We start from the raw sequence: 72089 nt of genomic DNA, 5'->3' as shown, positions 1-72089 counted from the left end.
TTATTGTAGAATTATTTATGAATTTATTGGATTTAAGAAAATGCGAATTCTACAAATTTATGCCGTGTGGAATTATTTTATGGTTTTGAGGATTTTGAAATTGGTGTGGTTTTAATGGTAAATTGGGCACGATTTGAATTTCAAATATTTCAAGGAAAATATTTGGTTATGTTGGTGATTTCAATTTTTATAAAATATGCCCATGAAATATTATGAGATTTGATTATGATATATTTGGATATTTGAATTGATGGATTTGAAAGTTGGTGGATTTGAAAATCATGGGATTTATGGTATTAATTATAAGGGAATTGTGGAGAATTTCCCAGTTCAAGCGGATGGATTATGCCCGCTATGTTTATGAAAAATGTGAAATTTGTTTTATAATTTAAATTGTGGATTTTATGATTTTTAGATGCACCGTGCACGTACTGGTGTTCTGATTATGTGATATGGTATATGTGATATGGTTAGTGTGCACACGGTTGTGATTAGCGCGCAGGTGGGTGTGATTAGCGCGCGGTTGATATTATGAGGGTGTCCTGTGGATGCCATCGGAGAGGGCGGCCACCCCCCTTTGGCCGGGACACCAGGTTAGCAGCGGCGCAGTGGGACGCCACGCGACCGTATGCCGGTTTCTTTCTATAACCTCCTGTCTGGCGGTACCTTGGGACGCTGGGTACTGTTGGCGCCACTGGTATATAGTGGGTGCATCAAATGATTTTCAGAACTGTGTTTTAAAAATAAAATGTTTGGAAACTGAATTAGAATTAAAAATATAATTGTTACCGCTTCTGGTATTTAATTGATGTCTTGGTTTTCGGGAAATATGAATAAAGGGTTTTGTGAAAATGTTTTAAAAGGGGAACCTTTCCAACTGAGAGAATTGTAAGGGTTTTGAGAGATATTATTATTTCCAAATAATTATTATTTATATACCTATTACCGTGGTATGATAGTGTAGAGTAGTAGGGTCGCTCACTGAGATGATTAGCATCTCACACTCTTAAATTCCGTTCCTCTAGGTACCAGGTTGTCGGTGTTCACTCGGAGCGGACTTGATCTTCCTCGCTGTATTTGTTCGCGCAGTACCTTGTTCTTCTTTTACTGCAGTTGTAATATTTCGTTCACTTTTGCTGTATTCTGTATTTTGTAGTACTTCATAAAGCTCTGTATACTGTATGGGACACTTATGTATTTGTATTGCACTGGATTACTGTATTTTTATTTTGGAGTGCTGAAATTTGTGGAACCAGTTCGTCGTACTGTGGGAGGAATAAGGGAACAATTATAGAAGTGTGTTTTCAGTGCAGGAAATTTTGTGGTAAGTCCATCCCTTAGGGGAGGTTCTGCCGGATCTTCCACAGAAGGGTCCGGTAGGGTTTCCCTGGGATCAGGGCTTGTCTAGGGTTCCGGTGGGGAACTTTGGACGGGTCCTGACACCCAACTTGATAATAATAATGTTCAAGAAAATCTTAAGACATATGTGTTTAGATTTTTGCACTAGTGGTATTAACGATGCAACCATCGATAATCAACCTAGAATGAACTAAAAAAAATTTTCCGATGGCCATCGGGTGAAGTTTTTTTCGAGTATTCACATTCATGAATAAATAGTTAAAAATATCTTATCATTTATTACACCGAACTACATAAATGAATATAAAACTTACCATCTCAAATGGGAGAGAGAAGAGTGGAATGTGGCCTAGAAGTTTGGTGATTTCCGTCTCAGCTTTGAATTGCTGCCTAGAAGTTCATCAACTCTCAAAGTCGGGTGCTGATATGCTCTTTGGTGCCATTATAAAGTACAATATATAAATGTAAATTGACAATATTAATAAATTTTTATCTACCTTTAACGACATAGTCAACTATGTATACATATATAAATAACCACAACCCTAAATTACGAATACAAAATATATATAATTTTAAACAATACAAAATAACCATTTAAATTTAAATTGCCAATGCTGCTCATTTTCATCCACATTTAAAGTGTATATATATATATATATATATATGTATGTATATAACTATGTATAAACAACTTAAATAACATAAAGATTGATCAAACACATTTATTTATCCAAGCAATTCCACATTTTTTATCACTTATATGAACCTTACATGAATCTTATAAAACGTACGAAAAATTATCAAAACAATGCATATCAATGTATCATATTCTTAAATGTACCATATTTATTAAGAGAGATCCCAATTAACCAAAAAAAATAATTTATATCGATTTTAATTTCAAAGCTTTTGCTTCTCTAAAGGTTTGATAATAACAAAAAATATAATCAAAAAATATAAACTTTTATAAATGGCATATTTTATTCTTCTTTTGAACCCCAAAGCTAAAAAAAAAAAAGAAAAAGAAAAAACAAGGGGCTAACATCATCAATGATGTCAACAAAAACGGCGTGTCATCTGTCACGCATGACACAAAATGACATGTCATTTTTCATGAACAACGTGTCGTCTTCATTGAATGATGTGTCGTCTGGGCTAGACAACCGAACGACACGTTGTTTGTCCTAGATGACACGTCGTGCACTTCTCCTTCAAGCTCCAGCCGGGTCGACTCGAACCTGCCTGAACTGAGTCTCAGACTCAAATTTCGACCCGGCCGTTTCTCCCACCTTCGGCCACCATTTCAGGCCAAACCGGTCCCATTTTTTCATCTCTTCATTTCCTATTGATACCCATTGTCAATCTATCCGAAAACCTAGATTATAATAACTTTCATACAAAAATCTTAATCTAACATAAATTTCAAAAATTTCAAATTCTGAACCGGTATTAAACACCAGTAAAACGATTCACACTCCTAAATGTATCACATGGTACTCAAGAAATGTCATATGTACTTAAAATTTCAAGTATTTAATGTAAATATCAACTCCACAATATATATACATTTACACAGCAAGAATAAACAAAAAAATAAAAAATACCTTATGATGCTCTATGAGGAAGAAGACTAAGCCACAGGTGGGTTCCGCTTCTATTGGATCAAAAAGAAAAGATTATAATTTTGCTCAAAAGTGGATTTTCGTTTATTTTAGTTGAAAAGTTAAAAAGTGATTGGTGAAATTGAAGAAGGGTTTTTTGTGTAAATTAATCGAAGTAAAATGAAATAACAGGATATAGATGTTTTTTGAAAATTTTTAAAAGGTATAATCAATATTAAGGGGTAAAACAAAAAGTTTGATGAATTGAGCGATATGAATCATTAACGACCTTAAAAGAAGAGTAAAGGGCCAAATTCCCCATAAATTAAATACAAATTTGCAGGCACAAAGTATGGGCTAGGATAAGAATAAATCAGTTGGGCTAAAAGAGATAAATTAAATACAAATGTGTAGGCTCAAAGTGTGGGCTAGGATAAGAATAAATCAGCTTGACTAATAGTATAGTAAAATACCATTTAATGGCTTAATTTAAATTATTTTATTATTGCAGGCTAAGAACCCTCAAGTAGGTCACCTTTTAATAAAATAACCTAAATTAAATTTATACCGCAAGATTTTTCCCAACCAAACCATTCTTCAATCAAAAGTTCCAATAAGTACTTTGGAACTACTTTTTGCATATTTTTATATAAAAATAATTTATTTAAGTAAAAATATGAATCTAGATCTAATAGGCCTATCAGACTCCTTGTATAAAATTTGTGTACCAATCTTAATTCATAAATTATAAATCCAATTGAATTTTTTATTTTAACATCTTTATTTTAAAGTATTTTTATCATTATAATGCTAAATTTACTAAAATATTCACCAAATAATATGGTAGGTGATATATAAGTATTTAATAAATTTAATTCGCTAATCCATTTATGGGTTAACTTTTCTATATTTAAGTTATATGAATATACTAACCAATAATATTTTAACACGTGTTATTTGGTAAATAAATTTGCTAGACATTTTAATACCTGTAGTATGATTGAAATATTAAAGTTTAATAACTATCAAATTTCAAAATTTAAGTAAAGAAAGAGGAGATTGACAAAAACTCTTTAACAAAAAAATAAATAAATAAATAAAAATAAAAATAAAAGATAAGGATCAAAGTGATAAGGATTAAAGACTCCATTCAAGTCATGAAAATGATCATGTCCTTAAAAGTCTCATTTGTTGTAAAGTCAGGAGTAAAGGGCTGTAGTGATAAATGTTATCTGTAAATTTAGTTTCATGTACATTTATATAAATATTGTAACTCTTTCTTAAAATTAAGTTAGAAGCATTCGTTTTTATTAATTCAAGTCATTATTTGTTCTACTTCTCTTCATCATGAACTTTCAACATGGTATAAGAGTAAGAAATGATACCCTTACCAAAATTTAATGTTCCGTATAAAACTGAACCTCATCTCAATATTCAATCATTCTATCAATGTTCAAGTTTAATTTCTATTAAACTTGACTCCACAAATTATTTGCTTTGGAGGTTTCAAGTCATGCCATTTATCCAAAGTCTAGGTGTTGCTCATCATGTGTTCTACAAAGATACGCCACAAAAGGAGGTCTAGAATGCTAACAATCAAACATTGCTTAAACTGAACTATGATATTTGGATTAGCAATGATCGATTGCTCATTACCTTGCTCCTTGGAACAATGTCCATTGATGGTTTAAGCTACATGTTTGTCCTCGGTACGACTTTTCTTGTTTGGAAAAAAATAGAAGAGCATCTGTTGCTAGCCACCAAGGAGAAAGAGATCTACCTTATACATAGTCTCATGAATTTATAAAAGGGAAGTTCTAAACTTGATACTTTCTGAAACAATTTACATCATTATGTGATAACTTAGCTACTATTGGTAAGCTAATTAATGATTTTGATAAATGGTTTCATCTATCCAGAGGAGTAGGATAGAAATATCAAGATTTTCGTTTGGCAATGCTTTCAGAAGAGCCCCATCCAACTTATTTTATTTTGGCACTAAAAAGTCATGAACAGGTTTTAATAAGTCAAGAAGTTGAAAAACAGCCTGATCAAACACGAGCCTTTTTTTGGCGGAGAGGAAGAGGGTGAGGAACCCATGGTGGACAATTTTCTTCTCGAGGTAATGGATTTGAACTAGTTGGCCGCTTTATCTTTCAAAATCAAAATGCCAGCAACAAGTTCATAGGAGAACAGCACTAATTTCAAGCCCCGGTGCTCACATCATGAAGGTAATTCTTATAACAACCGGTCAAACAATAACCCTGTTGTCTGAAAAATATGTAAAAGACCATACCATATAGCTAACAAGTGCTGGAATTGATATGACTCCTTTGATGAGGAGGAAGTTGTAATAAAAGCTCATACAATTTACAAAGAGTCAGAAAATGCCACTTTCTATGCTGACAGTGGTGCTAATGCCCACATGATACATGATTCAGGTATTCTAGTTTCAAAGAAATCATATAATGGACATGATAAGATATATGTAGGCAATGGTAATGCACTCACTATTTCTCATACGAACAATTCAAAATTAAATACTAGATCAAAGAACTTGGATTTAAAAGATGTTATGGTTGTACATGCATTAACAAAAAATTTACTTTCTATTAACAAATTGACAAAGGATAATGCGTGTACTTTTGAATTTACATCTTCGGGTTTTATGATCAATGACAAAAATGGCAAACAATAACAAAGGGGCATAATAAGGATGGTCTCTATGCTTTGGACAATGGTTATCTTACTGCTTTTAGTGCAATAAAAGATGGGCACACTTCATCTAGTCTATGGCATCAATATCTAGGACACCTTCATTCTAAATCTTTAATCCAATTAAATAGAAATAAAGCTCTTTCAATTTTAGATTGGTCAAGTAAAGATACTATTTATGCTAGTTGTCAAATGGGTAAAAAATGTAAATTGTCCTTTTCAAATTCTATTACTGTTAATGAATTTCCATTGGACAAAATACATTGTTTTATATGGGGACCACCCCAGTTTGTTCTAATCAAGGATTTTCTTATTATGCTTTGTTCATTGATGATTTTTCATGATTTTTCAAATTCTACTACTGAAAGATTTTTATCTTTCTATCAAATTGGTTTTTTATGAATGTTTCTTAAGGTTTCAAAATATGGTAGAAAACCAATTTGATAGAAAGACAAAAATCTTTTAGTGTGATGGAGGAGGCAAATTTATCTCAAATGCTTTCACTTCTCATCTTGCTCTATGTAGAATAATTCAACAAATGTCATGCCCAAGAACTCCACAACAAAATAGTATTGTACAGAGGAAGCATTGCCACATTGTTGAAACGAGATTAACAATGATATTTCATGCTCAGTTACCAATTAAATATTAGGTTGATGTCTGTCTAATATCAGTTTATCTAATAAATAGATTATCTTATGCTACACTGGATATGAATACCTCATATTTTAAGGTGAATGGCAAGCATCCTGATTATAATTGCTTAAGAATTCTAAGGTGTCAATATTTTCCATATTTAAGGCATTCAATAAATAATAAGTTTCAAAAACATTCATATCTGTGTATCTTCATAGAATACAGTATGTTATACAAAGGTTATCGTTGCTTAGATCCTATCACAAAAAAGGTTTATATATTAAGACATGTGGTGTTTAATGAAAAAGTTTTGCCATTTAAATCTCATTCCTCTTCCTCTAATTTTGATTTGCTAGATTCATTACTACTAACAACATGTCCTAACACAGATGAATATACTAAACCCATGGTGTTTTAAAATTTAATGGAACGAGACGTACATGCGAACTCAAAAATGCAAAGTGTCCAACTATTGGTGGAGTGTTGTGATAATACATTAATACCAAATTAGTTTCCTAGTCCATCACAAACTCCAGAACCAATAACAACATCTTCTAATCCTCTTTCCACTAGTTTATCCGATTCTACCTTCTCCTACTCTCATGTCACAATTTGAACCTTCCCATTAAGATATATCTTAACTATCTTTCATTAACCTACCAACATCCCAATACCAGCCAACCACTCATACTTACCCCATGTTAATACGTAATCAGCTTCATAAACATCCAGAACAAGAACATGAGCTTCAAACAAATATATCACTTTTGAACACCTTATCTTCAACCATACTTGAACCAAAAATAGTTCGAATAGCAGTCAAATCACTAGAATGGATCGAAGCTATGAGAGAAGAATTACGTTTGTTACAAAAAAACAACACATGGATATTAGTTCCATGACCTATGAATAAGAATATCGTTAGTGTTAAGTGAGTCTTTTGAACAAAGTATAAGGAAGATTGAAGCTTAGATAGATATAAAAAAAATACTGGTAGCAAAAGGTTATTCACAAGTTGAAGGTCTTGACTATGCAGAAACTGTTGGCCCGGTAGTCAAACCTACAACTTTCAAGCTAATCATCTCCTTGGTTGTTATGTCAAAATGGGAAATTCAAAAATTGAATGACAAAAATGCATTCTTTCATGGAAACCTTTGTGAAATGATATACATGTAGCAACATTCGAGCTTTATTGATGCAATCAAACCAAATCATGTTTGTCGTCTTCATAAGTTCTTATATGGAACAAGCCCTAAAGGCCGGGTGTGATAAATTCTCAACCGGTTTATTTCATCTTGGTTTCTTTGCAGCAGAGCTTATTCCTCTCTTTTCATTTTTAAAGATACAACTCTCACAATTCTCATGCTTATATATGTAGATGATGTGCTCATAACAGGATCAAGCTCATCCCTCATTCAACAATTCATATCAAAACTCAGTTCCATCTTTGCATTTAAGGATTTGAGTCTTATCCATTACTTTTTTAGGCTTGAAGCAAAAATCTTCTCCGATATTGGTATGTTTTTGTCTCAAATGAAATATATGTACGATCTGCTATACGTGCAAACATGCTTCATGCTAGCCCTATATCAACGCCTGTTGTTGTCAAGGTTATCCCACATCCAAATGACAATGAGACAGTGAATACTATTGATTATCGTAGTTTGGTATATTTATTTCAATATGTCACTTTCACAAGTCCTAATATACAGCATGCTATTAATCGTGCATGTCAATTTTTTCAAAGCCCAACTAAGTTACATTTAAAGGCAGTGAAGAGGATCTTACGATATTTAAAAAGCACTATGGCCTTCAGTTCCTATCACAAAGTCATCAAAAACTTTTCGATTAGTCAGATGCAAATTGGGCAAGATGTCTGATCACAAGGAGAAGTACAAGTGGGTACTGTATTCTTTGGTGTCAATTGTATCTCTTGGTCATCAAGAAAATAGCAAACAGTTGCTAGATCAAGTATGGAACCTAAGTATTGTGCTATAGCAGCAGCAACTTCTAAACTTACTTGGCTTACATATTTGCTACAAGATATAAGGATGCAGTTAGCTTGCGAGGAGACTGCTTCAGGCTAGCTTATGTGATAGTTCCAGGGTTGTCAACGAGAAGTAGCTCTATTTCTTATTCTCTACATGTCCAATCATTTTGCGATAATTTAAGTACCCTGCATATGACAAATAATCCAGTTTTCCATGATAGAACGAAGCACATTGAAATAGCTTATCGTTTTGTAAGAGAAAAAGAGGCAAGCGATTCTTTTCAAACTAGGTATCTTTCTTCTCGTAGACAAGTTGCTAAGTTGTTGATATTTTTACCAAGTCATTGCCAAGAAAATCTGTTTAGAACTTTTGGACCAAACTTGGAGTGCACTCTATTCCACTCCTAAGATTGAGGGACCTGGTAAACACTCTTGACAAAAAAGACAGATAAGGATCAAAGTGATAAGGATCAAAGACTCCATTCAAGTAATGATAATGATCATGTCCTTAAAAATCTCATTTATTGTAAAGTTAGGAGTAAAGGGCTGTAATAATAAATGTTATGTGAAAATTTAGTTTCATGTACCTTTATAGAAATATTATAACTCTTTCTTAGAATTAAGGCAGAAGCATTTGTTTTTATTAATTCAAGTCATTATTTGTTCTACTTCTCTTCTTCATGAACCTCAACAGAGATATGAAAGAAAAACAAAAAATAAAAATAAAAAACTATAAAGGGAAATATGCAATTTTTAAACTAGAAAGGGTGTGTAAAATTCGTATATTAATTACTGGTGTGAAAGAATTTATCAAGTAAAATTGATTTAGTAGTATATCTCTCACAAGTCGCACCCACATTTTTAAAGTTATGGGTTTTGTTACTTTGAATACGCCCCCTTCCTTTATATGTTAAATAATTATCGTAATACTTTCCCCCGCAACCAAAATAATAATAATAATAATAATAATAAAAAGGTCAAAAAAAAGACAAAACGTGTTAATTAAAAAAAAAAAAAAAAAAGGCACCACAAAAATCAGAAAGTAATTTTAGGCGTCATTGACCAAATGGCTGTCTAATTCACCACCGCTAAGGCCCATCACCCTTCATCACTTACACACAATTCGTAGTACTTCACCTTCATGCTTCACCAACCACGTTTGCACTAATTGTCTATTACATTCGTCTTCGTCTCTGAATTTTATGCACCTCCTTCTCCTTAGCCTTCAGCCTTTCACCAAACAAACAATAATATAAGAGCCAACATAATAATAATAATAAAGAAATTCATATATTTGCACCCAAGGAATTATTGAATACTATCTGCATTTTTTTTCATGACTTAAGAAATTTCCTAGAAATAGGATTCAAGAATCGGACAGCTGCATAGTCATTTTGAGTTTGGAATTGTTAAATAAAAAAAGGATAACAATTCGAATTCCCATAAGGAACTCGAATGATTACCTCTTGGTTGGAAACTCGAATAGCTATTGAGTTCTCAGACAATCAAAAAACAATGATGTGCCTTCTTAATTTATTTATTTTTTTTCTTCACTTTAATTATTTCATCTTTGTTAAATTATTACTACTTCATTTTTATTCTTTTATGTTTTCAATTAATGAAAGTTTCAAAGGTTCTGCATGTGGACATATAGTGAGTCAGTTACAAAATTGGTAAGGATTAAGTAACTATCATATGCTATAATTATTTATTGTAAACAAATATTTGTATATATATATATATGTATTTTGTTACGGTACCATATACACCCACATTGTAATGGATATGTGTATACAATTAAATATAACAGGACACCCATAGGTGGGCATGTACTCGCACTATAGTAAAACTACATATAATATTATTTCTATTATTGTTATTATAAATTTTTAATAAAGGGTTTATCACTAGACTAATCCCACTTCAGCTTTTCACATTTCTAAAAAAAATTTTTTTTTCTTTTTTTTTTTTTCTTTCAGATATATCTAAATTTGATAGAGAATTTCAGCAAATACTTTCATATCCCTAGCAACATACGTCCAAGTGATCACTTTGCATACTCTAACCTGAAAAAAACTACCATTCATCAATCTAGTAATTTTGTTGTCACCAAACCTATCACAGGACTAATTGTCCCAATAACAATAAAAAAACCAGTTCACCCAACCATGTATCAAAAGTAAAAAATATACAGAGATATACAGAGAGATAATGTATATATATACATATATATTGGTGAATTAATAAGGATATATATATATATATATATATGAAAGGAGGTTTTGGTGAGAACAATTCATGCAATCTCAACGATCCAAAAACTCAAAATTCTGGCTAGAAGATGTAAATCTTGTAAAGTTAAGAACTATATATGTAATGCAATGATCTTTTAGAGATACATAAGTTAAAATTATTTTTTAGCTTATTTTATTTTTGATAAAAAAAAATTACATAAAAACTGAGTATTGAGATAGAGAAACAAACTAATGAAAATATCTTAATAACTTAATTTTATGCATATGAAGTTCTTTGTGATATTGTGTTAAAATTTTCTATATATGAAGTTTTTTTTGGGATACTGAGGTTAACTTAAAATTTTCATTATTATTATTTAAAAAAATAATGATTTTGTCATTTATTGCTTTGCAAGTATATGTTATATAAAATTCAAAATATCATGACTTTTACGATACCTTAGGTTGAGAGCAAGAACGAAAACAGCAATTCTAAAATCGTGTAAGCCATCAAGCGAAAACAAACAAAAGGAACAGGCAAGTAGACTCCAAGCATTGTAGGGTTTCATCACTTCACCAACCTATTTTAAGCTTGAAGAGCAAAGAATTAAGCTCCCAAACTGAAAAAGTGTTAAGCTAGAAATGACCTTAATTAAGATTATTAGGGATATATTGCTTTTTTATTATTATGGTATATTGCTTCTTAGATTGGATTTAAGAGAATGCAATAAAAAGCTTATAATTAAAAAAAGAAAAAAAAAAGGAAATAAAAAGTTAGATTGCAGAAGCAATTATATATATTATCTCTTTTGAAAGCTACCTAAAGATGGAAAAATTGCTTTGGCAATTGGCATCCCTATCATCACAAGGATAGGATATGATTAAAAGTCCAAGCAGGAAAATAATAAGTTTTGCTTTTACCTTTATCCTTTGTTAAAAGACTAAAGGGGTCTAAGAGGAAGAGAAAAAGAAAGAATGCAAACAAATAAAAAGTAATATATATCCGTCTAAAAAGAAAATTTAAAAAAAAAAAAAATTAAAGTGCAATGAAAGGTGGACAATCTGAAACAAGGAAATTTTCCTTCTGCTGCAAGCCTCTATTCATTGAAACAAGCATCATGTTTGTGGAATACAATGTTGCAATTACCAATCATGGGTTCATGTGAACTTTGTCCTTTCTACAAAATTACTTGAATTCTGAATTGAGAACGTGTGTGTGTGTCTATATCATTTCTAAATTATTAAGAGTTTACAAAACGGAAAGCAAATCATCTTCCATTTCTATAATTATTTTTCTTTTTTTTCTTTTTTTTCTTTTTTTTCTTTTTAATAAATGAATGGAAATGGAATATTATTTTATGATAATATATAGTTATACATATACCATATTAATTTGTTCTTATTTTATTAGAAAATAATAATTATAATAAAAAGGTAATCTAAATTATTTAGAGTTCAAACTAAAACTAGCATGCTTCAATTCCATGTCTTCTCAGTTCTCTAAACTAGCAAAATGAATATTAATTATATCATCAAAATTCAAAATCATTAGATTAATTAGCAATATAACTAATCAACAATTTGACCAAAACAAACTAATCACTTTTTAATCTCTTTCTCTTAGCACAGAACATTCCAACATCAACAAACAGCCATTCTGTCTGCCAAGATTCGTTTGCCCTTTTTATCAAGTTTCTCCATAAAAATTAATTCATTTATACCTCCCATACAGCATATCCTAAAAAGAAAAAATTAGTTTCATTAACAAATAGTTGTATATACTCGAATATTCAACATGGGTGGACCGTCAGTCAGAACACAAATAAATTAATCAATAAGTTTTAGCGGAAAAATTAAATTAATCAACAAGTGGCTTTATCAAACCACACCCCCCCCCCCCCCCCCCCCACAAAAAAAAAAAAAAAAAAAAAAGAAGAAACAGCCTTGGTGGTGGTGTCCCAGTCGCGGCACCACCATTCCAAAGTGGACTACTTTCTACAGAGTACACACAATCTCCTGCCAAAAGTGTCCAAAATTTCTTTACAAAAATTATTAAAAAAAAAATTACATAATTTTATTAAATATTATAGGTTTAGGGACATTATTTGTCTTTTTAGAACTAAAAGTAAAGGTGCCAAAAAAAAAAAAAAAAAAAAGGGAAAACCGGATTTTAAGGAGCCGTTGGACTCTATCTGTCACTATGAGCAAAAAACCTAAGGCCAAGGGGCAATTCTGTCATCTTGTACACCTTTTCCAATAAAATATACGGAGGTTTTTCTTTTTCTTTCTTTGTTTGATATGACTGACATACGCCAATTACGTTCTGCTCTATGTAGTTGTATTCTGCGAGAGAGTGATTGGCTTAATGCATCAACCTCCTCCTCTTTCTTCACTGCTCTGTTTTTCATTTTTATTTTTTATTTTTATCATTGCCAATTGTTCAAACTCTGCCTACAGTAATGTACAGTGTGTACCAAACATAGACAGAATGGGGTTCGTTAGAATTTTTGACTGTGAAGAAGATGGACAATGAGAGTGTTACAGAGACCAAAAATAAAAAATAAAAAAAGCTAGGCTTTTATTAAATAAATCCATTCTGTTTTTTTAAAAATCCAATTGGATAATTACTCATTTTGGTTTTTCTTTTTTTTTTTTTTTTTTTTTTTTCTTGTTGGGTTAAATGAACTGGAATGAACCGGAAGAAAATCAGACACAAACCTCGAGGTTACTCTGTACAACTGTAGTAGATTCCTCTTTTCTCTCTTGCCCTCTCGCTCTTGCCTCTTGGGTCTCACTAACTTTCTCTGCTTTTTGGCGTTTGCATTTTTCTCTTCTTTGTATATTTTTTAGCTTTTTTTTTATATCACCATTTCATTCTTAGTTTGGCCTTTCACCATCTCTGCATAATCTTCCTCTCAAAACTCCAAAAAAAGATCAAATAAAGTAAAATAATAAATACTGACACTGCTCAGCTTGAATTCATTGCTCTTTCTCAGTCTGTTTCAGGTTTCCGTTAATGGCTTCGATTTTATGACTCGTCAACTACTCATCTTGTTTGCTCTGTTTCCTCCATCTTTTCATGAAAACAACCAGTCCTCTCTGTTTTTGGCTCTAAGCAAATGTGAACCCCTGAGCCTCAGCCTACCTAAACAAGTCCAACGATTTGTATTGTCCAAATCCTCCAACCGAAGCTTTTACCAAACTGGGTTTTTTTCGTTTGGGGCTGAAAGTGGGTTCCTAAAATTTCCTCCTCCATCAAGAACTACAAGGTTACGATTTAAAGAAGTTTTTTTTATTATTATTTTTTTTATACCCAAAAAAAAAAAAGTTATTTTTTTAATTTCTTCAGGTTTTCTTTTTTTACAGGGTTTGTTCCTGAGGCCGAGTGATTAAGCTTTTCATTGCAAAGACCTTTTTTTTTTTTTTTTTTTTTTTTCAAGCTCGTTTACGCATAATCGAAAAGATGGGTCTAGTTTTATGAATTTGGGTTTCTAAAAAATGGGATGTGCAAACTCCAAATCCGAAAAGAACGAAGCTTTGCGTCTCTGTAAGGAGCGCCGGAGGTTCATCAAGCAAGCAATTGATTCAAGGTACGCTCTAGCAGCTGCTCATGTATCTTACATTCAGTCTCTTCGAAACATTGGCATTGCTCTCCGCCGTTACGCCGAGGCAGAGGTGCTGATAGAGTCTTCTCTGTCAATTTCCGACAAGACTCCATCGCATTCTTCGTACCCTTCACCGTCTCCTTCCCATCTCGCTGAAGTTTCAGATTCACCATTGCGCAATGAAAGCCCTCTTTCACCTTCAGTGACCACTTTGAGCTATATGAAATCAGGAGGTACTGCTGCTGTGACTGTTAGGTTCAACCCTCTTAGCGATGGTTATGTGGAGGGGGATTATACAATGCCACCACCACCACCTCCTCCTCTTCCTGAATCAGGGGCTTCTTGGGATTTCTTTGATCCCATTGATGACAATGAGAGCTTCAGGTTTGTGGGAAATAATGCTGTGGATGTTAATTTTGACGGAATGAGAGGGTGGAGACAGTTTGGGAGTGAAGGAACTGATTCCTCCACTCTTGAGGAGACAAAAGGAAAATGGGCAGAGGTTGGTTTTGATGATGGTGGCATGGAAGTTCATGAAGGGACTTCGAGGCCTGAAATGGGAAAAAAGACTCCTGAAGTGTCCGGTACTTTGGTGGTTCAAAATGATGGCTCTTCTGGTCAATTGAAAGAGCATAATGGCAATTTGAGTAGCTCTGGTAGAAGGTTAGACAGTGGACCTAATGGCAATGGACAAGTTGGAAGTTTGACAGGAAAACTTTTGCTTGAGCAATCGAGTTCGAAGAGGGAGAAGCCATTGGCAGAGAAAGACGTATCTGCTGAAAGAGAAGACCCTTCTGAGTTTATTACACATAGGGCTAAAGATTTTCTTTCAAGCATTAAGGAAATAGAGCATCGGTTTTTCAGAGCTTCTGAATCCGGTAAGGAGGTCTGTAGGATGCTCGAGGCCAATAAAATCAATGTTGGATATTCAGAGGCAAAAGGTAATTACATTTGTTGGTGGGTGAACGTTGCTATTCCATTTCTGCCGCTCAATTTGATTACTCTTTTGTTTACTTTTGTCTGTGGAAATGCTGTTCTATACTTTTGTTGGCTTAGATTCTTTTACTCCTGAATTTTCTTGCCCAAGCTCCTTATGACTAAATTTTTGTAGGGAGATCATCTGTCTCGGCTATTTTTATGGCTTTGCAGCTTGTTTGCTGCAGCAGAAAGGGTGCACTTGTCTCTAATGGTAAGTTTTTAAATGGTCAGTCACTTCGATATTCAGTTACATATGAATATACTGTTTGGGTGTGGACATTTGTATCAGTTTAAGAACTTCCTTTGACTTTATCATTAGTCTAAAATGATGCCCTTTCCATTTTCTCATCATTCTTTCTGTTAGTAACACTGTACAAATCCTTTGCTATATTAATCTTTTCTGTTGGAAAGGCTGATTTTATCTGTGGCACAAGGAAAAAGCAGAAAAGCTGTTTTGCCCTCATTATGGATTGACCGGTTCATACTTTTAATTATTCTTCTATGTATAATAGGCCAAAAGAATAAGAACCTTTTTTTCAACTTATGGGCTGTGTAAGTAGCTGACTAGTCTTTATGGGTAAACTAGTTGGGAGATTTTTCCTCTCCGACAATAATGTAAAATCTTAATGTCTGTGTAGAACCTCCACAACATGTTACAAAGGTAATCACTTGGAAGAGGACAATATCATCGAGATCATCTTCATCACGCAATCCTCTGGCTACAGCAACAAAAGATGATGGAGATGACAGTGGAAGTGATTTTGTGGAAGAGTTCTGCATGATTGCAGGAAGTCATTCCTCAACCATGGATAGACTGTACGCATGGGAGAGAAAATTATACGATGAAGTGAAGGTACATTTCATATTGCATGGTTTGTTTATGAGAGATCTATTAGTTTTAAGATTTTCTTATGTCAATACATTCTTGATTTCTAGTTTACTGCACCTCTTTTTGCCATTTTAATTGAATTTCCATACTTGCAAAGAGAAAAGACTTGTGGCTAGTCGCTTCTGTTTATGATACTTGCAAGAATATTGTATAATATGCAAGTGGGATTAATCAAAGAAACTGTTTCAGAATCACCTCTATTTTGGTATACTTGTAGTTTTCATCTTCTCAATTTAATAGGTATCATGTGAATTTAATTGAATTTCAATACTTTCAAAGCATGGCTAGTCGCCCCTGTTTATGATACTTGTAAGAATATAATATAATATAATATGCTAGTGGGATTAATCAAAGAAACTGTTTCAGAATCACCTCTTATCTTCTCAACTTAATGGGTGTCATGTGAATTTGATGGTCTTACAAATTACTCTAACAGCATCTCTATGGGTTCTTATAGGTTTCATGGCCATCTTTAATGAATTCAACAATAGGTTGCTATCTTGAGAAACTGGTTTCTGCAATCAATTTAGCTGGTTGTGTTATGCGTGTTTAGAAAGATTTTTTAACTTGATGAAAACAGAACCACGTGTAAGAAATGACCTTAATAAGAAATACAATTGGAGATCTTCTGTCCCTTTTTAACTAGTTTGGTGGAGTGAGATGTGGACGAAACAGCAGGTTGGAAAGATATGTAATTGTGGATCCCTGAAACTTTTATGTTTAAAATATGAAGTTGATCTCGTTAATTCTTGGCATTGTTCATTTTCTAATGATATTTTTTAACATAATGTAAATGATAATGATCCACCAAAAGCTATATTTTCTTTAAATTTCCTTTTTGCTGTAAATCATCTTAAAGTTAAGTATCCTATTCATTTTGTTTTATAAACCACTGCAGGCAAGTGAATCTATCAGAAAGGAATATGACCAGAAGTGTGATCAGCTTAGATATCTGTTTGCTAAGGATTATAGCAGTCATGTGATTGATAAAACCCGGGCAGTTGTGAAGGATCTACATTCCCGGATAAGAGTGGCTATTCATTCTGTTGATTCAATATCAAAGCGGATTGAGAAGATGAGGGATGAAGAGTTGTATCCACAACTTATGGAATTTACGCAGGGGTAAGTAGGATCAACTCTTTTCTGTTTATGGGAACACTGAAAACTTTTGTCTCTGGCCTTGAAATCCATAATGAATATGTTAATCGACTGGTGAGTCTGTGCAGGTTGATCAGAATGTGGAAGGCCATGCTTGAATGCCATCATGCACAGTACATCACAATCTCATTGGCATATCACTCAAAGAGCTCAACAGGAACTCCCCAAGGAGACACCCGCCATCAGATCATGGATCAACTATTACAGGAGGTCGAATGCTTCGGCCTAAGCTTTGCAGATTGGATTAACAGCCACACATCATATGTGGAAGCTCTTAATGGATGGCTTCAACACTGCATCCTACAACCACGTGGGCGTTCCAAAAGCAGAAGGCCATTCTCCCCTCGCCGAGTTCTTGCACCTCCTATTTTTGTTCTCTGTCGTGATTGGGCAGCTGGGATCAGAGCATTAGAATCTAATGAGCTTACAGCTGCAATTAGATCCTTCTTGTCGGACCTACATCACATGATGGAGCATCAAGTAGAGGTACACAAGAGGACAGTCGATGCGAAGGATGGAGAACCAGAGAACAAGGATGATGAGAACAGCAGGGATTCGTCGTCGCCAAATCTGAGCTGCATACATTCAAGCTTGACAAAGGTTCTTGATAGACTGACCAAATTTTCTGAAGCATCATTGAAAATGTATGAAGATATTAGGCAGAAAAGTGAAGCAGCTCGAACTGCATATTCGAACTGTAAACCCAGATACTAAAAGGTTATGTAATTACTAGCTTATAAAGTGTTTCTTGAGTTTGTGGATGGAGGTGGTTTGTGTAAATTTAAACATCTTTCAAAGAGCTTTTGAGAAAAAGCCAAAAAAACAGAGACAAAAAGGCAAATCAAACCAAATTTTGACCGGCGGATAATTAAGGGCCACCAAGGCCTCTGCCTTATGCCCCAAAAATGGACGGTCCTATTTCTCTTTATAACTATTAATTAATTATATATATACAAATATTTTTTTGAAATTTTTGACTTTTTAACTAAATTTTGTTTTTTGAAAAAATTTTACAATGTTTAAGAATATCTTTATCAGCTTAACATTTAGATTGTATTATTTAAGAATAATTTTTAAAAATATAATTTATATTGCTTATGTGATATGTTTATTTTATAATATAAGATGCTAAAATAATTTTTAAATCTTTAAAAAATTTCCTTAGTTACAATTAAATTTTTTTAATAAAGAATTCAAATCTTTAACGGTGTGAATATATGGCTTGTTAATATTTAGATGCATTCTACTTGTATATACCATAGCCATTTTTATCTGTATTTTGATGAGACTACAAAGAATGATCTAGATAGTCTTTTATCGATTTTATTTGAAAATATCAAAGTAAGTTATTATATTCTTATGTCTTTAAATGGGTCAAGTCTAAGTGGGAAAAAAAAAAGAAAAAAAAAATTGTTGTACAGTTTTCTCATGTGTTTGGTTTTAACCGTAAGGGAAGAAGGACGTACAGGACCTTATGGCAGTATAAATTCATGTTATAGAAGAAATCAATGAAAAAGATCCAAAATTGAACCTTATCAACTATCAACATAGCATCTTACATCTAAGAAAATATACCTGTAACAAAAATTAAATTTGAAAACTAGTAAAGTACTATGATTGGTCTTTGAGCTGTCAATAAAAATTGTACATAAAGTTATTTTACAAATTTTGTCAACTTTGCAAATGATATAAACTCCAAAAATCTGGCAACTTCAATTATTTGTAGGTTCCATTGTATTAAGATGTTGTGACATTGGAAGCAAATGCATTCAAAAATTACTTTATTCTAGTTTGAAAGTGCCAAATCTATATTAAGGAAAAATTCATTTACGCATTCTGACAAGCACATTTGCAGCATATTTTTTAACTAATAAAATAACCATATACATCTTTAGCCTATAATTTAACAAATGTTAAACTCCTATTAACAAAACTTTCAAAAAGTTTCAAAGTGACAAGTCTCACATTATTTACAGTCTAAACAAAATAAAACATTAAAAATACATCATGTAGAGAAGTTTAGGAAGCACTGACTAGAGTCAATAATAGGTTGCTTGGCTTTAAAAACAGTAACATTTACAATATTGTGATGAAGAAAAATTGGCATTATTTATTGGCTGTCAAACTCTTTTAAACTCCAAATATCGTGTTAGAAGAAGCACCTAAACAATTTGTATATGAACAAACCACATAAGATCTCGACCAGTATGGCGTTTTATATGCTAATTCAACTAAATAAAAATGCGGTCTCTAACTGGCAAGTTTGCTAGAACAAAATGGAACTGCCAAATCTCAGCATTGTTTACATCAGTACAGCGATGAATTATATTTAGGGCATATTTGAAAATGTTTTTGAGCTCCATCAAGTGCTTCCAAAAAAAAAAAAAAATGTGCTCATGTTTAGTAAAAAAAAAAATTAAAAAATGTTGTTTTGACAAAAAATAAACACTAAAGATATTTCTAAGATAAACACCGACTCCAAATAAGGCTTTAGGAATTTTTTTTTTTTTTTTTTTTTTTTTACAACAATGCATTAAGTAAAATATAAAAATATCAAAAATAAATTTTAAAATATTTTTTTACTATACATAACCAAATATTCTACCACTTATTTTATGAAACATTAGTTAAAAACAATGTTATGAAAAATAAGTACTAAGCACTGCCAAACACGCTATGAGAAGATATGGCACTAAGGTTCAAAATTTTGATATCGATAAAAATATCAACGGTTGCAAGTATGGAAATATCCATGAAAATATCAAAAATTATTGAATATTGAAAAAGAAAATTGATGGAAATTTATTTAAAAAATAAATTTTTTTATTGAAACTTTAGAATTATCTTATATAATTAATTAATTATCAAATTGATTAATAAAATTACAAAAATATTGAATGCATATTATATTTCTCTTAATCAATCAATTTTTAATAAGCATTAATAGTTAAAAATATACTATTATTAATAAAAAATACATATTTAATAAAATTATTTATTAGTTAAGATATATAAAACAATTATTTCAAATAAAATATAAAAAATAATTATAAAAAAATGTATCTCTTTGATAATTTTTCATATAGTTGTTAATGTACCATCGATATAAATATGTGAGAGTTAAGTTTGTATGTTTCAAATACAATCGATATCGAAATTTCAAACCTTAGTTTGCAAAAAATATATTTCTTGCATATTTTCCAATTTTTATCATGTTCTAATTTTCATTTATTTTATAATATTTATAAAAAATATTAAATTTTTTATTGTAAAAATAATAATAATAGATAAGTAAACTTATAACTTGTGATACTAATTTTCTCTAAAAATATGATAAATAGATTTGTCTAATATAATTTTGGATATTGTTTGTTAAATATGAAATATTTTTAATTTTTATTTACCTAATTATTGGAAGACAATTAAAAGGTTAAAAAAATATCAATAATTTTGATTTAATAAATAGTTTTACTAAACATTAATAATATTTATAAAAAAAATTATAAAAAATTTTAACCAAAAAAAAAAATCATAAATGTTTTCAAAAGTTCAAAATTTTCTTGAAAATTATGGATTTTTTTAACTAAATTAAGAAGGATTTGATATAGATATTATGATAGAAATTTCCATAAAAATTATAGAAAAATATCAAAAATTTCGATGGATATTATAAAAATTATACATGTTTCCACTTGCGAGATAAATTTCCTTTCAATACCTTTAAAAAATAAAAATTTTATAAAAAGTTTCGATATTTTAAGCTGTGCATAGCACCAAGCATTTATTTTTTTAATATATATTATATAAAATTAAGTAGAATTTCAAATTTGGCTCTCCCAACTTGCATCAAATTCCTTTTTAAATTATCAATTAAGCCACTTAGGTGCCGTTTGTTAATGTGTTCAACTAATTTTTGTTTTTTTGTCTTCTAAATTGTGTTCGAATTGATCTTGTAAGAGACCTGGTACAGATTGAATGCATTATTTTTTTCAAATTATTCATATGGTCAAGCATGTCCATTCTGAATTTCATTCCAATCAAATGATCAGCAGCTGTCCAATCTCTAGCAAGTAACTTCTGAATCCTAGATTGTTTGAGTTTATTTTGAATTATTTGATTTATTAGATCTTGAATTTGAATTTTAATAAACTTATTTTAGTTTTTAGCAATTCATGAAAGACTGAATCGAAGAAAAAATTAGTTATAGTTTGTTAGATATATCGATTAACTACAAATACGAAAGACAAAATAAATCATAAAAACCAACATAACTTACAAGAAAAAACAAAAATTGAATATTCATTTTGAAATTCTTTCAATTTCCTTAATAGAATTTATAAATTCTTAAATATGTGATACAAATAATAATTAGTTATCAATTTACAAATTTTGCCTTTTTGAGATATAAATTCATATATATATATATATATATATAATGTGTTATCACTTTAACCTAATCTAGCTTATCTAAACTTTTTAAATGTACAAACAAAAATTGAAAACATTTTTTCCACCAACATAATACAAAAGTACAAAATGCTACTACAAGGTGTAAAAAAAAAATTTTAAAAACAATTTAATCTATACTCAATGCCATTTTGTTTTCCAACTCCTTATACATAAAAAGACCAAGTAAGTTTTCTTTTTCATTTTCTTTTTTTTTTTGGGGGGGCTTTTATTAATCTGTGATTCATAAACCTAAGTAGAATACATTTTGTACGTTTTGTTTTAGACTAGAAAACTTATTCATAAATCAATTTAATATTTATATAATGACAACTATTAGAAACATTAATGTCTTTTCATGTGGATATATTTTTCTAAAAACAAACTTGATTCAATTATAGAAGATTTTTGAGATTTGAAAGAATATAAAATCTATTTTGATTTATGAACAAATGTTTAATATAATAATTGAATTAGAATGACATTGCTATTTATATTACTTTTAGCTATTTTTCCATTGTCGTTATTCAATAATAAATAATATTAATGTGTATTCAATTTAAAATTTAAAAAGTTTTAAAATTGTTTAAAAGTTTAAAGTTATTCGATTTAGATTTAAAAAAGTTTATACGAATGCAATGATATTCAATTTAAATTTTAATAGATTTTATTATAGAATTCTTTTAAAATATATAGGCATTAGAAAATTTATTAATTTTAAAAGATTTTAATGAAAAAATATTTTAAAAGTAAAATTATAAATAAAATTGTTAATATGAAATTCAAACTTAACCTTAAAGATTTCGTTAGATTCTTATAAATTCTTTATGAAGTCTATAAATTCCATAACAATCTATCAAATCCTTTAAAGTCTATAATTCATTTTAAATTTATTAAACTCTAAATTGAATAAATCCAACTTCATCTATTACCAAGGTAAACAATATTCAAATAAATATATTAATAGACATTCACTTTCTAACATAGCAAAAAGGGCCAAAAAAAAAAGATCAATTAATTACATACAACATATTTTGTCAAGCATATGCATAAATCATACAAAAAATGGATTGTTTTAAATCTATACAAGCATAAAACAAGAAATTGATTCAACCTCCAAAACGCTTAATTCAGGTAACATTAATTAAAAATAAATAAAATAAAATGTGCCAAAAAAATAAAAATAAAAAAATGAGAAAACCCATATTTCCAAAATGATCGCACACTTTTACAAAATATTCAAATCCGTCAATACATCATAAAATATCTGGATTCTCTGCTAGTTTTTTCTACTTAATTTTTCATCATATTTAGTAATTTTAAAACTATTTAATTCAATGACTTAAATAAATGACACATTATTATAGAACACTTGACCTTGACATGATCATTAAAGCTTTATATGCAATACACCTGAATTTCTTTTTCTCTTTTTCTTTTCTCAAAATCTCTTTTAAGAAAAAATCAAATTTAAAAAGAAAAAAAATTAGCTACTGCACTGCTTATTCTAGCCTACGTTTTTACTTGTAATACAAGTATGGTATAAACCTTAACTAAAAATGATTTAATGAAACTTGAGTTAAGTTATTTATTATTTCTTTTCACTGATCGAAGAAAAATGAAAAAAATTAATTTCTTACTATATATATGCCAATATAAATACTGCTCTTCTCTTTCATCTCTCTCTCTCCCTTCGTTTCTGAAGCTTCCTTCTGATCAACTTGTTTAAGATTTTAGGGAAAAAAAAAATTCTCATAACAATCGCAAGAAGAGCAAGCACTGAAGGGGGATCCAAAGAAGAACTTTTCTCTGTATTTTTTTTATTATTTATATTTAATTTTATCGGCTAATTAATATAAAAATGAAAAAAGTATTGAATCAGGTAAGTTTTCTATCTGATTTAAGTTCTTCAATGGACTTTGATTTCTGGAACTCACGCCTCGCAGGCGCAGCCGCCAAACGCCAATATATGTTAGAACACCACCACTACAGCTCCCATTTTGGCCATATATACATGTTATTTTCTTTTTAAATTTTTTTATTTTTCCCAAATTTGTATTTGGTTTTGTCTGCGCTAACAATCGGTTGTATCATTCATTTTGACCATAAGACTAAATGTTTTTTAAATAAATGGCTACAATGAAAAGTCGAACGTAAAACAAATATTGAAAAGCCAGCAAAGTACTTACATCCGTCAAGTAAAATACCAATATAAATAAATAATAAAAGATTAGAAAATATTTAAGAAAAAAATTTACGGCATGCCAAATAGTATATAAAAGAAAATATAGGAATTGATCATATAAAAAAATTTGCCTACCTGCAAAATATATATATGTATGGATGCATACATAGAAAAAATAGAAGAGCTTCTTATTTATAAGATCAGGGTAATATCTACGTACATATTAAACAACAATGTTAACATAAAACAACATTATTAGCCTTTCACTCGCCCATTTTAGAGTACAAAGAACAAACTGCCTTTTGATTAAATTGTTATTTGATGCATTTTACAAATATCAGTACAAGTTATACACTTCTTTTAAATTTTCACCCCAAGTATCTATCTATGTGGTACTAACGCCAAAGACATCACCTTGGACCCACCAACTTTCAACAATTCTTTATATCGGGAATCAGAAAATATGTAATAATAAAGAACTGAACAAGAGAAAAGGAATGGTAGCAAAAGAAAGTTCCTATCATCGACTTTGGTATAGGAGTAATATCACATTTTCTCACTGTCCTTGTTTTTCATTAATTTGTTGTCCAACTTTATTTCAAAGACGTACTTTTTTTGCTGCTTTTTTGTATATATGTTTTCAGTACTAAAACCCCACATACTGCGTGTAATGAGAGTAAGCTTCCGACTTCATTGCAATTGGGGCTTTTGTAACATGATCTGGAAGATCGAATGTATCCACAAGTTCCCTCGCAATATTCCTCACTTGGAAGCTCAGGTACTCAGTTAGTTTGTGGATTGCCTGCGCAAACAGGAAGTTCGTCAATCAAATTTTGGAAAAAAGAAGCATTTAAAACTTAAGAGCCACACATGCAAAGGGATTGAACATGGTTGCCATTATCTCGACTACATCATGACAGACAACATAAAATGAAACATCAAAACGTAATTTTATGCTTGCTTTAACATCTTGTTCTTGTACAACTGATTCTAATTTTGTAAATGGATTTACTTGAGACAGTTGCATACCTTAGCTTTGTTGGGCGCCACATAATCAACATTACGATATGTTCCTATGTCTTTCCAGATTCGATCCAAGGCATAAAGATCACAAACAAGTTTCAGAGCAGCCCGCGAATTTTCATCAGGACAGCTGGCATAGAAATAGGGAATTTTTAAAAACTAAAATCCATAGTGTACAAATTAAAGTACTACTGAGCCAAGGATGTGGAAGTACATCTCTACAGCTTCAATAAACTTGGAAAGGATGACAGATTCAATATGGGATTCTGCAAGTGTCAGCAGGTGATTCAAGCACCTATTCCAAGCACCAAAACCCCCTAGAGTTTTTGAGTGCTTGCGTAGTCGCACAGCAACACTTTGAAGCAGACGAGATGTTCGGTACTGCAGAAAGCAAACAATACATGATCTATGATCGTGTTGGAAGTGAAGACATTGAATGAAAAGACCGGGAAAAGAAGTGCACTCTGTTAGCAGTTACAATATAAAAAATACAACACTCACTCTGAAGGCATCCAACTGGAATTTTGGATCTCGCAGATGGTCTTCACTTTCCCATCGAGCAGTTACAGGATTTGGTTGGGACAGATACGCGTTCATGGATTCTCTTAGATAGTTCCATGTAACTGTGAACCTCCCACCTTGGAACTTCTCCTTGTATTGCTTCAACAAATCAGCCGCTACCTGAGTCACAAGTGAAAAGTCAAGAACCAGAATTGCTTTAGTTTCTTGTGGCTATTAGTCCATGAGAAACATCATAAAATGAAATTTTCTATACAATTATTAAAAGCTAGAATCCACAGACACCGTAGTCCACAGGGATTAATGACGTAAACAGTATTTTAACAGTTGAACCAGAAAAAGGAGAGTGATGATCAAGTAACCCATTCCTAACACCCCCAATAGAGCAAGTTTTCAGAGATGAGCATAGAAAGCATTAAGTCTGGCCAGCATTTGTAACCTTAAATGGTGTCAGGTTACTTAGATGAATTAGCTTTTTTAATATCATTTTTTGTTAAACACCACCCATGCATTTCTCATCACTACAATTTGAAGAAGTCAAGGCAGGGAGGATTCCCTTTAAGTAGAGTTGCCATGGCTAGCATCTATTGGTCATTCCTATCTGTTCAAGTCTATAGTCATCACCAGGCATTTAGGCACTCATGCTTTATCCAACAAAACAAATTAGGAGTATAATTTAGAGTAATTTCAAACAAGGGTGCATAAGAAAGTGACTTGGTTGCAACCTGTTGAAGCAGAACTGTGTTGTCCCCTTCAAATGTCTGGAATATGTCATGATCATTGCGCAAAATACCAAAGCGGTTAACAGCAGCATACCCATGGCCTCCACAAGCTTCCCTACAGATGCTCAATGCCTTTGCTGTATAGGATGTCACATAAGCCTTGAGGCCAGCTGAAAGCACATGAACATCTGCAATCAATTCTTCATCATGAGACCTTTTCATTTCTGAATAATTGTCCACCAAATGTACTGTGGCAAAATGGAACGCATAAGTTGAAGCCAGCATTGGCATAAGCTTGTGCTGGTGAGACTGATAATCAAGTATACTGATTTCAGGTTGCTTAGGAGGACCAAACTGCTGGCGCAATAAAGAATACCGGATTGCAATAGTGGTGGAAATCTTGAGGACACCAACTGAAGAATATGCAAGGCCAACTCTCCCACCTACAAGCTCCCCTAGCATGGCAGCAAATCTTTTATTTTTGGTTGGGAGACTACTTGTGTATTTGCCATCCCTCGAAACATCTCCAAACCGATTAAGAAGGTTGTCTCGAGGAATTCTTACCGAACTGAATTTCAAAGCTCCATTATCCACTCCATTTAAACCAACCTTCTGACCACAATCATGTATCTCAACCCCAGGAAGAGTTTGGTGAGTCTTCAAATCCCTTATTGGCACAATGAAGGCATGGACACCCATATCAGAAACTCCTTTTATATCATGAGTGGGCAACAATAGCTTGGCAAAAACAGTGGCAAACTTTCCATGAACAGCAGCATTGCCAATCCACCATTTGATGGCTCCATCATTTGGAGTGTTGATTATAAATTCATTTGCAAGTGGATCAAATGTTGCTGTTGTTTGGAGGCCTTGAACATTTGAACCTTTTACACATCCAAAGAAACAAGAAAGACAGGTTCAGAATAGACACCATATACAATGCTAAGCAATTATCATAGTTATAAGAAATGGAACATATAAAAAAAATAAATAAATCAAAATAAAAATAAACAGCTAAAAAGTTACAAGAATACCAAGCAAAAGAAACCATAATATTAGACAAGCAGGTGATACTTTATAGATGATATACCAATAAACTATCCACTCTTCACAGGAATAAATAAAAGAACAGAAGAAAAAGAAAGAAGAAGATTAAAAGTGAAAATAAGTAAAAGTAATTTACCATGATGGAGTTCTGTCATAGCAAAACAACCTGGATACTCCAAACTGTCAATACCATCATAGTACTTATCCCTATGTTTCTTAGTTCCTAAATTGACCACTGAGCCTCCCCATAGGCTGCACTAAAAATAGTCAAAATCAGTGTAGGACAAAAGTATTATTTGTTTTTTTTATTCTGGCTTACAACATAACTAGAAAAAGAATACCAAATGCAAAAGCAAAACAAACCATACAGGCCAGTGCCTTAAAGTAACATAATGTCAAAGGCCATACACAAAAGCCAATTCTCCTTAAAAAACCGAAGGGGAACAAATCATACACAATGAAGACAAACAGAACCAACATAAAACCAATATTGAAAATCACAAATCTGTAAAGTTATATAGATTTTTTGCCTGCACTACTCAGCAAGAATCAGAATGCCACAAAATTCCAAAACATACTGAAAACTAATTTTATGCATATGTGTGCCCTCACATATGTGTGGGTGTGTGTTACACATGCATAGGATAGACATCTAATGCTCATACATTGGTGTTAACCTAAACAGTAAAGGAATAAATAAAAATATGGCAGTAAAACAAAGTTTGAAAAGCCATAAATTTTTATTATCAACCATAAATAAATGGAGGAGCCTATAATAAATTTTTAACTACATATACTATGAAATTTTTTATAATAACTCTAAAATTGATGACAATTAACTTTTGAATAAGATACCAATATATCTGGACCCAAAAATATGAACTAAGTAACTAGAACAAAAATAAAAAATGATAAGTAACTATTATGCACCAAGGTAGTTTAATTTCTATACAGATAGTTAAATTATGGTCAATGCAACCATGTCAATACATTAGGCAAACCACCTATAAGAATATTCCACACAAAAAAGACAAGCTTCAGAAAGTAAAGCTCAATGCATAAGTAATCTACAAAGGGAGAATGGGCAAGCAATAACAATGTATTGAGCTACACGTCAAAAAAAAAAGCCTAGAAAGACCATAAAAAAAACAATCAAATAATAAAGGAAAAGGAGTTAATCTCAAAAAGCAGGAATTATCCAAAGAAGAGCATCCCCAATATATCAATAAGAGATAGCATCAATTAATGCTAAAGGACCAAGCAATAAGAGATACTGTCAATAAACTCCACGGGGAAAAGAAGAGGATAGAGGCTGGATTATGCAAACTTAAAGTAAATAGCACAGCTTCAGTATGCCATGCTATGACTTTAAAACATTATGGACCTAGCAATTCTTGATTACAGAACATTATCTGCATTATATTTTCCTTGTCTGCTTCATTTTATATACACATGATGGAGGGATTACAGTAGAATTTGAAAGCAATGTTTTGCAACCAAAATGGGTAAGCAGGGGAGGCGCTCTACACACTCTACAGACCCGCACTGGAGCCATACTTAGTGTAAATGTATTAGGAGCAGCACTTTTGAAGATACATTTCAACCATCCTCAGCTTGACTGCTTATAAAAGTTCCATTATGCCTTCACACAAACACAAACACACACACTCACTTTGCAACCTTCAGTTTTCAAAGTAAAAACAAGTCTTCAACATGTGAAGAAACCAACTTAGTTATCTCTCATTAACTTTACAACATTCAAGGTGTTCTCAAAAGATTTTCATAGTTCTGATTATTTCACTACTCAACTTGCCAAAATCCATCTTTCAACAGCAATTATAGGATTTATAGACTCGCTTAATCCTGATTTGCAAAACTTATGACTTGACCTTACAGCAATACTTCAATTAATAGACACCACGCTAAACTCCATAGTTGGGAAAGAACAACTCTGACCCACCCAACTCTAATTCTATAGGCAACAACACAATATCCCCAGCTTTACATGTGGATAACCCAGTTATCAGAAACGACTCATTGAAGCAATTGTTATGCGGAAATACATCCATTAACCAATGCAGGTACCAACAAAGCAAGGCCATGGATGGAGCATTTAGATATGGAACCATTGCTACTTCCTATTGATGAAAATCCGTTTATAATGATTTAACCACCAACAAACGCGGCAGTGCCCAACCAACTTTCAATAGTAATATGGACCTAATGTAGCAGAACCATATAAGCTGATTCATCTCAGATGTTTGAGCTTATTTCCAACTGTCTGTCACTCATCAAATTGATTAAAACATTTTTCTGCCACAAAGGGCTGTCAAACATGGATCAAAGCATATATTGATACGGTTAATGGATCGTTTTCATTTACAAAATGAAGAAAACCCAAGTCAAAAACTCCTATATTCTTCAACCAAGCAGACGCAAAATTAATTTGTTTTCTTATTATTATTATTTTTTAATATTGAGTAATTTAGCACATAAAGTCAAACCTCTCTTTTATCGATCAAAATCCCCAAATATCGACAAAAACACATTTCAGATTCGTAAAATGAAAAAAATAAATAAATAATCACATAACAAACAAAGGAAAAAAAAAAAAAAATCGAAGTACGAGAGTAAAAGATTTCACCTGTACTGAACCCCTGTCTTAATCCCAAGCGACATGTCGACGCTCCCAACAGCTTCCAAAACAGCGAAATACTTAGCGGGTTCATCAACGACATACCTGAAGGGCCTAATCCCAGCCTCCCTGACCAAACCAACAAGCTGTCTCATACAGAGCTCACGGTGATCGTCCTTGGAGATCTCGAGCGGAGTCTGAAGCTCAGGCTTAGAATTGAAGTATTCGTAAATCCTTTCTTGAATCTCTCTGTTTTTGCCCCTCATGTAATCCGAGAGATTCGAAGTCTCCACTACGAGCTTCGGTGTTCCCCTGGAGCATCTTAGCATCTGGAGCTCATCGGAGTCGCAGAGGGAGCGAGGAATCGGAGTGAGGTGGAGGGAGAGCCGTTGGATTCGCCGGACGGCGAGCCTGTGGTCGTCTCCGGCCGTCGGATTTGAGTCTTGTCCTTGCATTGAGAAAGAGGGAATAATGGATGGGCAAAGCGGTCTCTGGCGAGAGCTCTGAAAGGAAACGAATTTTGGATTAGTTTTTACTCATACGGCACATAGAGTGACGTTGCATCTCCGTCATCTGACACGTGGCATATGCTTATTGAATGAGGGTTTTGGTAGTTGTTTTTTTTGGCGCGCCTTTCAACGTCAACTGGATATGTTTGATTTAAAAATTAAAAAAAAAAAAAAAATGAATGCTTTTGGTTTTGGATCAGATTTGTGTCCTAGCAATATATTTTGTACTTTCGTCGTTTCAAAAAACTAATAATAATAATAATAATAAAAAAACCGAATTATGGGTATTTTCGACTCTTTAAAAAAATAATAATAAAAAAAAGGAAGTATGGGCGATTTTGGGCAAGAAATCCATATCCATTTAGAGATAGCTTTTTTTTTTTTTCTTTTTCTTTATTTAATTAAAAAAAAGGCTTGAATTATGGAATGGCTTTTATTTGCAATTTTTTGCCTTTCCTAAATTCATTTGAAAATTTATTATATTAATTTTTTTTAAAGAATATGGAATATAAATCATCAAAAATATATTCAAGATTGTACTACATATAATAATAATAATAATAATAATATATATATTTTTTTTATAGATAACGTAATATTAGGAAAGTAGTGAAAGTAACATGGTAACAATATATTTGGACTTTTGGAGACTACCAAATTCACAAGGGGAGATTAATTGGAGATTATCAAATTCAAAGGGAGATTAATTACCAAATCATAATAATAATAATAATGATAACAATAACAGGAGGAGATTATGGTAAACTTGTTTTGTTTAAGTGGAAAATAGTGGCAAGTTAGGAAGAGATGCTCGTAAAAAATTTAATTAAAATAATAATATTTTTTAAATGAAATGATACTATCATATAGTAAAGTTTTAGGAGAAAGACAAAAAATGAATGCATATCAAAAAAAATAAAAAAGTGAGAGAAAAAATAAAATGAACTTTCCTTCTTTTAAACGTGATGGAAAATGGAGAACGTGGATAAGGGAGTGGATAAAGGGACAGGTAAGCGATGCGTTTTTTTTTTTTTTTTTTATAATTTTTAATTTTATTTTATAATAAACCATATGGATAACGTTTTCTCAAATAAAAACAAATTAAACAATATAATAATATTTGCACGTCTCCATGCATTAGAATGATTTATCTTCCTAATTATTAATTGACACTGAAAAAGAAAAGAAAAAAAAAATCAGTTTCACCTCTATATCTAAAAGCTGATTTAATGTCTATAGACTCATTCACCTAAAAAAGATTTTAATATCTATAGACTCATTAAAAGTCAAATATTCTAGAAATCCGTTTAGTCAACAAATTAAGAGTTTTGTTTTACCCCATTCAAAATATTTTTAATTTTTAAAAACATATAGATTAAAAAAAAAACATTATTGTTATTTAGTTGAACACATAATAAAACATATATATATATATATATATGCAGAAGTTATATGAAATGATATGTTAAGCAATTTATAGAGATAGACAGTAAAGAATAGTATCATAGTCATTAGATCTACATAATTTTTATGATTTAATATTGTAAATAAATATCATTTACAATTTTTCTCTATAAATTATTAATCATATCAAAACTATATATATATATATATATATATAGATATAAACATTTTCATGCTTAAACTGTTTAAAGGTTTTTACACTTTTATATTACATCTAGTGTTCTCATCAAAATTTTAAAAATATCTACAAAATTTATTTATTTTTTTAAAATTTAATTTGTTATTATAAAAATTTATAAATATTATTGATATTTAGTAAAATTTTTCACCAAATTAACATTATTGATAGAAATTTTTTTCAACCTTTTAATTGGCTTCCAATAATTAAGCAAACAAAAAAAAAATCTCATTTAACAAATAATATTCAAAATAACACCAAACAAATCTATCTATGTCCTTTTAAGAGAAAAATTAATCTCATAAGTCACGAATCTATGAATCCATTATAATATATACATATATATTTTACAATAATAAATTTTATATTTGTATACATATTCTAAAGTAATAAAAATTAGAATATAAACGGAAATTAAAAAATATACAGTAAATACATCATTTACAAATTCAACCATCAAAGAATAATAGTTATACATAGAGTTAATCAATATTATATAATAATTATCATCAAGAACAACCACATCTAAAACAAGATTCATATGATTAGCATATTAACAATTACTTGTAAAATTATCAAGGAAATGCATTTTAAATAATTATTTCTCATATTACACATATCACAATAAATCAAAATGAAAATAATGAAAACACCAATAATTTTTAACCACCAATAAATTATATGTTCTATTGAGATAACACGTATAAAATATAATGTAATTATAATAATTATTTTACATATCTTATTTAATAAATGATTTATAAAAATGTACTCTTTTGTATATTTTAATTAATAATATAATAGTTTTGACTATTAACGCTTATTATAAATTAAATAATTACAAAAATATAATATTTATTCAATATTTTTGTAATTTTTATAGTTAAATTGATAATTAATTGATTAAATAAATTAATTTTAAAATTTCAATAAAAATTTACAAATTTTTAAATAAATATCCACCAATTTTCACAATTTTTTATGAGTTTTTGTTTATATTCAATAAATTTTAATATTTTTATATTTTAAACCTCTGATATTTCCATTAATATAAAAATTTTAAAATTTGATGAGATCTTTAAAATTTAATATACAAACTTGTATTATAAATTAAAACTTTATGTATGAATATTGAAGCTAATATATATATATATATATATATATATATCTTATAATAAGATATAATAAATAAGCAGATACGTGTTGTATTGTGAAAAATAAAATAGAAATATCATAACATGACAATATAAAAATATAAACAAAAAATATATTATTATTTTTTTAAATAATATTTTTAAAAAATATTAATTAGTAGCTTGGTTTGGTTTCAATCGGATTGACTGGAAAAAACCTTCAACACACATACGAGAACGGAATCAAAATTTCATAATATAAGTTGATATTTCTAAAATTTCTATTATAATTTTCATAGAATTATAAAAATATCCATAAAATTTTAATTTTTATTAATTTTTTAAAATATTATTTAACAAATATAATGATCCAAATCAAGTCAAAAGAGGTTAAATATACATGTAAGAGAATATTATGGTAATATCCGTTAAATTTACCATAACACCAATATCTATCAATATTTTTATATGTTTTATAGTTAGATTGATAAAGTATTAATTGAATAAGAATATCCTAAAATTTCAATAATAATTTTTTATATAAATTTTTATAAAATTTTATTGGTATTTGATAATTTTTGATATTTTTAAGTTTTATAACATTTGATTTTGTACCATACCAATATTTTAAATCTTGACTTAAGCTAGAATGGAAAAACTTTTCAATGACAGCAAAAGAGATGTACGACTTGGCATATTTAAGTGTTAACATCTGTTTTTTGGGTAGAACCACATGCCTTATGATTATTCTCGCTTTTTGGGTTGAACCACATATCTAGTGATTATTCCAAACAGTACATGAGAGCTGATGCGTAATTTTGAATAATAATGGAATCAAAGAATGTTGCAAGCCAAGACACATATAATTCCGAACTAATTCTAGCAAATTATCTTTGCTTCTAGACTTAAATGCTTCTAGACTTAAACATAGCCATCAAGGAATTGTTTTTACTTTCATATTTGTTACATCTTCGATTTTGTTTGCCCTGAACCTTATATCCTCTCTCATAACCATATCCATATATGACAAGCCATAACTATTTCATTTTATAAGTAATTTATCAACCCCATTATAAGGAAGAAAACACATGCTATCATCTTTCCAAATGAAAATGAAAATTATGCCCCCATTAAAGTTTGTTTCTTCAACAATAAAAATGGATAAATTGGTTAAATGACTAAAAAAATTTTCAAATAAAATAGACATAAACCAAAATGACGTTGTTTTGGGAAAGGGCAAAAAAAAAAGTAAGATGAGCAAAGCCAAACAACAACCACCAAAAATGAACCCACTCTTTTTTACATATATATATACAGATGTTAGTTAGAAATCCACACTTTCTTTATTTTTTTATTTGATTTTCTTCCAGTCGAAAAAAAGACATACAAGATTATTTTCTATTATCAGTTAAAATAAACAAAAGAAAAAACATGCACTTGTTAAAATATTATAGGAATTAAGATATGTATAAAATGCAAAATGAAAATAAAATAGGAGAAATACCTGAGAGATCACAAAGATTGGCAGCATTGATCCTTTTTTCTTCATAAATGCCAACTCTTATAGATCATCCATATATATGAAAAATAAGATTAAATAAAATGATCTAAAAACTGTAGTATACATCCATTTAGAGCCACTATTGTGAAGGACAAACCTTTAAAAGCAGTATCAATTCGTTCGAGAGCAAGTAAAATACAGTAACCATCAACTTGCTTAATAAACAACCCTAACATTTGGAAAAATTACAAAAGCATCATCTTAGTTAGAGTTCTAAATTTTTATTTTCTCTTTTAATAGTATTATAAAATAGAAAGAAACTTAACAAACAAAGAAACTGTCATTTGTAGTGCAGGGGAAAAAAACAAAAAAACAAAAAAGGAGAATGATAATGGGATTAAAAAAGCAAGCGAGATGGTACCTAAACCTAGGAAATTGAAAATTTATTTGAATAAACAACAGCTTAATGAATATTAAAAAAGTTTAAATGTGAGGATAGAATTATAAAATTACAAAAAATATTTCTTTTAGTCAAAAGACAATTGTGACCTACATGACAAATAGTTATTTATGGGGCCAAAGTGTAAAATTATAAAAATATTAATAAATAATACATATAAAGTAGATATTTAGTGTGGGTAATTGTCCTTGTTGTCCCAACATTATCTCCACCTTTGTATGAATCATAATAAAGCATGTGACTTACACAAAAATATTTATTGATATTACAATTTTGATGGTCCCTTTGCACCATATTACTTGTACAACAATTGCATATAAGTCCCCCGCGCCCCCCCCTTGTATTTAGTTTATATTTCTTTTCAATCATTTACATACTGAAACATAATTAGCTACATCAATTGATAAATAAAATTGATGCATATAACATTATGATTATATCATTTTTAATTAAGTCAATGAAAAATATCATAAACTTCACCAAGGTTTAACAAAAGTATAATTTGCTCTCCAATTTGAAAACTCATTGCTTATCCCTTTTTGGTTTAAAAAATAATCACTTAATACCAATAAAATTAACCTGAGTTAGAAATATATAACTTTTTTTTATTTTTTTACGTAAGTTAGACTTATAAGACTTATAAAAAGTATATTTCACCGTCAGGTATCAAAATAAAATTTAAACCATTTTATTTTTCTATTTTCATATATTAAAAAATGGTAGCGCTTTACATAAAAAAAGCTAATAAATAACATATCTTTAGTATATCCTTTGTCTATACTATAGAGGAGAAAAGAGAAGCGGTTTTTGATCCTTTTTTACTATTTATTTTGGTTCAGAAACGGCATTCTCCCATGCGTTTTTACCCCCTTTATTTTCATGTGTCAAGGGATGATTGCTCACTCCCAACATAATCTAAACAACTGGTCTCTTCTAGACAGGAAGTAGTAGGAAATCACTAAAATTTTTTCCTTCCTCGACTCCGTGAAAAGGTTGATAAGACACGGTAGCTGTTGACACTGTTGGTTGCTGTTGCCATGAGCTTGTCATCGTTGTTGGTAGCTGTTAGTAGCTGTTGATACTGTTGGTAGCTGTTGGAAACTATTGCTACTGTTGTGTGTAAAAATAATCAATAGGAAAAGTCACGGGTGCAAAGAAACACGAGAATAAATAAAGAGATGTGTAAGTTTTTTTTAATAAAAAAACAACATTGTTCAAAGGTCTTCTTCAAACTACTATTCTCATCAAAGGCATCCCTCATCTCCCCATTGGCAGACATATAAATGACATTTCCGCATCTATGACTTTGAATTCGTCAAGGACTTGGCCAATATATATAAATGGGTTTGGCATCTAATTTCTCCGACGAAGAGATTTGAATCATTTTCCAACAAAAGCTTCTATCGGTCCGAAAATTTTCTGGCTTATTTCCTTTGTTTGACGATGACTATTATTTCTTCTTTAATTTCTCATCCCTTTTTCCTTTTTTAACTGTTATTGATTTAGCTTTTGGCTGTTTTATGATTATGATCAATCAAGGCTTTCTTTTTATTGCTGTAGAACTTCATTTTATCTGAATAAATTATCAATTGAACTGTAAATGGTTAAAAATTACTAGAGAAAGTAATTTGTGCTGCCAGAAATCTATGACCTGAAAAATAAAGTAAAAAAGTGATGGGTTCTGTGTTTGAAGAGTATGTGTTTGTGAAATTGTCTTAGTGAACAAGGAAATGGATTTTAGTGTTTGTTGTGAATTGTTTTATTTGTCAACCAACAATTTAACAAACTACGTGAACCATAATTGTAAACCAACCTGAGAACTGCCTCTTCCAATTTTCCGAGGGTCAAAGGACATTTGATTGTAATTGTTACTCTTTTTCTTTCGACAAATCAAGCTCTACTCGGGAGCTGATTCATATAGATACATATAAAGAAATTAGTAAAATAATCACTTTTTTTTTTATATATATATATAATTGGAAAAGATGATTAGTTTAAGACTTGAAGTAACCAAAAAACTAGCTGCCTGATAATTTAGTGAATTGACCAACAAGTTGACCCACTGCACCAGATGCATCTAATATGAACATCTTTTCTTCTTTCTTAAGATTAAACTCCTTGGAGAATCCAACATGAGCAGACAAGCTGGGCATACCTATATATATACCAGTAATCCATAATATATATTATATATTAATAGCTAATTGATTTGGAAAACTAAATAATTAATAATTAATGAATGGAAATGGAAGAAATTGAGCATGTACCAAGAATTTCAAGAATTCCAACAAAGTAAGAAAGAGGCACATTAGTATGGTGGATCTTGATGAGGTTTTCAAGTCTCTCGATAAGGCTATATTCTTCCCACCTTGTTGTTCCCCAAAATAAGTCACCATCTTTGTAGTCTGGATGTCCAGCATCCAACACTCTAGACACTTAGAACCCACTTAACAGCTGCATGTGCATATATGTGCAATGATTAAGTAGTTTTCAATATTAATTAATATTATCAAAATTAAACTATTCTGTCTCCAAATATATATGTGTGTATATATATGTAAAATAAATAACCACAATATTATTGTTTAAATTTAATAATTGGTAATATATAGCTTGAACATGTAAGAAAGAAAATAAAAATAAAAATAGGGAAACATACAGAGGCAGGGGTATAATTTGGTTGACCAATCTATTGGCTTTGCATAATAAGTCGCTGAAAGGGATTGTAGGACAAGTAGAGGTTCTTCACAAGAACGTCAGTGTAAGCATGTGGAAGCTTAACCTTAAAGTACCTTCAGAGGTCACATGCATATAATCTTCCTTAAGAAACCCGCCCTCCATATAGTTCTTGAGAATCACCTATTTATTTCTAACCTCTACCTTGCCCTCTTTCATTCTCTCTCTCAAAAGATTCACTGAATTGCATATGTATGCAACTTGGACAGCCTTTCTTATACTTATAATGCACAAATGTGTTTCTGTAATTGTTGACTTCATTTTCTCTGAAAAATTAATCGAGTCAAGATATATATACTTGATTATGTAGAAATGTGTAATTGCTTACATTTCTTAATTAGTCCTATCCTCACTTATCAAATCATCATTTTATACTTTTCAATCTTTTCTACAATTTTTGCCTTTGTATTTTCTCTACCTTTTTTTTTTTTGGGTATTAATTAGATGGTTAAACTGGTTTTGGCTACCCCTAACAAAGATTTAAAAAAAAATGATAACAAAGAAAAACTTGAACTGTGAATCCATGAAAATTGACTTGTTAGCTTTGTAATTTATTTATCATGTGGTCTAGATGTTGTTGTATTGCTTTTACTTAAATTTTTGTTGGATATTAGAACATTATGAATTTTTTTTTTTTTAAGTGGCAAGTGTGATTGTTTTTCTTTACCCTTTTTTTTGTTTGTAATTACGTTCTTTTACTCATGTTTCTCTGTAAATAGTTTCTTTTAGGTTTTTGTTGCTTCTACAACATAAATTTGGCTTGGCTTTTGTTAGTTGGGAAGTTTGGTAAGCTTATATATATGTTTGTTACTTTGTTCGATATGTTTTTTCAAGTTTTAAATTTTTTTTACAAGGTTTTAATTTTGTTGAGTTGTTCTGTTAGTACATTGTTATTGGTTGATAGAGATGATCAGAATGTAAATAGCATAGTTCATATTAATATTATTGACAACTCTTCACTATTTTTTTTTTAGTTTAGAGTAATTAATATTAATTGGTTTCCTTCTCTTCAATCCGAAAATTAAAATAAATTATAATTGTCAGTGATGGAATATTCATTAATATTTATACGAGTAAGTTCTATTAGGTTGGATTATATGGAATTCAAGATTCAAAATGTTATACTATTTATATCTAACACCATTCTTTAACAAAACATAAACGTTACCAGGTCAACATATATAGGTGCAACTCATTTTAGGAAGAAATTATTTCATTCGTTTCACTCTTGTACCATATCTAATTAACAAAAATAACTCAATACACAGAGATTTTCTTTTTTAAAACTATAAAATTACATAGACTTTTGTTTAATATATTAATGCATGTATTTTACAACTTTTCGAATATGTTATATTTGGAAATAAGGGAGATCATAATTAGTAATATTTGATCAGGTTAACGAAGATAATGAGGTCGTGAAAGTGAGGCAAAAATGACAAGCAGTGTAGACCTTTCACAACCAAATGACGCTGAGAAGAGATCACAAAAACTATAAAATCCTCTCCTGTATGATAGGACAAAAAAGAATACTTAATTCGCCATCATGGGACATTTTTTTCATTTATATTAGGATGGTAGAAAACTGTAACTTTTTGTAGACTATTACAAAATACTTTGTTTTCAATTTATCCTACAATAGGAGCAATAACATTGATATTTTCAAAATTGCAAGATGTAATAGAAAATAGTTTATGTATTACCTATTATATTTCTATTAAATCTTGCAATTATCTTACAAAAGTACCAATGATGCTAAGACATCCTCATTTATGATGCAAATATTTTGTGTTTTTACTACTCATTATCTTTTTTACCTTTTTGCTCTGTGAAAGAATGTCCTATTTTCTACAAATAAGTCATCCTTGATAAAATGTTTTATATGATTATTCTATTCAAATAAATTTTCTCATTCCTATTAATATAAAATTGAAAAAATGATTAATAGATATATATTTTTTAAATTATCATATCATAGCAATCATAAAATTATTTTAATTACAACTATTCCGAGCAAAAAATGAACTATTAGATATTCAAATTTCACATTAAACCACGTACATCGCACGTGGCCACACCTAGTGTTATTATACAATGTAAAGCATAAAAAATAATATTTTAATAGTCATCTTTATGCATAAAGGTAATACATACATACATACATACATACATACATACATATATATATATATATAATCACATAAAGGTAAAATAGACTTTTATCTTGTTTTGAGACTGTATCATGACAATAAATTAATAGTCAGAAGAAATCCTAGTACGCTAATAGAGGTTTAGGAGCGGGTGAAATTGTTATTTCATATTTAGTGCTTGGAGGTTAAATGATAAATATTTGAGTTTGCTTAATTCGAGTGGTGTAAACAAATCCAACAATTTTTAGCTTTTTAATCACTGAATATGGACAAAATTAACGTCTTTGGAAAAGTAAGGGCATGTTTGGCTTTTTTTTTTTTTTAATTTTTAGTTTTCAAAATATTATTTTAAAATAAAAAATAGAAAGCTATTTTTATTTATTTTATGAAAATAAAGGATATTTGGTCAGTAGTATTTGAAAATAATTTTCAAAATAAAAAAATAAAAAACATGTTTAGCTAAATAATTTTCAAAATTTTTTTAAACAGTTTTCATTTTTTCTTTTTTTGTACATACAAGGGTTTTTTTTTTTTTCATACAAAAAACCTTATATATAATATATACAGCTATAAAATATACATATTTTATATGATATATAAAATATATATTAAAATATAATATAACATTCTTTTTTCCCATTGAACTTTTTTTTTTCCAATTATTATTGATTCATTGACATTATAATATATGTATTTTTATATATGTATGTATATAGCTATATATTTTTTTGATTGTATGTATTTATTTTTGATTGGTTTATAATTGGCTTTCTAGAACTATATCTCTCCACTCCATGTGTGCCACATTATCAGTCAATTATTTTTTTATCAATTAATTATTAAACTTGATTGATATTATATAATAAAATAAATGTTGCAAATTAGGAAATTAAATTTTATAAGTCTAATATAATATCTCCAACTATAAATTATTAGTTTTTACACATTACTAACATAGTCATGCCACATTACTTGTGAAAGCTGATTTCGATAAGCTGCCATAGCTGTTGCTGCTTTGTCTGACAAATCTATACTATTGTTTGATTCACTTGTACTAGCTTCTTCATCTTCAATCTCTTGTTCTTCTTCTTCCCATTGTCTAAACATAACATCATTTTGTGCCCACTTTCAAATGAAATTATGTAGTGTACAACAAGTTATAACTATCAAAGGTTGTCTACTTTGTTTGTAAGGTGACATCATTTTCAAAATTCGAAATCATAGTTTCAACACACCAAAACAACGTTCAATAACATTTCTAAGTGAAGAATGCCTATAATTAAACAATTTTTTTGGTCCTTTTGGTTGGCGACCTCTACCATAATATTCTTGCAAATGATACATTTCACCTCAAAATGGAGGAAGAAAACCCATGGTACATAGAAATTTAGAATCACCAACATAATATAGAAATTCAGAATCAACAACATAATATTCACCTAAAAAGATAGTAAAAATGAAATCATGTATTATACCCAAAAAAAAAAAATCAAATAATACAATAAATTTTTCTATGTTTACCTTCTTTAGGTAATAAAAATTTATTCTTAGGTCTTGTAATTGCATTAAGAAAAACTCTTGAATCATTTGCAGTGCTCTCCCAACCAGCATAAACAAAAGTAAACATCGTGTTGAAATTGCATGCACATGAAACATTTTTGAGCCACTATAGATTTTCTACCTCTATAGCTAACTTGCTTTTCAGCAGGAGCTGTGCACTGATGTGTGTGCCACCAATTACACCAGTACATTTTTGAAAACACCAAAATATTATAATATTAGTTTTAAAAAAGTAATTAAGAGTAACAAATTCATAAATTATATTTACAAAAGCAAGTATTTATCTCAAATCATGGACAATATTTTGGATTATTGACGATATGTGAAGGCAATGGAGAGTTTTATGACATCAATTCTTTTCCAAGTCTACATATTGCCCTTAGTGTCAAAGTGAAATGTCTATCCACAGTTTCAAGGGAATGTTGAAAACGATCCGCTATAAGTCTCATTCCCACGTGATGACTATATGATGTATTTGTAAAAACATGAGTTTGATATAAGTGATAAGTCAGATCTAATCACTATGAAAAAGCCATGGGTAGTTCACAGTCTAACTTTTGATTAGATGTAACAGAAGGTGAAATAAAATCCATGACATCAAATTATGCATGGGATTTGGTTAAGTTGTCGGAAAGTAGCAAATCTATTGGATACAAGTGGCTCTTTAAGACCAAACGAGACTTCATTGATAAAGTGGAAAGCTACAAAGCTAGACTAGTTGCTAAAGAATTTAGCCATAAAAAAGGAATGGATTATAAAGAAACTTTTTCCCTAGTTTCTACGAGGGATTTTTTTAGAATTATTATAACAATTGTAACTTCCTATGACTTGGAATTGTGTCAAATGAATGTCAAAACTACTTTCTTAAATAGAGATTCAAATGAATGTTAAAACTACTTTCTTAAATAGAGATTTATGTAAAGATGTATATATGGTCCAACCAATTAGCTTCCAAATAGAGAATTTGGTTTGTAAGCTTAAGAAGTCTATTTATGAACTTAAGCAAGTCTCAAGATAATGGTATCTTAAGTTTGATAAAATTATTACTAAGAATGTTTTTAAGAAGAACAATGTTGATCAGTGTGTATATATCAAGATTAATGGGAGTAATTTAATTTTTCTAGTATTTTACATTGATGACATACTATTGAGATCCAATAATTCTAACTTGTTAATCGTGATAAAATAAATGTTACCTAGCCACTTTGGTATGAAGGATTTCGAAGATGCCTCATTTGTTTTGGGCATAGAAATACTTCAAGATGGGGATAATTATGTATTATAGTTGTCTTAGAAAAGCCTATATTGATAGAATTTTAAAAAAGTATTGCATATTTACTTGTTCTCCTAATTATGTACCAGTGGCACATGGTGAAAAGCTCTATAAGAAACATTGTTCTAAGAATAATAGAAAGACAATTAAGACGAAAGATGTTAAACATTCTTTTGTAGTTGGCAGTGTAATGTATGCTTAAGTTTGCACACGACTTGATATTGCATATACTGTTGGTGTGCTTGGCAGATACTTAAGTGATCTAGATCCTTTGCATTGACAAGCATTCAAGAAAGTGTTCAAGTATCTTCAAGATACTAAGGATTATAAATTGATATATCAACGCACCCGGTTTCTTGATGTGATTGGCTATTGTGATGCTGATTATAATAGTTGTGTGGATGATAAAAAGTCCACTATTGGGTTGTGTTTATAATGGCAGAAAGAGTTGTGTCTTGAAGTGCTGGCAAGAATTAATTATATCATCCTCAACCATGGAAGCAAAATATGTGGTGTGTTTTGTGGTAACACTTCTTACAACTTGGTTGTGGAATTTTATGTGTGATTTAGGAGCGGTTAACTTAATTGAAAGGCCTACCATAATATTCTGTGATAATTTTACAGCTGTATCTTTCTCTAATAATTTAAGAAGCTCTAAAAAGGGAAGTTAAATCAATGTAAAATATTATATAGTTAAAAAGAAAATTGTTCAAGGCCTTATTATTGTTAAGCATGCTTCTACTTATAATATGGTGGCAGATCCATTGACCAATGATTTGTCTGAGAGCATATTTGAGAAACATGTATTCCACATAGAATTGTTGAGCAGTTGAGACTATAGTTGGTCAGTGGGAGTTAGTAATTTGCAATAATGTCCATCTTGTATGATATATGTTAGTGATTATTGCCTTGTTGAACAATATATATATATATATATGCATGTGGATCATTATGATATATATGAGAAATTTTACATATATTATTACTCCTTTATATTCTAGGTCTCCTTTAGATATTGATCTTTGTGTGTGTATATATGTATATGCTGACCATATATATCTTCATGAATTCCTACTACCTAGTTAAGTATGTGGTTGTATCTTATCAGTACACTGTGTATTTAAATGAATGGTATCATGTGTTTGAAAGATTATACATGATAAGGTAAATTTCTACTACCTAAACTAGGTTTGGCCGACATACAATATACTTCGGTATTACCGACATACAATATACTTAGGTATTATGGTATCTTATTATGAGAGATTTACTGATTGAATTTTTATTATCTAGATTAAGTATATTGTTATATCTTGTCGGTGTGCAATGTGCTTGGTTGAAATAATATCTTATGTTTGGGAGATTTAGTGTAGGTAAGTTATAATTATGCACTTCAAGTGGAAGAATGTTAGTAAATTTATATGTGTGGACTAGTCATAATCTTATAACTCACTTATAAAATCTATATACTCTATATAGCTAGTAATGTGACTGGACACTCTTGTTTTACTAACCTTTGCAGTAAGGCCTTGTAAGTTCACTTTTGTTATAATACTTTAGTCAGCCTATTAGACCAAAAACTTGTTCTCTCATGTTAAGCCCCTTTATAAACCCCAAAGAGTTAGTGACCTATTTTCATTTGATAAAATATATATATGTATATAGTAAATATTGTATTTTATTAAATTATGGAGATGTAGCATGTGACGGCACATGACTTTTGTTCAAAAAACAAAAGTGAATGTGTGACTTTTTTATTGGAGTAATCCAACAAAAAATGTAAAGGCTAAAGCTTTTGTGTAGTTGTATTGATTGTAAAACCTAATACTCTTTTTTCGAACCAAGCACCAATATTGCAATGCCTAAATGTTTCAAATACTCTTTTGAAATTCAAATTCCAAAATTATTATCGAAGGAACCATATTTAAAACTCTTTAACCCGCCAACAATGGCGAACGTTTTAGTGGCCACCAATTGGCAGCTATTTTACAACAGCTGCTACGCCAAACCTGAGCTCTGTTGAATGGCATGGAAGCACATTGACCTTAGCTGAAACAAAGTTGCTTGTGCAATCATCCATGAACTGCTTCGTTTCATATCTGCACTCTACCGCTTTGTATGGCAGTGATTGAGCCTCAATACGCCATGCTTGGGAATATAGAGGTGCTTTTTGTTGCCAAGGAGGTGTTCATTTTGGCTGTGGAGGAGGATGGGATTTGGCAATTGGGGGTTGCGGCTTGCGAAAGAAGAAATATAAAAAGGGAAATAGGTTTTCCTTTTTTTTTTTTTTAAATAAATATATATTATTATTATTTTATATTCTTGCATAATAAATAATCTTTTTCCTTTTTTTTTTTTTTTTCTTTGGTTGCTTCAGTTAGTCTGTGATTTGGAATTTGACAATTTTTTGTTTTTTGGGAAAGTATGAGTTTTGATTGTCATCATATCTATATATATATATATATATAAACTTTTTTTTTTGTATTTTTTTTTTTTTTTTTGTATTTTCAGGTAACGGTTATCATATTGTTGGCTAAGATGTGTATATATATTTATATATGTAGATTTTTGAGAAAAAGATATATATATATATATATATATATATATATATATATATATATATATAGGACAAAGAGGATTAGTTTTAGTGGTTGAGTATCTATATTTGTACCCACGAGAGTACAAGTTAGAATCATAGAAAAGGAAGAATTTTGAGTAGATTATAATTAGGTAAATTGTTCAAAAAAAAATATATATATATATATATATATAGGTTTTATGTTATTTACCAAAACAAAAAAACCTTTTTATGTTTTAATTTTGCGTTTTATATTTTTTTATTTTTTAAAGAAAAACTAGTAATATTTTTATAATAATTATTACATCTTATCTTTTCCTTTTAAAAATTATTTTTTTAGTTGTTTATCTAATTAAAATTTTGCTTATTAACAACCAAAAAAAAAAAAAAAACATAGTTATCACAATCTTATGAATTTTTTTTTTTGGCTTATCTAATTAAAATTAACATTTGGCCAAAAAATTTAAAACTGACATAGTTTAAATAACATAAGTCAAAATCTTTCAAATTAATTATATTTTTATATTAAAACCAATGATTTTATCTTTTTTTTTTCAATAATTAAATTTTGTTGATTTATCTCATTTGTATTTATAAATTTTTAAATAACACTAATGGAGTTTTCTTTTCCTCTAATTTTTTTTTGTGTTTTGGTCAGTTTCTCTAAAAAATTTGGTGATTAAAAAGGAGCAAAAAAAAAAAAATCCTGAAGTTTCGGTTGGAAACAGGAAGAAGAAGAAGAAAGAAATAATAAATTTTTATCCATCTTTTTAGTTAGGATTATTATTTATCTATTTTTTATTCAAAAATAATATTATTTTGTTGTGTGGAATGTTTCTCCATGTTTATCAGATTTAATTATTGATCTATGTTCATTTTATAAGATAAATATCATAATAATTCTTAATTTATAATTTAATTATTATTTTGGTTGTATATAAATAAAAGAGAACGTTGTTTTGTTTCAGAAAAAAATTAAGTAAAGGGCATAAAAGTAATTTAAACAATCATTGTTGAGGGTATAAATATAATAAGCATATCCCAAATGGCAGACTAGGTCACAGTTGAATTGTTTAAAAAAAAACAAAAAAAAAAAAAAATCTGAAACTGCAGTTGTTATTAACCTTTAATAGAGGATATTAAGAAATTATTAGTGTCTTTTAGTCTTTATAATAATCTTTTCAACTCAAAGAGAGGTTGCTCATTATGCTTTGTTTTCAGATGGTTTTAAATCCTCGATGGAGCACCTGTATGCCTACTCCCAACTATTTATATGTTATTATTTTTTAATGGAATGATTTTTCTTAAAAAAAAAAAAAAAATTAAAGAAAGACTTTTATAACTCAACTTGGTCAAAAATTATATTTTTTGGTTCATAGTTGTGGTTTTTCAAACCTCATGAGTTGTCTGAAAAATATATTTTCGTCCAACCTTATTGGTGATCTTTTATCTAAAATGAAGCATATCATATTATTTTGTCAATTAAATTTTAGGTGTAAAAGAATTTTAAGAATTATTTACATTATATTATTTAATAAAATTCTAAAAGAATCTTATAATAGATTTATTAATAACACTTTCAGAAAGAAAATATATTTACTAATAACGTTCATTGAAATAGTGAAATGATTTTAAATATAAGCAAATTTAAAATTAGTATCAATGCATAACCCGTTCATATATAAATAAGATAAAAAGGAGGAGGAAAAAAAAAATAAAAAATCCACACTTGCTCGTTGCTCCAATTATTACTTTTTTTTTTAAATGTAAAAAAAAAGAAGAAAAAAAAAAGAAAAAGACCAAACTGTCACCTGAAAATTTTAAATTAAAAGAAAAACAAAACGCTGGTCCACATTCGAATCACAGCATTCCCGCTTAACAAATTTGGATGAGCTCGAGTTTTGCCCCACCCACCCGCCTCCATAAGTGCCTCTCTCTCTTTGCCCTCACTCAGGTTTTTTGGTTTCAGAAACTCGAACTTCCATTAATTTCCCTCTCAAAGTTGCTTCCCAAATATCATATCATATTCAGGGTCTTCATCAAAGGTCAGTATCTCTCTCGTCTCATCACAATCAGTTTTTCCATATTTCAAACTGTGCCCTGCTTTTTCCCATTCACAATCTAGGGTTTCTAACTTGATAATTTGTTTTTGTTTCTGGGTTTTTGATACCATGTCTTCTTGTTGTTTCTCTTTTTTTGTTTTTGTTTTTTTTTTTGTTTTTTTGTTTTTTGTTTTTTTTTTTGTTTTTTTCAGTGAGCTCTTTGCGAGGTGTTTTGGTATTCTGAAATTTGAGGGTTCGGAATTAATCAAATTGGGTGAAATGGGTATCTGGTTCTTTTAGGTTTCTGGCTGTTGAACATAGCAAATTGTTTCGATAAGATCCGTATCTTTGTGGTAGTGAATTTCGGCTATGGATAAAAATAATTTTACGGATGGGTTTTGCAAAACCCGTCCTGTACTGGGCGATTTGACCAACCGGCCCGTGAAAAGAGGGTTTTCTATAGTCTTCGGCGATTCAGGGCTTGAATCTAAAGATGGGTATGGCAAGAATGTGGATGTTCAAGATGGGGATTCGCAATTCACGAAGCAAGTGTGTTTAGGGGTTGAGAATTTAGTGAGAGACAAATGCCGGACCAAATTTGGAGAAGATAAAAGTGAAAAAGGCTTCAATTTCTCAAAGGAGACGCACGCTTATGGATCCTCATCCACTTCCAGCGACGCTGATACCTCGGAGGATCAGAATGTTGAGCGTTTTATGTCGAACGCACCCAAAGGAATTAAGAAGAAGTCTAATCTGGTGGATGGCTGTGCACATCAGAGTGTGATGGACGTTGGTGATGCATCAAGAGATAGTTGTTTATCTAGCGGTTCAATGCCCACATGCTCAGGACCGTGTAAGAAAGATGGTTATGGTGCAGGAGAAAATTATCAAGATTATGAAGAAAGAAATACGTCTGATGTTACTCAAGGCAATCTGGTACGAGAAGGATTAGCTACTCTTGTTTGCAAGAATAATGAGGATTGTGTTGCTGTTGGTGAATTGGCTGCTTCTAAATATGGTTCTATAGAGTGGTCAAGGTTGCCTAAGTCACAAAGTTCAAAATTTCATGAATTGGGAAGATGCACAGCACTCAAGGGTGAGGTCTATGGCAATTTGAATGCGGGTGATGACTTACTTAAATCTTGCTCCTGTTCCTTTTGCTTGAAAGGTAACTGTAATTCCTAGTTATGTTGGTTATTTTCCTGATTGTTTGTTAGTGTGAAACTGGCTTGTATTGTACAAACTTTTTACTACCGTATTGACTGTTCTACAACTTGATTTCAGCTGCTTACATTTGGTCGGACCTCCAATACCAGGATATCAAGGGTCGCATTGCTTGTAAGTTAGTATGTTATGAATAAAGTGATAATTTACTTGCCTCTTGAGACTTATTTTGTTGGCCATTCCTTTCTCATTCTGTAATGGTTTTTTGTTCATTTTTTAGCGTTGAAGAAGAGTCAAAAGGAAGCTAACACATTGGTTCAGAAAAGTTACAGAGGAAAGGAGAGTAGCATTCACAGCCAAGAAAATGCAAACAAATCCACAAAACTTGAAGCTGATCTCACGGGTCAGTGGAGATCACTCTTTCTTCGCATGGAGGATATACTTGCCAATGAAAGCGGTCAGCTTGTGAGTGTGACTTCTGATCCATATAATTAGGATTCAGCTTTTTATTAAATGGTGTTCCTTTTAAGTTGATTTTCATGCTTCTAGTTTGCTTTCTGCTGCTTTGCATGTCTACCTTGTTTCAGTTGTTTGAATGATCGTAGAAATGGTATATTGCATCATGAATAACAGTTAAAAAAAAAAAAAAGAAAAAAAAAGAAAAAGGAATTTGGCATTTCATTTTGTGATAATTCATGTATTATATTAATGGCTGCTTTCTATGTGGGATGTTAGGAATGTTAGTCGCTGCTTTGACCAGTGTGTCATATCTGGTATTAGTGAGCCATTCCTCTAATCATTCATGACAGTCACTCGGGGCTCCTTATAATTTAGTCAAATAGTTTTTGATCTTTATGTTGTCATTTTGGCAGTTTCCCTTTCTCAATACAAATCATCTTCATTTTTACTCGTGGAACTTAAACATGATAATCTCTGAATTCTGCTTACTAGTAAGCCAGCGTTTGTTGCACTAAAAGATTTGAGAAAACTTCGAGAATGTTCCAACATGTAATGCTGTCTCTTGATAAAAGTTGTCATAAAAGTCCTGCATATCTTGTTTCTGTTTGTTGTGTTGGATGTCTGTATTTCGATAGAAATCCCTTTCAATTAATGCACCATAACCAGTATCAATGGCCTGTTATGATTTAATAGATTTATTTCAAAAGATTTTTATATCATCAATTGTATGTAAACCATTCTTTCTTTCAACCTAAATTGTTTTCTTTTTGGTTCTTGGACCATAATTGATAAATTCTTTCTCTGGGTTCTGCTTGCCAGCAAGCCAGTTTTGTTGCACTAAAAGATTTGAGAGAGAGCTGCAAGATGGATTTAGGGATGATCAATGAAATGCCTACAGAGAAGCGTTAATGTACATCTATCTTCTGGTGATCTTAAGATTGTCTTGTCACTTGAGTTGAGTAGTTTGTCACAACTGGTATATTACTTTGTTGTTGTTGACAAGATTGCTTGAAGTTTTTACCAACCTTTTTAGAAGCTGTAATGTGTCTGTGAAATTTCATGTATTATCAATGTGTAGGTTTCATAAAACTGTTCTTTTCTTCCTCCAGTTTCTTTGCGTTAGGTCCTCCTGGTATCACTATTTGGTATTCTCATTGATTAAACCAATGGCTGGTTTGATATCACCTTGTTGGTTCCAAGGGCTTTATTTTCTCCCTCACAAAATAGAGTTTGTTTGCCGGTGCCATTGATCTGTGCTGTTTGATTTTACAGCCTTACATTTTATTGGTTGTAACGAGTTACTAATTCGTTTCTTACTTATGCTGATATAATGTGGTTCCAGTTAATGGTTAACATGATTCATTAGTGGGACTAAACCTATTCTCTGATATAATAACCTACTGTCTAATATAATATCTTGTTTTATTAGTGTCATTGTCAGAGATAGATTGAGATTGTATGATAAAGTTAAATATGCAAAGCATTGGGAAAATTTTGTTGAAGAGAAATGAGTTTGGAAACTGACTCTTTAAATCTGAAAAGTTTTAGGGGATGATCATTCAAAATATATGACAGTCTTTTTTTTTTTCTTTTTTTTTCTTGTTTATTAGAAAAGCCAGATTATATGCACCAAGTTTTTTGCCAACTGTTGTGACAAATGATGCTTTATTATTTTATTGGTTAAGAAAATAATATAAATTAAATATTGATAAATAAAATTTAATAAGCTAATAGAATAATAACATATTGTCATTATATCCATAGTATGTTATATCGAAACTTTTTATGAAATTTTCACTTTTTAAACATATTAAAAGAAAATTTAGTTTTCAAGTTGAAATAATTATGTTTTTTATAATTTCTATCAAAATCATTGATATTTCTATATAATTTTTATGAAAATTTCTGTTATAATATTCACATAAATTTTTTTATAATTTCGTCAAAAAATTTATAATTTCTATAGAAAATTTTAAAATTTTTATAAAAATTTTGAAAATATTTATGATTTTTTTAAAAAAAATTTTATTTTTTATAAATATTATTAATGTTTAGTAAAATTTTTTATTAAATTATAATTATTGATAATTTTTTTATTTTTAAATTATCTTTTAATAATTAGGCAAATAAAAGTAAAAAAATTTACATTTAACAAAAAATATCTAAAATTATATTAGGTAAGTTTATTTATTATATTTTTAAAGAAAATTAGTATCAATGATTACAAGTTTATCTATATATTATTAATTTTTTTTATAATAATAAATTTAATATTTATATTAATATTATAAAGTAAATAAATTTATAATGTATACAAAAACTAGAAAATATGCAGAAAATATATTTTTGCAATTTAAGGTTCAAAATTTTGGTATGGTATTTGATACATATAAATTTAATTTTTAAATATTTATGTTAATGGTATATTAACAATTACATGTAAAATTATTAAGGTAATATATTTTTTAATAATTATTTTTTATATTTTACATTTTAAAATTAAAAAGAAGAAGATATAAATAATTTTTAACCATTAGAAGTTCTTTATAGTATTAAAATAATATTTTTAAAGTATAATGTGATCGTAATAATTTTTTATATATCTTAATTAATAAATAATTTTATTAAATATTTATTTTTTATATTTTTTAAATTAATAATAGATTGATTAAAAAAATATAATATCCATTTAATATTTTAACAATTTAAATAGTTAATTTGATAATCAATTAATTAAATAAGTTAATTATAAAATTTTAATAAAATTTTCTATTTTTTTAAATACATTTTTATTATTTTTTATAAATTTTTATAAATATTTAATAATTTTTTATATTTCTATAAATATTTAATAATTTTTTATATTTCTATAAATATTTTTAAATTTTCAATATTTCTATCCAAATTAAAATTTTCAACCTTGAACATGTCAATATGTAAACAGAGTTGGTAATGTAACGGCTGGAAGAGAGTGTTGCCTCTGGTTCGGATTCTGTTCTTCCAGCGAAGTTTCAAGCAATTTTGGGTTCTGATTCATGCACTCCCTAGTTGCTTTTGTCTGAGCTGCATTTTAGGCAATTAGTCAAGGAGGTTTCATTAAGAACATTGTAAATTAATGTTAGGTTTAGCTAAGGACTAAATTTATATTAGGTTCAAAGTTTTGGTGGGCAAATTTATAATATCTTTATCATATAAAATAATAGGCCTCACATGCACATGTGGTCATGTTCATTTGTTTGGGTCACATTTCCTGCACTTATTGAGAATCTTTCTCACTGAAGGTTTTTGGCCATTACTTTTTAAAGTTGAGAATCGTCCATTTCAACTCTTGAATAATTGAAGTCTTTTTATTAATATTTGCTACATATATTTACTTTTCCAAACAGGTATAAGAATAGACTATTGCTTCATATATATTATAAATTTCCTAGCCTTGACTATATATATATAAATATTTTAAACAAAGTATGTATTTATAAAGTAATTTGCAGCTTTCATTCGGCTGCAAAAGGAATAAAGCTTTTGAATAATCCACACAAGTAAGAGCTCAATATCTGTGCAAATAGGCTCAACAGACTCGTGAATAGACAAGCTGTGCAATCATTTTATAACAGGTCGTTGTTTTTGCACGACCATAGTATCTCTTTACACAACTAAAGACTTGTTCAACGTTCCTTAGTCCAATAATTTCAAATTCTTCTGAATCATATTATCAAACAACTTAAAGATGTTTAGCCACGTACTACATTGTTAGTCCAACAATTTCAAGTTGTTTTGAAACATATTATCATACGACTTAAAATATGTTTAATTATATACCATTGAAGCATCTACCATTTGGTTTTGTTTCTGTTTATTAATTAGGCAGTGATACTATTCTATTCTTTAGTCTTTGCTAATGTAATTCTCTATTTTTTTGGTCTGACCCGAATGTTGCCATTCTTATCAAGCTTCTCGATTTTGCTACTGGCTTGTGTACAAGTTACCATTTTTCCTGTGCTTGTTTGTATTGTCGAACAAATTTTTTTTTTTTGCTGATAATAAAGAATAACATGAAAGCAACTGAACTACCAGTCAGAGACAACCAATGCAAAACTCAGCTAATAAAAAGTCTCATATATTCTTTGGTTTTTTTGAACAAAAATTGGGCATGTGTACCTTTCAATTGGAGAGGAACGGGAAAAATGAAACAAAGCAAAAATGAAAACAACAAAAAAAAAATAAAAATAAAAAGAAAATGGTGTCCCTTCTTAATTGGCATATTTGGGTTGGGTATGGGGAAACCTCAGCCTCATCATAAAATTGATGCCGCAAGTGATGACGTTGAATTCATATACAACCTAAATTGCCAATAGAGTTTATCATGTATCAAATAGTCTCAGCCACTACTTCTGCCACTTCCAATTGTTTGACAATTTGTCAAAGGTCAACCAATTAAACAAGTCATAACTTCCTTCCCTTTTACTTTTGTTGGTGATGATTAGATATCGTCAATGGTTGAGATTGTTCATCCACATGTATATATGTCCATGCGATTGGCCACAAAATAGCTACTTTAGTTATCCATTATCAATTAATTAATTTATTATTATCGTTATTAGTTTTTGCAATGAATTATTTGCTATTTTTTATATGGGTTATTGAATTTGACTTTTGATTATATGTCTTCTGCAACAGATGGATATAAAAATAATCTAATCATTTTGGATAGCACATGCAGGAGCCACTTCAAATAAAAGAAATAAACAATAATTTTGAATATAACTTTTTATATGGTACTCGTATGCACCTTATTTTTTTGAGTAAGGTTCATACATTATTCATTAAATTCCATAAAATTATAAATTTAAATTCAATTATACAGAATACAATGATCATGGAGGGATTTTAATTTAAGAGTATCATGCAACTTTTTTTTATTTTTTTTTATTTTCAAAAATAAACTTTAAATTCATTAAGCAAAACTAGTTCAAGATGCACCTTACTAGAGACGACTTTTTCATATTTATAATTTTTGATATTTATATATATAATAAGTAATTTTTTTTGTTTATATTTTAATAATAGTTAAAATTTATACCTTTTTTTTCTTTTTCTTTATCTCCTTTTCGATAAATATTTTGAAGAAATAAATCCTCTATTTAACTCATGAACTATAAAGATGATTTTTTTTTTTTAATTAATAGGGCTACTCAAACCTAGAACTTCATATATAAGAAAATGTAAATATTGTCATTACGCTGTCCTTCCAAAGACAAAATGGTTACAAAATGACTTAGCTGTCTAATTGTTCATTGAAGATAATTTACAGTTTTTATTACTACAATAATTATTATTAGCAATCTATCCTCTTTTTTTTTTTTTTTTCCTTAACAAAATTAGCAATCTGCTTAATTCTTATTATTGTAGGTTTATCCAATATTAAATTAACCAATCAATTCTTGCTTTGAAAATCACGGGAGAATCAATATCCCTAAACTACAGAATTCTAAGATTTCATCTTATTTTGGTTATGTCCTATTAACATCTGTCTAAACTTCCCCAAAACAAAAACCATTTTAGCAAAATTTTTTATTTCATATATTATTAAAAAATAAAAGAAATGCTGATTTCAACTTTTTATCCTCATAAGTCAAACATGAACACGGTATGAAATTCGAAAAAGTCTAGTGTCAAAACCTAATACTAAAATTCATAATAATTTTGGGGTTGACTACTCTTCTTCCATATAACCTCCTACTCATGAATTGGCAGAGCAACCAAGCAAGCTGCATCGTGCCACCACACAATTAAGTTGTTTTCAATATTACTTAAAATCCAATAGAAATTACTCTTTCACATGATATTAAATAATTACAATGATAAGAAAATGGGACCAAAAACAAAAATTATATATTAAAAGCTCAATATTAAGCAGCACCATACACGCACCATTAAATATAATAATCATTCTCCTCTTCCACTACTCATTTTATTAATAATATGAGCTAGAGAAGAGTCAACAAAAAAGACAATTACATTACAAAGGATGGGGTTTATCCACTTTTTATCCGAACTACAAGATTAGCACATAGTTAATGTGCACCCAAAAAAAAAAAAAAAAAAAAAACTTGTCCTATTTAGTTAGTGATAAATTTTTTTTCCACAAATGAGACAATTAATACTACTAAACCAAAAATAATTATTAAAAAAACAAAAACAGTACTAAGGAAAAGGCAATTTTTTTGGTAAATAATTCAGCTTTGTTAACATATGTACACCACAAAGAGTGCGTGTGTTTACAAATTAGTTAGGTAGGAATCACACAAATGGATGTTTTGCTAGAATGAGCTCATGTGCTTATCTAAAAATTACATTACATAAAACTGGCCAACTTTTTCAAAGAGCTTGCTATTTCTTTATTTTATATATATCTATATATATATATATATATACATACTGAATTTCAACTCTACTATGCATTCATTATATAGCTTGAATTCCAAACCCTTTTAACTTAAGTCTCCTAGACTCGCACAGAGGAGTTGGAGAAAACGGGCGCGCTGACCCTGGGTTTTGTTCTGAGAGAAATTTAGTGATAATAAAAAACTTTAATGGATTAATTAAAATGAATGTGTTTAATCCATATTTTTCACAGCATGTTACAAAGCATTACTTCTCGATAAAGGGACTTGTACCACATGTAGGATTAATTGTGAGGACCAAAAGCATTTTAGCACCACTAGTGATTGGTTTACATGCATTTCGTTTTATTCCTGTACATAGAATATTAAAGGAGGACATAATGAAAAAAAAAGAAAAAAAAGAAAAAAGAAAAAAAAGAAAAAAGAAAAAAAAGGTACACACACACAAAACCTAAAAGCATATATAAAATGAACATCACTGGCAAGCAAACAATAATACCAAATTTTTGGTGGGACTGGGGACAAAGGAAGCCATGTGAAATGTCCCATCTCGTATATTTAGAAATTTGATATGAAATTAAAATAAATTTGAATAAATAATAAATAATAATAAAAAAAAAGCAAGCATACAGACAAAAAGAAGAAAGTATAATGGAAAAAAAAATCTATAAAATTGGTGAAAGAAAAGGGTGTATAATGAGCGGATGAACAGAAGGAGCTACAAGGAACATGGATGGAGGAATCTACCTAATCTAAGAATAAAGGCAAAATACTTGAGGCCAACCGGCTACCCCACTTTTTCATCTCTGAGGCTCTCAACTCATATTCATATTTGGAGAGTAATATATTTATCAAGTTATTTGGCTAAAATAATTTTTGTCCTCAAAAAAGATGCATTCAACCGTATACAAGAAATGAAAAGTTATATATAGTTAAGCAACAAAAAAAAGAAAAAGAAAAGAGGTTATAGATAGTTAATATTGTAATTTATACACCTTTTTTTTTCTTTATTTAGATTTTATAACTTAGAACTTGAATTCAAGATTTAAAATTTATTTATGATTATTGTCAACTAAATTGTTTTAAAAAAAATTAAATTATATATTGTTAAATATGTTTTTTTTTTTTTAATAACGATATGATATTTGTCAAATTGGTATGTAAAACCAACCCCTTTTGTATTTTTTTGTCTTATGTTTAAGCGGCTCATTATTTCCATCTCTTTACTATATTTACTTCATCAATCAAATTTTAATTTTATAAATAATTTTTTGTTTACATTTGATAATTATGCTTTCAAAAAACTAAACTCTAGAATTAGATTAAGATCCTACTACTTTAGAGTTAGATTTTAAAATGGGTTTAGATATATTAATGTCCAATTTTGCATGCCTCATAAAATGTTATTTCTTGCTTTAAAATTAAAAAAGCAGCTTTAAAAAACTGTTTGAACGATTTTCTTGAACAGCTTAGAATCGAAGCAACTAAAATCCAGCTTTTTAAAAAGCTCTTTCAAATAAACAGAAACACATTCAATTCGGATACAAACAAAGGGAGGTCACCTACATATCCTTGGTTTCTCATTGATTTATATAAATGGAGACATTTATCACAAGAAAAAAGAAGAAGAAAAGTGTTAATTATGTTAATAATTGGGCTAAAATCAAAATACAAGCACAAGACAAAAAAGAGATTAAGTGGAGAGGTGCATATTAAGAAATGGTGTTCCAAATTACAGGGAATTATCAAATAATTGAAGACTTAACGAGAGGAATGAAAGGAGGAGGAGTACTTTGCGTGGCTTGAAAGTGATGTCCACGTAGGAAACGACGTGGGAGGATGTCAAAGCACACAAATCAGTGGGCCCCACTTGCTAAAGAGATTAGAGATACATGTTGAAAAGGAAGTGGGTCCCATCTTCCATCTCTCTCTCTCTCTCTTCCCCATTTTTTTTTTTTTTAATTTCTTTTGGGATCCCTTGGCTTGTATCTTACGCAACTTCCCACCCACGCCTTGCAAATTCGGACGTCCTGCATTTCTCAACGTTTTGACTTTAAATTCCAATCTCTATATCCTCCCTCTCTCTCTTCCTCTCTAATCTCTCTACTACGACATTTTTATTGACTTCTTTTTCCTTATTCTGATTCCATTTTCCTCTACTCCCTGCTGTCCAGATTCAATCTAAATTTAATTAAAAAAATAAATTAACAAAACAGATTATTTTTAATGATTGAATATTTCTATTTATTTTTACAAGTTTGAATCTTACGAAGAATTATGTATAAGTCGTAAATTAAATAATTTATTAAAAAGAAACCAAAAAATAACAAACGAACAAACAGATAATATCGAGAGTTTGGTATTAAAATTACAATTGTCCTTTCTAAATGATTAAAATACTTTATTATTATTATTATTATATGAGTGATTCGGGGTAATAGTCCATTTATTATCAAATATTTAATAATTATATACCTTCCACCTGATGTTAATAATCATTGATCATGATATTTTTCTCGCGTAGAAAATATGCAACTTCTATAAATACTATATAATTATGATTTTTATAAACTCCATAGTCACTTCTCGCCTTCTGTAGCCTTTTGTATTATTATTTATTTTAAAACCAATAGGTAATTAATTAGTTAGTTTCCCTACGAAATTGCAGCCTCTCATTTCAATTATTAGATTTTTTTTTCTCTACAATGGATTTAGTTGGAAGATAAAAATATAATTAAATTGTATGGATCACAAATTTACTTATTTATTTTATGATTTTTCGTATAGAAAATGAAATTTGGCCACATTTTACCATCGTCAATGGATTGAAGGGACAAGTTGAGCTAAGTTGGCTTTTGGCAAACGCCTAGAGTAATATTAGAAACCTTCCTATCTCACCTCATATATATATTACATATATTTTGGATTTTTTGTATTAATATATATATATATATTGGTATATATATATATATATATTTATATTTTTGTATTTGTATTTTCCTAAAGAAAATTGATGATGATGGCGCCGCAATTGACGATAGCTTGTCTCTCTCGCAACTGACTATTATTTCTCACATGATTACTTGACTCTACCTCCACTCCTCTCCCAAACTATGGGTCAATTAACTCCAACACCAACCCTGCTCAATCTTTTTAATTATTTTAATTATTTTTATTTTTATTTTTTTGCAAAGAAACTATCAAGTTCCTTCCAAGTCCCACCCCACTATCTATCTCCTCAACATCCACTCTTACCCCCCCAAAAAAAAAAAAATAATAATAATAAAATAAATTATCAACAACATTCACCTTCCTTTCTTATAATTTACTTTTTACTTTCTTGCGTGGATCTACTTTTAAAAATTCTCGTTATGCTGCTGATATAAGTGAGAACGCAACTTTTCCTTGACAATTAACCAATTAATTCTTAATTCGTCATCCCCTTTCATATAATGCTGCTGCTGCTGCGAAGGATAATATTGATATAGATGGAGCAATTGATTCATTAGGAATATGTGCCAAGAACATGCCGAGTAGTAATAATTTGAAATTATTATTGCTGCTGTTACTGATAAGGTGCTACTTTAAGAAATAATTTGAAATTAAAAATTTAATTCAAAAAGTAGCAATTTTTATTATTTATCACACCTTGATGGATTTTCAAACATATCAAATTCTCATCTCAGCTAATGTATTAAATTACTAATGCAAGCCTAATTCATAATTAACATATTCTTGTATTGTAAGGACAATACAGATTTTATTTCGTTTAACCAAGTAAAAAATAATAAAATTTGTTTTTTTTCACCCGCCAAGTTTTTCTTCAATTTTCAAGCTTGTAAATGAGGTATTTCCAAATGGCGTAGCTAAATTAAACTCTCCATAGATATAGCTTGCAAATTTCACATCAAAATGGTCCAATTTTGTGATGTGGTTAATTAACCATGATTGTACCATTAGCATTGCAGTGTCTCACTCTCACGCTCACTTGCTTTCAAAATGCTAGTGATAAATATAGATGTGGCAGCTGAATGCCGACGACACCCAAAATAAAAAAAATAAAAAAAAGGGATTAAATTCCATAACACTCCAAAAACAAACGGGTATAGCACATACAGTCAACCAAAACTACTTAGCAAATCCAACGTCAGCACGGGTAGACCGGCCTCTTGTTCATTGACACGTGGCAAACACAGATACAATGAATACAACGTGTCTTCTTGTGAATGGATAGCCCACATCGAATAAAGCATCTTTGAAGTTGACGAGGAAGGAGGGTGATTATTTAAAAAAAAGAAAAAAACGTGGTTAGAGAGAGAGAGAGAGAGAATCGGAGGTTTTAGAAAAGGTAAATCCATGGGCCGAAGGGGTTATATAAACAGAGAAGGTGACCCCAAGCATTTCACAAGTGAGAAAAACAGAGATAAAAAAAAAAAGAGAGAGAAAGCGCTGTCTTCTTTCTTTGTTCTGGGTGTTCTTCATCTGCAACGGTGAATTTGATCATCTTCTTCTTTTCTTTTTACCCCCCTTCTCTTTAATCCCCGATTCTCTGTATCCCTTTCTGTCATCGTCTGTCTTTCGAAGTTCTGGTTTTTGGGTTTGTTTTTCATTTGCGTATTGATTTGAAGAGAGATAAAAAAAAAAAAAAAAAAAGAAAAAGCAAAACCCAGAAGGGTGCTTTTGAAAGCCAGGTGATTCAGAATAGAGATCCAGATTTTTTTTTTTGGGTAAATAGTGTTTTTTTTTTTTGTTCTGTGATCGGCTAAGAGGGTTTGTTTTTCTATCCCTCGAGGTGGTTTTTGGTTTTCTTTGTGCAAAGAACCTTTAATATTTACTGGGTTTTTCTTCTTCTCTTATATAAGTATTACCTGTTCTTTGGTTTTGGAAAGAAACAGGCTTTTAACATTTTCTTTTTGGTTCTTGTTTGTTTGTCTGTCTTTTAACAATTTCTTTGGTTTACTTTGTTGAGAAAGACATGGCAGCAGCTATAGATATTTACAGCAGCAGCAGCACAAATCCAGTGGTTTTCTCAGATCCGTTTAGAGAGGAGCTCATGAAAGCACTTGAACCTTTTATGAAAAGTGCTTCATCGACCTCTTCCATTACTTCTTTACCAGCTTCTCCTTCTTCTCCTTGCTCTTCTTCTTCTTCTTCTCATTTCTCTTCTTACCCTTCTTGCTCTTATTCTCCAATTTCTTCCTCTTCTCAGACCAATCTGTACCCTGATTTTTGCTCCCCATCGAGTACCCACATGTTTTCCCAAGGGTTCTCTGGCTACAACCAGATGGGTTTTGAGCAAACAGGTTCAATAGGTCTTAACCAACTCACCCAATCTCAGATTCTTCAAATCCAAGCCCAAATCTATTACCAACAACAGCAGAAACAGCAGCAAGACATGTTGTCTAACCAGTGGCAACGCCAAACCAATCCCAACCTCAACAACTACCTGAGCCCAAAATCCATTCCCATGAAGCAAATCGGTACTCCATCAAAACCCACCACGAAGCTTTACAGGGGAGTGAGACAGCGGCATTGGGGCAAATGGGTCGCCGAGATCAGACTTCCTAAGAATCGAACCAGACTCTGGCTCGGCACCTATGACACAGCTGAAGAAGCGGCTTTGGCTTATGATAAAGCTGCTTATAAGCTCAGGGGAGATTTCGCTCGCCTCAATTTCCCTCATCTCCGGCACCAAGGAGCTCATATTTCAGGCGAATTCGGCGACTACAAGCCTCTCCATTCCTCGGTGGATGCGAAACTCCAAGCTATTTGCCAGAGCTTGGCTAACTCGCAGAAACAGGGTAGTAGTAGTAATACAGGGGAGCTTTGTTCTGTCGCTGAGGAAAAGCCAACGATTTCAGCTCCTTCACAGGCCAAGATGGTCTCCGAGAACTCATTAACAGGTGAATTGAAGAGCGAATGTGAATCATTTGTCGCTGATAATCGGTGTTGTAAAGTGGAGGCCTTGTCGTCGCCATCTTTGTCAGATGAGTCGACGTCATCATCATTGGCAGGATCTTCTTCCCCCGAATCTGAGATCACTTTCTTGGATTTCTCAGATTCTCAGTGGAATAGTGACATGGAGAATTTTGGTTTGGAGAAATACCCTTCTGAGGAGATTGATTGGGCAGCTATCTAAAATTTTACTTTCTAGTTAATTATCTCTGTAATATTTTGTCTATTTTTCTAGTTTGGTTCAAGTACTTTCGGGTCTTTTTTTTTTTTTCTCCCCCCTTAGTTTAGGTCCAGTTTGGTGTTTAAGAAAAGAAGCTGACTTCTGCAATGAGCTTTTTTAAATATTTGCAGAGGTTTTAGCTTTGATGAGTCTGTTTAGGAGTCCAGTCAGTGAAAAAAGAAAAAATGGTTTCTCTATATGGGTCTGCTGGTAGTTTTTTTCCTTGCATGACCATGGAGATTATCTAGTATTCTCTAGGTGAATGTAATTAAAAACATGTCTTCCATGAATATAAGTAATCTACTTTTTTTGTGTTTTGTGTATGTACACGGTGAGCATGTGATATTTGTTTTGATCTTATCGCTTTTTGTTTTGGGGTTTGTGGTTTGAGTTTTTTCTTTTGCATTAAAAAAAAGAAGATGAAATGGGGAATTAAAAGTTGAACAAATAATTGCAAAACAGCGTAATCAGCGCACTTTTCTTTGTATATAAATTGTGGCAAGTGAGGCATGGGCTTGTTGGATAAAAGGAAAACCTGTCTAATCGTTGATGCTCTCTTTAGCCCCCTACTTTAACAAAACGAGTGGCACTAACTGCGGCAAACCTCCCTGTTAAACTTGCATGATTTCGCTATCTTTTTTTCTACGTTTTTAATTTTAGTTGCTAAGTATCTTTTTTATTAAGCGAATGGTGTTTCTAGCATACGATGGTATTTTGATTGAACAAAATTGTCAAAATCCTTTTGATGATATTTGAGTTGATAATATCAATCTGCGTAAGTACATTTAGGTCTCTTGAACCATTACACATTTTACACATTACCTTCCAAATTACAAAAAGTTTCACATTGCCTCTCATGCTGTTGTTTTCTCACTTCAATTTAATTATGCACTTTTGACCCGTTTATTTATGAAATCAATTATGCATAACTGATTTAATTCTATTGGATAATAGTTTTATGTGTAGATATGATTTTAATTATGCATAATTTATTTAATTCTCTTGTATAATAGTTTTATTCTATTTTATTTAATTTTTTTTATGCATGTATATGCATAGTTTTTAACTTTTAATGGATATATATGCATAATTCTGCTAGATTCAGTATACAAAATTAGAAGAGCATTCACGTCAATAATTTATCAACTAAATTATTTTTTTTTCACTGATAATTCATCATTAGGCTGTATAAATAACCCTATCAATTTTTATTGCTTTCAAACAGTTAAAAGAGTTGCTCCCATGGTGACATCTTAGTAGAAAACTTTTTTATTTTTTTCTTAGAGTTTGAATCTCACCATCGAATATGAAGAAAAAAGAAAAGAAAGAGTTGGTAGGATTTATGCTCCATTTTTCTAATTAAAAGTCAAAATAAAGTTAAATTGGAATAGATACAGAATGAGTTATTATTTTAAACAGTTTATTACTCTTGAATGCTCAGAATCAGAATTGGGTTTTGATTTTTATACTCTTTTGCTTTCATGACAAGGAACAAACAAAATTAAAGTTGATATCTTTTTGAAAATGTATTTCGATTCGAAGATATAAAATGCTTTTTTCAACTTGATAGTCAGACTTATATACGAGTGCGCATTTCCTCTTTCTCTTTCTTTTCAATTTATACTTTTTATTCAAATAGAATTTGTGAAATAGAAATACTAGTTTCTTCGTATCATGATTAAAAAATTAATTTAGTTTTTCCCATTTCTATACCTAAGAAATAAAAAAAGATTTAATTGAACATGGAGGTTTGTTGACCTTAAGTTTGTCTAGCAAGATTAGTTCAGGAACTTACATAACAATAAAATACCAAATAATTTATTGAGTATAGTAATAATAATAAAAATAACTCTTGAAGTCTTAAAATTGTAGAACCATGATCAAAATTAATAATGCATGAATATCAAATACACAGTACATACAAGTATTAGATATTACTCTTGTTAGTTTAACTTTAACATGCAAATAATTTCCAAATCCACCATTTATTTATTTATAATTTCCCACTAGTTTTATTTGTGTAAATGTTAGAAAGGAACTAGGTCCTTAACATATGAGGTTCCAAGCATCTTTGATACATAAAGTGTAGTCAAACATGCATTTTCAATGAAAATTTAAAATTCACCCCCAAAAAAAAAAAAAAAAAAAACAATCAAAAGAATTCTATTTCAAAAAGATATATATAAGTAGAATCTGATATGTTCATAATTTATTGACATAAATGTTAAAGATTGTCATTTGCTCAAGTATTTCCATCTTAAATTGCAAATGTATTATAGATTAAAAAAAAAAAAAAAAACAAAGGTCTAACAAAAAGTCATAGAATAGTAATATTCGTTGCTTAAACATAAATAATACTCAATAGTTTGGGTCTGAATTTTCCATAATTTTTCATTTTGTTATTTTTAGAGATAAAATAAGTGAATATCTTAATTAGCAAAAACAAGTGAAAATAAAATGATATATTAAATAAACTCCCCTTTTACTTTCAAATTTTTTGATATATACCCTTTATTTTCTAAAAATTGCATATATTTCATTTGTAGTTTCAATTTTCTTTCTCATATTTTTCTTCTCTTAATCAAAATTTAAATTGTGAGGATCAATATGGTTTATTTTTCCAAAATAATAATAATAATAATAATAATAATAAATAACAAAAATATCCTCAATATAAAATATAAAATAATGATAAAATAACTATCCCATCCTTTAGAAGTTATTTTATCAATAAATTTATTTTAAAAAAAGCCATAACTATAAAAAAATATTTAAATTTTGTTCTTTTATTTTAAATTTGTTTATGTATATATGTTAAATTTAAAGGCAACTTTTATCTTTAATATTTTATATTGAATATAAAAAATTAAAGTTTGTTGACCATCAATTTTCAAACTTTGGCTACGAAAGAGAATGTGTGAAAAGGGTTCGTGGAATTTCTTTTAAAAAAAAAAAAACAAAAAAAAAAACAGAAGATGCAATTTGTATAATTTATCAAAAAAGAAAAAGAAAAAAAAAAGAAAAAAAAACAAGATAGAAAGGAAAGTAAATGGGAATTGCCCTGCTTTTAGTAGCTTCTACAACTTTCTTATCCGCAGCACTGCAGATTGCAATAGGACATATGGGAAAGCCTGAAACCATTGAGCCCACTTTACAGTAACTCTTATAATAATACAATCTACACTATCTTATCCCTTCCTTCTTCAGATAAGGAATTTGGAATGCCACCACCCCCACCTAGAGTCATAACTTCTCCACATCCCTAAGAGTTACAATATCTATATATATATATATATACACAAATTAAAAAAATATATCCAATGTTCTTATTCTTTCCTGATCTCAGCAATCTAAAGTTAGTTCACACTGCAATACCAAATTCAGGGAGAAAAAGGAAATAGACTGGAAAGTCCTAATGTGGGTCATCTAGAATCCTCACAAAGGTAGCTTGGCAAACTAAGACCCTTATTTCTTCCTCTTACAATAATAACAATAATAATAATAAAATTCCATTTATTATTAGAATTCAAACAATTGCTTTTTGAATAGTTCACTTCACCCTAAGATTTTTCATTTTGGTGTGTAAAGCATCGCATTTTGAGGCAAAAGTAGTGTGAAATGGGATTTATATATATATATGAAGGTTGCACTTTGAGAAAAAAGAAAAAAAGGAAGAAAAAGGTTGATGACCAGCCCAAGTGGGTCATTCGACTTTACAGGTTTTAATTATGTGTCTTGTGGGGATTCCGTTCTTTTCTCTAATACAATCAGCTAAGAATCTGAATTTAAATATATTCTTAATCTAAAAATTATTTGTTGATTGTTGATTATTACTTTAAAATGGTCTATTTTTGAAATATTAGCTAAAAGAGAGAGCTTTTAAAGACCATGCGTAATAAAAGGGCATCATTTTATATCTTTATATTATAAAAGGGAGAAGATAAGCCATATGTGACCAAAAAGAAAAAGGCAAATAGCATATGAAAGAAGAAAAAGAATAGCATAAAGAGAAAAATAAAATATAAAAAATGCCTTGTATAGCCTAACGGGCTTGGCTCTAGTATTTTTTTTTTAATTTTTTTTTTTTTGTTTTTCTTTTTACGGAGGAAACAAAGTATGACGCATTTCATGTGATGGACATGTAATTTGTATGACATTTTTGAGATGCTTTTAAGCTTAACCAACCACCATTTGTCTTTATTATAGGCAGTAGAAAGTTGGATTAATTTGAATCACTATCAAACAAAGAGAAAAATAAACAGAGATGGATCTAGATTGCTCTAATTTGTTTCTCACCCGGAAAAGAGAAAAAAGATAGAAGAAAAAAAACAAAAGGGGTTACGTTTGATTGATTGATAGATGATTTTGTCATGAACTATTATCTTAGTTGGACAATACAAGTTTAGTCTTTTTTTTTTCTTTTTTTTTTTTTTTTTTTACCTTTTTTGTTAGCTTCAAAATTTCATTTATATTTGGTGATAAATTAATGAGTTATGTAAATAAACAAAAGTAGAATTACATGTTTCTGATACATTCTATTTTAAAACTCAAAAATTGTTAGATTTATATAAAAATAGTTTAACCTGTTTAGAAAAAGAACCAAAAATGTTGGCAGCATCGTTAATAATGGACGGTCTTCAGCATTTTCTTGCCTAATTTGATATATTTGTTGTCAAGTAAAATTAATTCAATTAATAAGTTATTTATATTTACAATTGAAAGTTTGTAAATTTAAAAATAAAATAAACAGAAAAATTATTTTAAATGATAAAACATAAAAAATCAAATGTAATGATGAGGTAGATGCATGGCTAGCTCATAGATACTAGCTCACCTTTTGGTTAACCAGAAAGAATTGCAAATTATATGTTACAATATTAATTTAAAATATATTTTATTTTTATTTTTTAGTATTAAAAATTTAGCCAAAAAAGTGAACTGTTTAATGCCCAGCTAGTTAAATTATCACATTGTAAATTTGTAATACATTATATATATATATATATTTATTTATTTGTTAAATTTAATTTATATTTAATTATTTTTAAATTTTAAATTTTAACATTTCTATGATATAAAAGCTAATAAATAAAAAAACTGATATAATACCATAGAACTTTCAATAACGTTTGCTATAGAAATTTTAATATATTATTAAATTTATTTATAATGTTAAAATATTTTTAAATTTTGATGTTAAAAAATATTTAAAAATTAATAAAAAAATTTTAATTAAAAATCTGTCAAAATATTTTAATAATTTTTTATTAAAACATTTTGATAATACATTTTTGATAGTTTTAATAAAAATTTTATTAAAATATTTTGATAAAAAATTGATGGTATACATGCATATTTAATGTCATGATCTTAATATAAAATATAGCCCACTAGTTAATGATTATAATAAGATTTTCTTGTTTCTCCAGGGGAGGAAAAAAAAGAAAGATTTTCTTATTCTTGTCAAATCAATATTATGGCGTTCAACAACCAATAAAAAAACAGAAAAGAAAGTTGAAATCTATCTGCTCATGTAGTTTGATAAAAAAACAGAAAAGAAAGTTGAAATCTATCTGCTGATGTAGATCCATAAATGTCAGAATCATTAAGCTTTGCTGGCTCTTGCCTATCCAATTTCTGGCTCCTGATTTTTTTTATTAAAAAAACAAAAAAAAAACAAACCAATTGTTGTTTGGAAGCATTCATAGGAAGTGATTGCCATGTCTAGATTCAAGCATAATCAATTAATTAGATTTTTTAACCTAGTAATGATGACATGTATGATAAAAATCTTGTGCTTCTGTAATATATAAAATATGTTACATAAATAATGACCATATGATTTTCCAGCTCCCTTGATTATAGCCTTACCTCAAAGAAGGCAGTAATATATCAAAATGTTTCTGAAAGAAAATTGTTAACGAAATATCAAATAGTGTCAATGGATCATTTTTAAAACTTCATTGCCTTTTTCTTTTTTCTTTTTTTTTTTCGGTTGAATTTTAATATTTCATTGCTGGGAACTATATATAATCATCAAATAATCTATTTTCGGATTCGTTTGTGCATAAGACAATTGGGTTTTACAAGTAATTAAGTAGCGTAAAATGACTTACTTATTCTAATGCCACGTTACTTAATAATTGCTCTTGGGTACAATCATATATAGATATATATATATATATATATATATATATATATATATATATATATATATATATATATAAGGAGTAACATGGGAACAATGAGAAAGGAAAAAATTTCAGGTTTCAAGGGGTAATTAAAAAAAGAAAAAAAAGAACAAAGGTTATACTTTTCAACATTTTGCCAACTTTGAGAATAATGCCGTTTGCCAATATGGGTTTTACTGGGTGGTGAAATTTAATTTTAGATATTGGCTGATCATGGTATTTTAAGAAATATTATATATATATATATATACAATAATTCTCTAATTATGGAATTTTTAATTTTATTAAACAAGATTTTTTACATGGCAAGTATTAAAGGTTGACAAATCATATTTTAGATTTTAAAATTTAAATTCAAATAACAATTGATAATTCAATTAACGTATAAACATTTGCCATATAAGTTTCTTCAATTTAATCAAAATAGGATTGCAACTAGATTCATATCAAATCGATTTGATGATTTTGCTGTGAGAATTTTATTTTTTAGTTATTGAATTGCTTCAAGGATTGGGATTAAATATTTTATTTATGGTTATTTGAATTTCTATAGGGTTCATTTTACCCAAAGAAGTTTTAATAATGTCCTTAAATTGATCAATAATTAAATTTTGAATCTTAATTTTTTATATTATCCAAGGGCTAATAATAGAAAGTTGATACTAAAACTATTAGGATTGCTCACGGGGCTCTTTCCGAGTATCTAAAATGGCTTCGTCTAGGAAAATCCTACTAAATCGGTACCAAGAGTTCAGTGGAACCTTCCTCTAAATTGGATATATTTCAATAGTATAAACAAAAAAAAATAATTACTTTTAATAAAGATTCTAAAATCATAATTATACCTATCACAGGTTCTAACTCAAGAGAAAGAAAAATAAAAACAAGTATACCTATCATATCTATCCACCAAAGCATTCTAAAAGAAAATAAATTATTCTAAAGCTCGTTTGGGAAATGTCAAAGTTAAAAGGAAATTTGATTTTTGGGATTTAGTTCGTGAGAATTAATTTGAGGGAATTTGATTTTTGGGATTTAGTTTGTGAGAATTAATTTTTCTCTTAATCTGTTTGATGAGTAATAGGAAATTTGTGATTTATAAATAATTAATTTTAATATTGTATAATAAATTAATGGCAAATATGTATTTTGAAAAAATTCCAAAACTATTTTCTTTGAAATTCTCAAAATAACACCTATATAGGTAAGAACAATTTTTCCACATATTTTTCTACGTTGATGGGAATCTAATTCCTTGGACTAACACTTTTCCACCTTACAATAAATATCGAAATAAAAAAAAATTATCACTTTTCAAAGGAAAATAGATTCCTACTGAATTTATTTTTATCTAAATATACCGTAAATGTAAATAAAACAATATATAATAGAATCATAAGAAAGCAGAAAAAAAGATATTACATCAACAATAGAAATGTGTCAAATTTGAAGATGTGATAATGAAAAAAAGTACGAAGGTGAGCATGATGATCAATGCCCAAACATAACATGCACCAATTGTCAGCCGAGGCCTAAAGAAAATAATTTAAAAATATAAAATTATGAGACAAGTTTAATGAGTAAACAAGTATACATGGTATTATGAAAATAAATGTTATTCTTAAAAATCATTTCTCTCATAACCTCACTTTCACTTTTTAAAAGTTTTCCTATTTTGACAAATCATTTTCACAAAACACTTAATTATCCTCACCATAACAATTTCATAAATCATAGAATAAGAAAATTAAAACAAATTAATATCCTCCATCTTATAATAAAATAATATTTTTACAAGTTATGAAATCAAAACTATCGGTAATAAAAAATATAATAACTATTTACTGTAATCTTAGTGTAACAATAATAATCATATGTATCCTATTTATTACCATAACTTGTTGCATGACCTTACTATCGCTCCAGTGTGTTGTCAACAATCAGAGGAAGAGAAAACTGGCAATGAGTTCCTTGGCATCCCAAAAGCACCACAAGCTGGACCTCCCATCAAACTTCAAGAATTTTGTGATCAAGTAAGGAATCGTCAAATAAGCATGCACAACCATGGTCCAAAAAATCCATATCCATGGTACAATATGGTATACAGTAATCGACAATCTATTTTATTTATATAACTATTTAAATGATATCCATAATTATCGTATTAAAATGTTCCAGCATATACCAATATAAACATATATATATATATATATATATATATATATAATCATAAACTACAATTTATTTAAGTCAAATCATTCCTTTTTATATACTATAATACGGTAAATTAAATAATTATTTCATAGCATATAATAATGTATATATTTCAAATAATTCTATAAATAATAATAATAGAGTAATTCATATAACACATACAATCAAACATTTAATTTCCAAAATCATTTGGAAAAATAAAGTTCACTTACAAATTACAGCTCATATTAGCTCCTCTATTGGTTTGCCTATAATATTAATTTGGGTGCTTAAATAATGATAAAATATTTTTTAGGCTTCAAGAATTAAATCAAAGATATTGAATGCATACTATTATCCGAAAATAACTTTAATAACTCTAAAATTTCTAAAATTGGACATTGAACAGTTCAATTATATTATGAGCCTTAAATAATATCCAAAATTGGAATTTTTCATTTGGAGGCTAATGTATTGAAATTAAACTTTCTATTGGATCCCATTAACATCTAAGTACATAATCTAACGTTAATTTTTATCCAATTTGTCCAATTATATCCAAACATAGAAAATTATCAAATGATATTTTATATCAATGGAAAGCTTGTAAAATGAGTAACAAGGATCTAAGCTCACTTTGGTCCAAAAACATTGTCGGTGGTTGGAAAACACATAAAAAATTAGCTAAATTTGATGTTGATTGATCTCTCAAATCATGAAAAATTTCGACAAACGAAGAGTGCCAATGGGTTCAAAGAGTCCAAAATAAAGGGAAAGGGTATATGGGGAGGCTTGGAATGGCCAGAAAATGGCTGAACTCTAGAAAACCAGCAGGCCATCATCACTCGGCCTGTACAATGGCAGCTAACCGTGGGATTTGGTGGTTTTGGCCGCCGAGACATGGACAAATCCTGGTGATCGGCGCATGTCATCCTCTGGTGGTCTGAGATGGCTCAAATCGGGTGTTAATCTGGTTTGCCGTTAAACAGGTTGTGACTCGAGTCGAGTTGGGTCTTAAAAGTCTAAAGGGCTTTTCGGTATTTTCTGATTTATTTACTGTTGAGCACGCTCCTTAATGCCTATATATATAGGCTTAGAGTTCAATAAATGATAGAACACAGAACTGATTTGGATATAGATAACATATTGGTGTTTAAAAACTTTTTAAAGCCATAACTTTCTAACGGTAATTCAAAATTAGGCATGCTACCAGTGTACGTACTCATTTGATGAGCACTACACTATGGTGTATTAGTCAAACCAAAATTATTAACCAATAAAAAGTCAAACTTAGGGCTCACTAATAGCCAAACTAATTAATCCTAGTCAACCAAATAAAGTTTACATTCAAAACCTAATCTTGGATCGATAGTCGAAACTTTCCTACCTTTAAAGAAATTTCATCCAATGAAATTCGTACCTTAATGGTGGAAAATGTGAGGGTGTTGACTTCGTATATGGTCCTCTAGCTTCTATGTATCCTCCTCTGTTGCATGGTCCCTCCATAAGACTTTCATCAAGGGTATGGTCTTGGTACGAAGCTTCTAATCTTTACGGTTAAGCATCTGTACCAACTACTCGTCATAAGGTAAGTCCTCCCTCCCAATGTACTTTGGACTCAATTTTCCTCCCTTCCCAAAACGCAATACCCTTTTCTAAAGTGGCCGTTTCAAAAGACTTTATCTCTAACCTCAAACTCAAGATCATTTTTTCTAACATCTGCATAACTCTTTTGTCTTTCTTGAGCTACTTTTAATCTTTCACGAATGATCTTGACTTTATCAACTGTCCACTGTACATAGCCAAGACCTCTGGGTTGTCAATCACCAATCTCACTCAAACATATAGGAGTCTTACATTTCCTCCCATATAAGGCTTCATAAGGTGTCATACCAATGCTAAAATGATAACTATTGTTGTAGGTGAACTTTGATAAAATTAAGTGAGACCCCCAATTTGATGAGAATCCACCTGAACCCGTACAACCGACTACCCGCTAGGGTGCTGATCCAATACAGATGAAGACTGGGCCAATCACTAGAGCACAAGCCAAGAGATTTCAAGACAACCTGGCTGGATTCATACAAGGAGTTATCAATTCTCAAAAAGGTTTATCCATATCCGAAGATACAAAACTCATTTTATGCATCCAGGTGGTGGCCGATATGGACCCA

The 72089-nt window shown here is 29.8% G+C and overlaps 4 protein-coding genes across 4 annotated transcripts; 3 read left to right on the top strand and 1 right to left on the bottom strand.

The window, feature by feature from the left end:
* The first annotated feature begins 13217 nt into the window (after window positions 1-13217).
* LOC107406563 (protein ALTERED PHOSPHATE STARVATION RESPONSE 1) lies at window positions 13218-17933 on the top strand. Its single transcript, XM_016013710.4, has 6 exons — window positions 13218-13807; window positions 13905-15084; window positions 15255-15332; window positions 15760-15974; window positions 16909-17132; window positions 17237-17933. Exons 2-6 carry the CDS (start codon window positions 14037-14039, stop codon window positions 17880-17882), a joined length of 2211 nt encoding a protein of 736 aa, XP_015869196.3. The 5' UTR covers window positions 13218-13807; window positions 13905-14036; the 3' UTR covers window positions 17883-17933.
* A 6140-nt stretch (window positions 17934-24073) lies between these two features.
* LOC107406525 (acyl-coenzyme A oxidase 2, peroxisomal) lies at window positions 24074-30259 on the bottom strand. Its single transcript, XM_016013665.4, has 7 exons — window positions 29755-30259; window positions 27247-27362; window positions 26067-26947; window positions 25324-25503; window positions 25037-25203; window positions 24829-24952; window positions 24074-24601 (listed from the first exon to the last, which is right to left on the bottom strand). Exons 1-7 carry the CDS (start codon window positions 30198-30200, stop codon window positions 24446-24448), a joined length of 2070 nt encoding a protein of 689 aa, XP_015869151.3. The 5' UTR covers window positions 30201-30259; the 3' UTR covers window positions 24074-24445.
* Window positions 30260-47173: 16914 nt separating this feature from the next.
* Window positions 47174-50334, top strand: LOC107425266 (uncharacterized). Its single transcript, XM_048478645.2, has 5 exons — window positions 47174-47332; window positions 47542-48497; window positions 48614-48667; window positions 48774-48958; window positions 49772-50334. Exons 2-5 carry the CDS (start codon window positions 47699-47701, stop codon window positions 49859-49861), a joined length of 1128 nt encoding a protein of 375 aa, XP_048334602.2. The 5' UTR covers window positions 47174-47332; window positions 47542-47698; the 3' UTR covers window positions 49862-50334.
* A 9407-nt stretch (window positions 50335-59741) lies between these two features.
* LOC107405213 (ethylene-responsive transcription factor RAP2-4) lies at window positions 59742-61854 on the top strand. Its single transcript, XM_016012239.4, has one exon. The coding sequence runs from the start codon at window positions 60332-60334 to the stop codon at window positions 61493-61495; it is 1164 nt and encodes a 387-aa protein (XP_015867725.2). The 5' UTR covers window positions 59742-60331; the 3' UTR covers window positions 61496-61854.
* Window positions 61855-72089: the final 10235 nt, after the last annotated feature.

This window comes from Ziziphus jujuba, chromosome 7, assembly GCF_031755915.1.
Source record: "Ziziphus jujuba cultivar Dongzao chromosome 7, ASM3175591v1".
NCBI classification, from domain to species: domain Eukaryota; kingdom Viridiplantae; phylum Streptophyta; class Magnoliopsida; order Rosales; family Rhamnaceae; genus Ziziphus; species Ziziphus jujuba.
The sequence above is the reverse complement of the archived record's forward strand: the minus strand, read 5'-3'. Positions and strand labels throughout refer to the sequence as shown.

What these genes read in the sequence shown, in the direction of transcription:
- LOC107406563 (XM_016013710.4), top strand. Translation starts at nt 14,037, where the DNA reads ATGGGATGTGCAAACTCCAAATCCGAAAAGAACGAAGCTTTGCGTCTC. An exon ending in AATTATACGATGAAGTGAAG is followed by an intron (nt 15,975 to 16,908) that starts GTACATTTCATA and finishes AAACCACTGCAG; the next exon opens with GCAAGTGAATCTATCAGAAA. An exon ending in CTTATGGAATTTACGCAGGG is followed by an intron (nt 17,133 to 17,236) that starts GTAAGTAGGATC and finishes GAGTCTGTGCAG; the next exon opens with GTTGATCAGAATGTGGAAGG.
- LOC107406525 (XM_016013665.4), bottom strand. Translation starts at nt 30,200, where the DNA reads ATGCAAGGACAAGACTCAAATCCGACGGCCGGAGACGACCACAGGCTC. An exon ending in ACACAGTTCTGCTTCAACAG is followed by an intron (nt 25,504 to 26,066) that starts GTTGCAACCAAG and finishes CTTGTGACTCAG; the next exon opens with GTAGCGGCTGATTTGTTGAA. An exon ending in TTTATTGAAGCTGTAGAGAT is followed by an intron (nt 24,953 to 25,036) that starts GTACTTCCACAT and finishes TTTCTATGCCAG; the next exon opens with CTGTCCTGATGAAAATTCGC.
- LOC107425266 (XM_048478645.2), top strand. Translation starts at nt 47,699, where the DNA reads ATGGATAAAAATAATTTTACGGATGGGTTTTGCAAAACCCGTCCTGTA. An exon ending in CTGTTCCTTTTGCTTGAAAG is followed by an intron (nt 48,498 to 48,613) that starts GTAACTGTAATT and finishes ACTTGATTTCAG; the next exon opens with CTGCTTACATTTGGTCGGAC. An exon ending in CCAATGAAAGCGGTCAGCTT is followed by an intron (nt 48,959 to 49,771) that starts GTGAGTGTGACT and finishes TCTGCTTGCCAG; the next exon opens with CAAGCCAGTTTTGTTGCACT.
- LOC107405213 (XM_016012239.4), top strand. Translation starts at nt 60,332, where the DNA reads ATGGCAGCAGCTATAGATATTTACAGCAGCAGCAGCACAAATCCAGTG.